The sequence below is a fragment of the Castanea sativa genome, chromosome 9 (assembly GCF_040712315.1).
Source record: "Castanea sativa cultivar Marrone di Chiusa Pesio chromosome 9, ASM4071231v1".
Taxonomy (NCBI): Eukaryota; Viridiplantae; Streptophyta; class Magnoliopsida; order Fagales; family Fagaceae; genus Castanea; species Castanea sativa.
Window position 1 is genome coordinate 5,702,454 of NC_134021.1, and position 71,817 is coordinate 5,774,270.

A 71,817-nucleotide genomic window follows, 5' to 3' on the forward strand; every position below is an offset into this window, starting at 1 on the left:
GGACAATTCAACAAAAACAAAAAAACACAACTCTCTTGGACAAAGTACACCAGACCAGGGTCCGTTTGGATAGAACTTATTTTGCTGAAACTGAAAACTGAAAACACTGTAGCAAAATAATTTTTAAATGTGTGAATAGTGCCGTGAGACCTATTTTTAATGAAAAAGTTGCTGAAAAGTGAAATTTGTGAGATCCGTGAATAGTGCATCCGTGCACTGTTCACTACTGAAAAGTCAAAACACGCTGTTGAAAAAAGAAAAGAAAAGGAAAAAACGTAGATGTGGATCCGCAAACGCGGATCCAAACAGATACTAATAACACTCCTTAGGTCAGAGGCACGTCCAGCTCCCTTGACGTAAGCTATAGAGGGACCCAAAAAAAACCTAGATGCAAAAAATTCCAATATGGGGTTCAGCTGTTTGAGTCAGTTTCAGCTGAATTGACAATTAGGACTAAAGACGGAAAAATCACTTAATCGTCGCGTGTCTAATAGGGCAAATCAACTGTTTAATACTCTTAATATGATCAAGTGATTTTTTTCATCCATAAGAGCTAATGTAGGTTAATCCTAGGAATCAATTTGGAGGAAATAAAAACCACATGGAGTAATAAAAATAATTGAAATCTTGTGGGGGTGTTTTTGCATTTTGGAAAAAAAAAAAAAAAAAACCCCAAAACCACTACTCTTTTGGACTCAATCTCTAAGCCCAATTTTGTAGTTCGGGTGAGGGCTAGGCCTAAAGAACAAAACAACTCATGTGGCAAAGAATCAAAGAGGCCGAGCAAAGCGTGTGTGTGCACGCCACCCTCTCAAACAATCTCTCTCTCTCTCTCCTACACACTCTCTTATGGCCTGTTTGGGTGTTTAAAAAAGGAGGGGGAGTAGAGTAGAGGGAAGGGGAGTAATTCAATTACCTTGTTTGGGAGTTTTTTAAGGAATGAGGGGGAGGGGTTTGAAGGGGTTTCAACTACTTCCAACCCCCTCATTTTTAATTCCCCCACATTTGAGAGATTTGGAGGGAGAGTAAAGCACATAAAATTATTAATAAAGTAAATTACCTAATTTACCCTTATTATATTTATAAAATTACAATGTTAAAAACAAGGGGAATGGCTAATTACTCCCTTCCTCCTTACTAATTATAAAAACATTCAAACAAGGTGGAGGGTAATCATTCTCCTCTACTCTCCTCCCCTCTACTCCCCTCTACTCTCCTCATCTCTAAACTCCCAAACAGGCCATTAGTCTCAGACCACCATGCCTGCAAACCCTTCATAGCTCCATCATTTGCAAAGAACTCTTTACATGATTTTTTTTTAATCCATAAGAGCTAACAAAAGTTAATCCTAAATGTAAATTTCATGAAAATAGGAACCTCATAAAGCTATTAAAAAATTTGAAATCTTGTGGGCTGTTCATGCATTTAAAATCTTGTGCGGTGTTTTTGCATTTGGGAGGAAAAAAAAAAAAAACTCTAGTCTTTTGGACTCAATCTCTAAGCCCAATTTCATAGTATGAATGTTCAACCAACATGAATGTTCATCCTGCAAACCCTTCATCACTCCTTCATCTGCAAAGAACCTTCGACATAATTTTTTCATCCATGATAGCTAACTGAAATTGATCCTCAATTTGGTGAAAATAGAAGCCTCGTAAAGCTATTAAAAAAATTTGAAACCTTGTGGGTTGTTTATGCATTTTGGCAGCCCAAAAAAAAAAAAAAAAAACTACTCTTTTGGACTCAATCTCTAAAAATCCAATTTTCGCTGTTCGACCAACAGGTCCAACACAGAGCCCAAACCCCAGGCCCAATCAACACAACAACCCGCGTGGCCAAGAACCGAAGAGGCCAAGCAAAGCGTGCCACGTCCTCTCTCTCTCTCTCTCCCACACTCTCACAGTCTCGCACCACCATGCCTGCAATCCCTTCATCGCTTCTTCACCTGAAGCCTCTATTCCTCTCTCTCCCTCGCTTCTCATCTCCGTCACTCGCTCTCAATCGCGCTCGCAAATTCCCAATCCCTATTATAAACCCTAGAAGCCTCTCTTCTCTATCGTCCGCCGCCGCAGCACAGTCCACCGGCGATAATGGCGGTGGCGGAGGTAGGTCCGGTGCGCTCGCTCCACCTCCAATCACCGAAGAGTTGCAGAAAATCGACGTCAATCCTCCCAAGGGCACTCGAGACTTTCCCCCCGAGGAAATGCGCCTCCGCACTTGGCTCTTTCACAATTTCCGAGAGGTATAAATTTTATAATATCTATGTATATGCGTATGTTGTTTGTATTTGATTGGTTGTGGAATTTAGGTTTCGCGGCTGTTTGGATTCGAGGAGGTTGATTTTCCGGTGTTAGAGTCGGAGGCGTTGTACATTAGAAAAGCCGGCGAGGAGATTAGGGACCAGGTATACGTATAAACTAAGCTACATTTTTGTACGATTTGATTTGCTTTATATACATACTACACATTGAGCTCAAAATTTTAGTGCTTTTTTTAAAGACCTAGCTTTACTTGGATTGTGGCATTTAGCTTTGCGAGTAAATTAATTGAATTTCGGGTTGAAGTGATTAATTAATTTGTGGTAATATATGCAGACATTGTGATTTGTCTGTGATAATCGACACGGGAGTTTTTTGAAGTTTTAAAAAAATGGGAGGAATGTCTGTGATGTATATAAAATTTGGTGATGATTGCATGACTGTGATCATTTGCATATATGAACTAATGCTATAGTTGATTTTCTGAAAGATATTGGTCTGTATTTTTAAACCCATGTTAGCTAATCAATATTTCTCATTTAGAAGCGAAACTAAACTCTCATGCAAATTTACTTTTACATTTGCTTTATACTCTTTCATTGTGCAGCTATACTGTTTTGAAGATCGGGGGAATCGTCGAGTTGCATTGAGGCCTGAGCTCACTCCTTCGTTGGCGAGGCTTGTGATACAGAAAGGGTACTAATCCTGAATCTGCAGCTGCTTTTGCAATGAAAACAATGCATAGTGTTCTTCGTCTTTATTTTGTTATCTTTTTCTCAGTATTTGCTCTGTTGGTTTTCAATTTTGATGTCTGTAAACTCTTTAAGTCTTCTGTATTTATTTACTTATGATTTTTGTATCCAGGTACAGATGCCAGAATTTGATCTCCATGTTTTTTCTTGTCCAGAAAATCGGTATCCCTCCCATTGAAATGGTTTGCTGTAGGACAGTGTTGGCGTTATGAGAGAATGACAAGAGGTCGGCGCCGTGAACACTACCAGTGGAACATGGATATCATTGGTGTACCTGAGGTTACGGTATGAGCTGCCAACTTGAAATAATTTAGTACTTCTGAGCTGTTTTGGTTTTACGTTCCTGTTCTGACTGAACTAATAATGGCCTTTTTGTGCTTTTTGTGGAAGTTTTTTTACCATTTTAAGTCCTACGTTAGTTGTAAATTCTTTAAAGTTAAAATCTTAAATTATGCCTCAAATACTCTCTCTCTCTCTCTCTCACACACACACACACACACACACACAGTGATACTTCCTCATTTGTCCAATTTCAGAAAGACAAATCAAATTTAAAATCTGAATATGCTTCTTATGGTCACTCCATACCAATGCGATGGATGATGATCCTAATATTCGATCTACCTTGTTGAGTTTTCAATCTGGTTATGATGTATTTTAGATTGCATTTGGATGCAAGTATTTTGGGGGGAAGGAATTTGGATTTCAATACTAGAGATTAGTTTCTTTGAATTAGTTATAAAAAATACCAAGTTTTTATGTTAGTGAATGTCATGGATGGATTGAGGGGAGGAATTTGGAATTCAATACTAAAAGATTAAGTTCTTTGAATCAATTTTTAATTATCTATTTTTAATTTTTAATTTTTTAATGTTAGTCAATGTCATGAATGTATTAGAATTTTATTTTATTTTATTTTTTTTTTGAGTTTGAACACTTGTATGTGGAGGCTGTTATTCCAAATTCACTCTCTAAGCGACAATGTTGGAGAAAGATGTCCTCTATATTTGATTCATTGCATTCCCTGTACAATTTTAAACCTCTTTCATGCTATTTTAAGCCAAATAAAGTAATTCATATTAGATATTGTCATCCAAATCTCCAAATCCATATTCAGCTTTAGATCATTTCTTCTCAAGATTAAAATGTGCACTTGTTATTTTTAAACCTAGGCTGAAGCGGAACTTATTTCATCTATCGTCACTTTTTTCAAGCGAGTTGGAATTACAGCATCAGATGTTGGATTCAAGGTTTCTAGCCGAAAGGTGTGAACAATTCTTCCTTGTATGAAAATAGAGTATGATGAATCTTTCGTAATGACATTGTTTGTATGGTATTTATCATTATTTAAGAATTCGATGTGCAAAGCCTTTATATCATTGAATGCTTCTGAAGACATGTTAAGTATCCAATTTTTGTTAATATGAATCACTCCTATGAATTTCTTGCCTTTTCTGGAATGAGTTCTCAACTTCAGTTGTAAGGAACTAATTTAAGTTCGATGAAAATATATTTTTCGTGAAAATGCAGTTATAAGTGTATTAACAACTCACTTACTTACTTCGATAACAAAGTATTAGCTTGTGAACACTTATAAATATTTTATTGAGGAAAGACACAATGACAGAGCTGATGAAGGTTTGCTATATTTGTGATCTCCAAAGGTACTTCTAATTAATTTGAAAGTACCCTTTGTTTGGAAAAACTTGGACCCATAGACTAAGCAAGGCTCATAGGAATTACATTATTCTAGTATTACATGCATTCTTAACTTTTCTAATCACATAAACAATTGTTTGTGTTTGTTTCTGTGGATTCTTGTATGAACACAATGTTTTTGTTTTATTAGTAATAAACTTTATTAATAACATAGATTACTTCATGTTTACAATGATGAGCACTCCATAACCCAAAAGAATTACAAAAATTATGCTCAAAACAGAAGTGATTCTGTGAAATTTATAAGAGTGTTATTATTTGTAAGACAGGATGCATGGGACCAATCAATCGGAGTTCGAATCAATACTTTTTCATTATGCAATAATGTGATTGTCTTCAACTTTTGGATGAAGTGGTAATGAGAGTTACATTGTTGACTTGAGCCTTTAAACTAAAAATTTGCATGCAATTTTGTCCACCATTATAGGCAAATCCAATTTGCTCGTACTCAGTTTTGTCATATAAATCTAAACCCTACTATTTTCCTTGATCCCTTAATTGAATATTGCTTTTGCAATTTTTCTACACCCTTTTGTGAACAAATTTGTCTGGTTTGTGTAGTTTTTTTGGGGGAGGGGAAGGGGGACTGAAGCATGATTTTATTTTGAGTCTTTTCTGCTTTATCACAGGTTCTACAAGAAGTATTGAGGTGCTACTCTGTTCCTGAAAGTTTATTCAGCAAGGTTTGCATAATCATAGACAAGGTGAGCTGTGCATGGTTGCAAGTTTTTTTGAGATGTGATTGCTTTTTTGGAAAACCAGATAGTGTTAATATTCTTGGTTTTTTAATATCCTGCTCATAATGCCATAACTCATTCTAGTCATTGATATTCAGCACCCAAAAAAACAATCTAGTCCTTTATAGTTTCCATTCTTTATAAGTTTATTAAAAGTTTCTTTGTTTTAAGACATTTTAATTTATTCTGTAAAAATTTGCTAAATCCATCCTGTCGTTCAGAAACATAAGCTACCAATCTCTTTGCCAATCTATATGAATGGTATTTTGACTCACATTATCTGTGTATCATGTTCTTGAATATTTGCTTCTCAGCTGTTTAAAGATATGGGGTCGTTGACCTTGTCCTTTGCTAGAATTTAGAGATCCTATATCACTACCAGTTGCTCTTATACCCTGTTGCTTGTACATGGCCATACACGTCACCTGAATTTTAGATGCTTTTCTTCTATGAAACTAAAGCGTATTTTTTTTGGGGGGGGGGGGGTGCATCTTTTTGTGGAAACAGATAGGGAAGATTCCAGCGGATGAGATAAAGAAAGATTTGAAGTTCGCTGGTGTATCAGAAGAGGCTGTTGAAGAGCTGTTGCAAGTTCTTTCCATAAAGTCATTGACAAAGTTGGAAGGTTGAGTTTTTTGACATTGTCACTGAGAAGTTATTTTGTACTATATTTGGCCAAATAAGGTTAAATTAGTTGTCATAATCCTCCTTTTTTTCTCCTTTAATTCAAAATGTACATTCTAGAAGTAGAAACTCAACTCAATAATTCTTTTGCCCCAATTATTTTGGGTTGCCTGCATAGATTCTGTTTGGCCTTTTTTCACATATATTCTGTAGTTATCAGGTCTTCTCTGCCTTCCCTGTGTCCTCAAAGATAGAAAGATTTCATGTTGTGTGCAAGCATGCTGCTAATCCGTCATAAGTTATAGGGGTGTTAATGGGTCAATCAACAGTTAATAGAAGGCACTGTTCCCAATTTTTGGATGAGGGATTTGGCTAGGGGTGACGATGATGAGCAAGCGGTGAAGAGTAGCAACAAAGGCAATGGTCAAGGAAAGATTTGGACAGTTTTGGCTGTTAAGATAACAGAGTGGGGCTGGGACAAAGATGATAGAGGGAGAGCATTGGTGATTTGGGGAGAAGATTTTGAGGTGTAGGGGCTTTTTGGTCTTTGAACGGGCCTAGTCATAACTTTGCAATGGGTTAGAAATGATAAATAATTTAATGTAAATATCTTTTATATCTGTTCAAACCTTTAGGATAAACTTAGCAATTGAGTTAGTCTTTCATTGGTTTCTGTAAATGCATCAGTTTCTCTAAACGGACATGAAACATAGAGTAATTCTAAATAGGTGTTGCATATTTGTGTATGTAGAGATACTTGGAGGTGCTGGGGAAGCTGTTGCTGATCTGAAGCAGCTGTTCTCCCTTGCTGAAAAGTTTGGTTATGCTGAATGGATTGAATTTGATGCATCTATTGTCCGTGGGCTTGCATACTACACTGGTATTGTGTTTGAGGTGAGATTTTGTGTGTTGTTTTTCCTTCTTTATGTTTTGATAAGAATGCACTGTAGAGTAAACTGGAGTTAAAATCAAAATACTTCAATCCACTTATAATGTTCTGCATTTCCTGGGAACAGCATTTTTATCTGTGGCTTGCATTGCTTGATAAAAATCTCTGACAAAATAAAGAAAGTTTTGCCTTCAAATTTAATGAGTAGTGGCCTGGCAATTGCAATGAGTTTTTGTAAACAAGACTGCATTAGGGTCCGTTTGGATACAGCTGAAAATTGAAACTGAAAAACACTGTAGCAAAATAATTTTTTAATGTGTGAAAAACACTGTTTACGCCTAAAATCACTGTTCATTGGCCAATGAACAATGACAGGTGCGCGTCCGGGAAAAAAAAAGGGGGGGGGGCGCTGAAACGCAGACGCACTGCGTTTCAGCCCAATCCAAATGTTACCTTAGAGGCAATTGTCCAGGCTGTGAGGGCTAAAAGTTGCAGGCGTAATCACATTGACCATATGTATAGCTCTGAACTTTTTGGGTGCTGAAACATGTAAAGAAATATAATAAAAGTATGAGTATGAGTGAATGTGTTAATTTTTATTTTTTAGCTTTATTATTTTACACCCAAACACTGCACTAGAATATTTCAAAGTTCTTTCAGGTGTATATTTACTTGTGCTGGTAACATTGCGGCATAATTATGACTTGTGAGAGTATTAATCATTTACTTGTTGCTAGCTTTTGCACGAAGCTAGTGGTGCGTAGCATGAGTTCTGGTGAAATATTAAAATTCCAGATGTGGCAAACTGATGAAACTCTCTAAGATAGAGATGGATGTGTGTTACAGGTTCAGCATGCAAGGAAAACAAACACTGCACTGAAAAACCATTTAATTTATAGATACAAACTGTTATAATTTTAAGGATGAAATAATTTTACCCATATGGAATGGTCCCAAATTCTTTGTAGTACTTGACCGTAGAATTATTCTTCATTTGGGGATTGTTTTGGTGCAGCTATGCTTTAACTGATGTGTATGCTTCCTTTCATTGAATTGGAGACAAGCACATTGTATAACTGGACCATGCTAAATACATTTTTTTTTTTTCCTCTTCCAAATGGAGCTCTTACTTTTTCCTCTCAGGGTTTTGATAGGGAAGGAAAGTTGCGAGCCATTTGTGGTGGTGGGCGATATGACCGGTTACTCTCAACTTTTGGGGGCGATGACCTTCCTGCATGTGGCTTCGGTTTTGGTGATGCTGTTATAGTCGAGGTAAGTACAGCTTTTCATTATTTTCTGCCATACTGAGTAGTGCATAATGAGGTGAATTTGGGCCACTACTGAATTACATGAGGTAATTCTCATGCAAACAGAATTTATTGCACTTAACAAAAGTCTCTCTCTCTCTCGCTCTCTCTCCCCCCGCACGCACGCAACACACACACACAAAAAGTCTCTCCCCATGTCAACCAAAACAGTGGATTCTACCTTTGCCAGCCCCATTACACATATTTCTTATATTGTCAAATAATTTATGCAGTAACGGGAGAATGTAGACAGTAGACTACAATATGTATGCCAAATCTTACATATTTTTGTCCAACGGACATGGCTTGGTTTAATATATCTAGTTATGAAGTGAATCATTTTTTTTTTATTACTGCCATTTTTCCTGGCTTTCTATTCTGTTGACCTTGGTTAAGAGTGTTCAATGGTCACTGAAGATGAAGTCTACCCACTAAAGCAAATTGAGCTTGTAGTGTTTCTTTAGGAGTGAGCATGTGCCTTATGTTTGAGTTTCATTTACTCAATCTCCTTCTCTTAATTTATAAAAAATAAAATAAAGAGCTTTTAGTCGTCTAAAATTTGTAGTGGAAAGCAGTAGCATAAACTACAAAAAGTAATGCACTCTAATGTCTCTAATATCTTGAATGTAGTAGGTTGTCATGAAAAATTTTCTTTTTAGTTGATGACTTCAGTACTGTCTTCTAGGGACTGGAATATCTACAGTTATGCATTCTGCCTTATGATTTTGAACCTTATTTTGATGTTTTTGTTTACTTCTATTTATATCCTGAAATGATTATTGTTTTGTGTATGCTAGTTTCTCCTCTCTCTTTTGGTTAACTATTTATATGTTTTTTGTATGGATTGAAATATTGTAGTTGCTCAAGGATAGAGGACTTCTACCAGAACTCAGCCTCCAAGTTGAGAATATTGTGTGCGCTCTAGATGTTGATCTTCAAGGAGCAGCTGCCAGAGTCGCTAGTATACTCAGAGAAAAAAGCCAGACTGTTGATTTGGTTTTGGAAAGCAAACCACTTAAATGGTACTAATTCCTTTATTTTGGATGTTACATGTTTCAAAATCAATTGCTTATCTTTTTCTGATATGTTATTGTATTTATCCTACTTCAGGGTGTTCAAACGAGCTGCACGGATAAATGCGCACAGGCTGATATTAGTTGGGAATTCAGAGTGGCAAAGGGGTATGGTGGTTGTTAAAATCCTTTCTTCTGGTGAACAGTATGAAGTCAAACTTGATGAACTAGTGTGATAAGATTTGATTGTTTTGGCATTTTGTGCTCTTTGATTTATCCTTGATAGTTAGATTCAACCTTTGTCAATTCATTTTTTATCTGAAATTAGTTACTTCCATTTGTATTTTTAGTATACACATCAATGAAATTAATTAATTAATTTTTTATATTTTGCATCCGTTGCATGATTTAATGATGGTAATATGGTATACACAATAGCATACCTTGGCTTACTTAGGCTAAAAAGCATTAGAGAACGAATGGAAAAGTTGCAGGGATCTGATTGCTGCAAAAACAGCTAAGGCAGCTACGGGAACAGAGAGAACCATCTTGACAAAACAAAACTTTATAGTGAGAATTTAGAAAATAATGACTCCCAAAGTTTGGATTAGCCTGCAAGCTGGTTAATTTCTATGTTGACTGTATGAAAGTTGTAAGAGGTTGGTATCAATGAAAGTTGGGTTCCAATACACTCTGTCTTAAATTAATATGAAGTTCTTTCTTCTTTATATGTTGTTCACTTTATATTAGTCAATGCACTCATCTATTATTGCCCTATTCACATATAATCTGTGTAAATTCCTTATTAAAAGAAACATGAAATTGGTATGAAACTCAAAAGAAAAATTTTGAACTCCATTACAAAGTGAAAAGCTTAACATTGCATAGCCCTCACATCAAGATCTGGCAATGGAAACCTCAAAATTGCTGCAATGTCTGTCAACTTCGCGAGCTCCTCACCAGACACATGCATTGACAAAAGCACAAACACCTTATGGCCGGCTTTCTTCACTGACTTAACCAACCCAACATACTTATGCCTTGTCTCAATCTCAAACGCTCCTGAAAAGATCATCGGTGATCAAAAGGGTCTCAATCGTCAGCATCTTATGCGCAGTTTCCACACTGTTGGGACCGTAACATGCTAGATCAAAGTTACTCGTTACCATGTCTAAGAACTCCTTAAATACCCTAATCTCTGGCACAACATTCGTTTCTCTGATCAAATTTATGACTGCATTGTCGTTCAAAACCTCGCTCAAATTATGTGTATTACTCAGACTTGTAGTGGCAACAACAATGTGTAACTTGTTGTCTTCAATAGACTTCATCTTCAGCCTTTGTGCTTTTGAGAGTAAATAACCTCGAAACTCATTTTTTACACAACCAGGACTCCCTATTATGACACACCGTATAGTACTAAAATCCACATGCCTCACAAAAGCACGAAAGACATTCTCAAAAAACTTGTTAGAATTAGAATTAGAAGTAGAACCATTAATCTTAACACAAAGCGTGGTGACCCTTTTCCCAACCAAGAACATGTGAGCCAAACCTTGTTGTTGCATGAGAACCACTGCCAGGCCAGCACTCGAAGCCATGCTACAACCTTCACGTAACGTGTCGACCGCAACCGAGTCCCAAACCTTCTTGGTGAGAACAAACTCCTTGTTCTTCTCAAGAGTTAACGTATGGAATGACCCAGTTGGAACGTGTTCATTGGCTTTGATGTTCTTGCGCTGGACTCGCACGGTGGATGAAACTTTGTCGTAATCGACGGCTGTGATTGTGATTTTGAGGTTGAGCTTGACACGAGCAGTGGTGATCTTGCCTGAGTCATGGTGGATTTTGCGGGAAGAGGTGGTGGTGAAAGTGTCACCGGGTAGGATGAGATTGTATAGCAACCATAGGTAGTCTGGTTCTTAGGGATGATCTTGACTGTTTTTGGTTTGTTAAAAACGATGTTTTTCTTTCCCATGAGCTTCATTTTTGTTTTTTCCTTTCTTGGAATGATGTTGTGAAATCTCTGATTATTTATAATTGGGCTTTCCTTGTTTGGATTGGACTGTGCTTTTTCCTTTTTTACCTAGTCTGGTTTGGATGTAGGTCTTAGCTAGGGTCGGTTTGTTTTAAGGAATTGAAATTGCACCTTTTGAATTCATCAATTACAATTCCGATACTGAATGTGATGCGAATTTGAGCTAGAATCATGATTTTATTGTCCGGATAGCATGGGATAGAAGGAAAAGGAGAGCTGGAGAGGGATTGATTCTTAAATTCCTCATTTAACTATTCTTCTTCTTTTTTTTTGGGTTAAATTAGAAAGTACCCCTAACTTTGTTCAAAATTCAATTTAGATCTATAAATTTTTTTTATTCATTTCAATAGTATAAATTTTATTCGTGTTCAATGTAGTCCACTCTTTTAGATGAGTTGACGTTAAGTGCCCTTAAAACGATGTAGTTTTGTTATTTTTGAAAATCTTTAATAAAAAAAAGCTTTTTTTTTTTTTTTAGAAGTTAGGATTAAAAAAAAAAGTGATCTTTTTTTCTTTTCTAAGTTGAAGGAAGAAAAAAAAAAAAAAAAATTCTAAGACTCTTGCAGCCTTGACCACATTTTTAAAGATCTTCTTCTCTATGAATTATGAAATCCGAATATTTGTTGAACATCTTTTTTAAAATATCTGATTTTTTTTTTTTTTTTTTTTTGGATAGGAATCTAAATTTTTGTTTAGTCTATTTAATTTCTTGGATTTCGTTTTGAGATTAAGGGTCCGTTTGAATATTGCTTATTTTGCTGAAAATTGAAAATATTGTAGCAAAATAATTTTTAAATATGCGAATAGTGCCGTGGGACCTATTTTTAATGAAAAAGTTATTGAAAAAAGAGGTTTGTGGGTCCTGTAAACAATGCACGGGACCCACTGAACAGTGCCATTCTAGTGCAAATTTGGTTGTCAACAAAGTGGTGGGTCCTGTGCACAGTGCATGGGACCCATTGGTAGGTTTGTGTTCACGTGCTTTCCAATTATAAAAAAAAAAAGCGTGAAATGCCAGAAATGCAGACGCAGGGTAGAATAATTTCTACCCAAACGCACACTAAATTATATGGAAGGAGCTTCAATTTTAGGTGAAAGAAAACTCAAACCTAAATTCAAGAAAAGATTCAAACTTTATTAACAAAAAATTCTATTTGAATACAAAATTTCTAAGGACAATTCATTCTCTAAAATTCCCACAGAGAGAGTTTCTCAACAAAAAAAAAAAAAATTCCCAGAGAGAGAGAGAGAGAGAGAGATTCCACTCAAAAACTAAGTATACATATTTAACCAAAAATTCATATACACAAATTCAACCAATTTTTTTAATTAGATTATAAAATTTTATGCACAGATTAAAACCAAAATTTTATTCATGAAAAAAAAATTGTGAAATTTATTGTGTATCTAGACTTACTATTCTCTAAGGTTCTAATGAATGTTTTGTGTTATATGTTGATCCTTCGGTTATTTCTATATTGCAAACCATTTGTTTGCAGGTATTTGGGGTCTCTTACCTTATATTATATATATATATATATATATATATATATATATATACAATAAAATTTCTAACATGTAGTATCCACTTATAATAATTGTTTTCTATCATCAGAACAAGACATTAACTGGTTTTTTGGTATATGCGTGATTTAAGTCTCAAACCTCTCTTATTTGATGTCAACAAACTTTACTAGTATTTGTTTTTTTTTCAACTTATGACATCCGTCCTTAATAGTTGCTCTTTATTATTAAACCAAGATACCAATTTTTTGGTGTAGGCTGCCGACAATAAATTATACTAATTGAATTAACTAGAACTCACATACTTTGTAGTTTCTTAATTCTCATAATTTAATAATTTATTATTTATGTGGACAACAAAATGTCATAATATTCTTAGTTGAAGTGAATTGTTTTTTTTTTTTTTTTTTGGCTAAAGTAGTTGGAGTGAGTTTTAATCTAATATTCTTGTGATTTTATTTTGGCCTTTGAGGTAATGAAACCTCATCTATTATAATAATTTGTTTTGCAAAACATTTCTTGTCATTTACATAACACAACAAAATAAAAATAAAGAGTTCTTTGGAGTGGTCCTCTGCTGGTGGTTGTAATAAGCCCACGTGACACAAACGCACTCGTCAGTCCAACCCTTCAGCACGAGTTGTGGTGGGCGCAGGTAGGGGAAATCCTTAGGTGTCACCATTTCATTGGCTTAAACCTGATCTCCCCACGTGTTTGGGCTTTTGGGTCACGTGGCCTCCAGAGACTACCATTTCAGAAGTTAATCAAAGCAGCATTATAGCTCAGCTATTTAAATTTTAGTGTCCAAATTATACATAGCACTGGTACAAGTAATAAGTTGCTGTGTACTGTGACAGACACTCTCTCTCTTAAAATGTGTCATGTCATGTCATTTTTTCTCTTTTCATATCTATATATATATATATATATATGTACTTGCCCAGAATCGAATTCAAAGTGTGCAACAATGGCCATGATAGGCACACTCTCTCCTATATGCAGAGGAAAAGGAAAGATTTTTGTTTATGGGATTAGTGAGCTTTATGTGCATGTTTGGAAGGAAGGAAAGCAAGGTGATTTCACTTCTCTGCATTTGCACCTGCACCTCTCTCTTTATAGTCTAATTCACAGTAGTGTTTTCTTTAGTCTTAAAGGTCGGTTTGGATTGAGAGGGAGTAGGGTGGAATAGAGTAAATTTTGTTTAAAATTAATTTATTTTCAACCGATCCTACTCTACTTTTCTTCATTTCTCTTAATCCAAACCGGTCCTAAGAGCGTAGAGCACCACCCTAGATGGACTTAAGAGGTAGGTGCAGTTGTAAGTGCAGACAAATGGGTCATCTTTCCACTTCTAACTTTTCCTACGTCTCAAGCTCTGTGATCAGTGATCATTACCCCAGATCAGCTTAGAGGTAGGTTTGTTTACTAATCAAGGTAAGAAATAAAGCTTGAAAGTTTCAACTGATTTCAACTCTGTGTTTCCTGTGATTTTTCTTTTGGCTTTTTTTGGGGTGGGATAGTCTTTTATTTTTTTTCTATTGGTTGTTTATGCTCATGTTGATAAACTAAAGAAAATTCTTCTTTCTATGAAATCTTTTTTGTTATTATCGAAATTCTAATTGTTCTTGTTTTGTTGTCATTGGCGAAAAGAAAAGAATATTATTTTTGTTGAATTGATGCCAAGAATATAGCTAAGAGTAATACTATATAAGCAAAAAAAAAAAAAAATTGATAATATTTTTCACCATCATGGAGTTGGTGAGCTTTTTACTAGTTTCTTTACTAGTTCTCATAAAGGTTTACTGTTAACTATATGATATTGAGTCACAAATTTTTTTGTGCCAATGGACTCTTTGTATAGCTAAAATAAGAGTGTCCTCACGTATGTACTAATGAGCTCTCCTTTGGCAATCTTTCTATAGAGATGGAGGACATCTCACCTTTTAGCTGATCCAAATCGACACCGACTTGTCTTCAATGGAACTATCAGCTTTCTACTAAAAAAACAATATGAAGCGTCAAGATCAGGCACATAAAAAATTGGATGTATTTTCCTAGCTAGCTCACCTAAAAATGCCGACGGAATGGGCCTAGTGTGTGTGTATATATATATATATATATATATATATATATATATATTAATTTCATGCCGATCAAATTAGAAAGAGATACATCATTTTTGGAATAATGTTAGAGACACAAATTATTCTACAAAAAATTTTACAAATTATTTATGTAGTGGGTGATTATTGGTAAATAAAAAAGTGATATTAATGGTGGACCTAGATAAAAACCAATAAAAGGTTGGCCACATCAATATTTTGTAAAAATATTATAAAATAGTTTGTGACGGTAATATTACTCTCATTTTTGCACCTCTTCACTCATAATAAAAATCCTATGCGATAATTTGCGTTCCTTATTCCACCGATCCCACCAAAGGCCTTGTAGCTGAATTAGCACATCTCCATGTACAAAGTGCTTGGGGTCTAGAAGTAAATAGTTTGAGCTGCAGGGTTAGCAGCATGTTGTAATTATTTTTCAAAAAAAAAAATTCCACCGATCCCAATTTGGGATATGTCATTTTGTAAAGTAATCAAAGTTTTTGTTTTTAATTTATTTTAAATCAAGCACTTATATACTGCATTTAGTGAAGAATAGGGTAAAATATTAAACGTTGTAGGCCACGTGATGTTAAAAAAAAAAAAAATCCACTTAAAAAAAAAATCAAAACCATTTGGTTGACGATAAAATAAAAGAAAGAAAACCAAAATATATATTACAAAACATAGATTCAAATTATGTCTTTCGGCCTATTTGAAAATAAAAATTCTGATTTTTTTTTCCCTTTCTTCAACATTGTGAGAGAGATTTTTAAAATATAACACATTTTATATATATATATATATATATATATATATATATATAAAATTCAACTTATTACGTTGGTTCCATATTGATTGTTCTATATTAGTACCAATTAGTTTTTTGCATAAGATGATGTTCAAATCTTAAATCTTTTATTCGTCAATAAAAATTTTTATTAGTTGAGTTAATGAGAGAACTCACAAAATATAACACTGTTATTTTTATTTTTTTGTTATTTCTCACCAGTCATGTCTAAATGATATTTATTAATTAGGGCCTGTTTGGTTTACTCTTAATTCAAAACTCAATTCTCATATCTCATTTCTCATCACTCAAACTCAATTTTCATAACTCATATCTCTATTTCTACTTTTTCCTTAACTCTATCTTATTTTTGTTTGGTTTCAAATCTGAATGACCTTAGCTCAAAATTTTGACAAAATAGTGGGTCCCATATTCATCAAATATTACATAAATAGCTTATATCTTAGTTTTCAACTTTTAAAAACAGCAAAATCTTGCTTCCATTTCCCATCATCCAAACTCAAAATTTTGAGTTTTTGAATGATGGAAACAAACATCCAAAACCAAGCAAAACACTGCATCATTTGTGGTACCCACAAGTTTTGGATAATAGATCATAAAAACTGAGTGATATCACTCAATTTTCATTCTATCCCAACAAACCCTTAGTTTCTTTTCAATTTCTAGTCACTTCGACTTTTGTCATTTAGTAATATGGAAGTAAAAATATAAAATGATTATGTACTAGGAAGTAATAGTACTGGTTAGCAAAATAAAAAATAAAAAAAGGAAGTAATAGTACTACAATTATTTACTCTTGAAAGAGACCAGAGAAGAAAGACATAAAACTCACCCAAATAAATTGATCAAAAATAACGACGATGATCATAATATGAAGAGTAATGTTAGTACCACAATTTTTGTCATAATTTACTCAAATGATAAGTTGTGAATGATAAAGTAAAAATAACGGGTTTATATGAGTTCATAACTCTTCCGCTCACGATATTTATTAATCTCTTCTGAATTTATAGTCACTTCCACTTTTTGTCATTTGGTAATATGGAAGTAAAAATATAAAATGATTATGTACTAGGAAGTAATAGTACTGATTACGAAAAGGAAAAAAAAAAGAAAAAGGGAAGTAATAGTACTGATTACGAAAAGGAAAAAAGAAAAAAAGGGAAGTAACAGTACTAAAATTATTTACTCTTGAAAGAGACCAAAGAAGAAAGATAAAAAACTCATCCAAATAAACTTATTTACTCTTGAAAGAGACCAGAGAAAAAAGACAGAAAACTTATCCAAATAAACTGATCAGAAATAATGACGATGATCATAATATGAAAGTAATGTTAGTATCAAAATTTTTGCTATAACCTGCTCAAGCAACAAGTTGTGAATGGTAGAGTAAAAGTAGTGAGTCTATATGGGTCTGCAATTTCACCACTCACAACTTACCACGTAAGCAAGTTGTGGCAAAAATTGTGGGGAGTAAAAGGACCCTGATGGGGATGTGGGCCTTTGGGCCATGCTAAGGAAGGCCGACCTGCTCTTGGGTTTAGAACTGTTTAGTACTATGGGTCGGCCCATACGCCGAGGATCCGAGGATGCAGTCGAGGATGAATTTCCCTTCGGACGGACACCGGAGAACTCGGGATTTCATGGTAAAGGTTAGGGAATGACACGGTCAAGACCAGTGGTTAAAGGGGGTGAACCCTTGAATGTCCTAGAAGTACCGATGTTGGAGAAATATCAAAGATAAAGGCTGCTACCTCCACATTAAAGACCCTGCACCTACCACCCTGGCCGCATTAATGGGGAAGTGACACCTGAACAGTGGAAGGGAAACTTTTGGTTACTATTCAAAGGCACTGAGAAAAGAAATATCTAGGCTAAGGGGGAGTTGGGGCAACACGTGTACAAAATATCAAAAAAAAAAGTATTTAAGGAGGAACATAGAACAGAAATAGGGATTCACTTTTTTGTAATCTAAAAAGGAAAAGAAACAAAGAGCAAGAAATAATATAAGAACAACTCTTGGCATACGTTCGAGGAGGTTGATTTACAATATTCCATGTTGTTTTCAGGTGTTTATAATCTGTGGCTTGTCATTTAATCCTCACACACTTCTAACCTAGGTTTCAAGCCCACACTCTACAAATTCATATTGTTTAAGGCTCATTGGGCCTGAGCCCGTAACTGTTCTTGGGGCCAGGTGCAATTGTGCACTTACAATTGGCGCCGTCTGTGGGAAATCTAGTCTAGAAGAGGTAGGGATATTATGGCAGGCCTAGGCTCTCACCATGCAGAGTCATAGGGATCACAACCGGAAGATCATTTCGAACGTCTTGAACGTCGAAGGGATCGTGAAGGGAGTGTCCATACAGAATACCCAGGCGCTAGCCATACTCATGGCGGGGGTAGCACCACCCACGAGGAGGGTTCTAAATCCATGCAGAAGGAAATCAATCGTTTGAAGAGGAAGTTACGCCGTGCTAAACGTAAGTTTTCACCGTCCTCGTCTAATTCTTCCTTGGAGAAGGGTAGGGGAAGTGGCTACAGTTCAAGGTCGCGCTCCCCCACCAGTGCAACATCCTCCGGTGAGGAGGACGACCAGCCAACCCGCAGACGTAAGAAGCTTCGTTCTAGGGGCTTAGGCAACGATACTATGAGTAGGGCGTTGCACCAACTCTCTAAATCTCCGTTTTCACGGAGGATTGAGAGGGGGAGGCTTCCCAGGAGGTTCACCCAGCCCACCTTTACCATCTATAATGGCCGGACTGATCCGGTGGAGCACGTGAGTCACTTCAACCAGAGGATGGCAGTGCACTCTCACAATGATACTCTGATGTGTAAAGTTTTCCTCTCCAGCTTGGGACCTATGGCTATGAGATGGTTTAACGGTCTCAAATCGGGGTCTGTAGGCTCGTTTGGGGAGCTAACTAGGGCATTCGCTTCGCGGTTCATTACGTGTAGCAGAGTCCCTCGGCCATTGGACTCGCTGCTATCCATGGCCATGAAGGAAGGGGAGACACTGAAAGCATACTCCGACCGATACTGGGAGATGTTTAACGAGATAGATGGTGACTTTGATGAGGTGGCGCTTAATACCTTTAAGGTAGGTCTTCCTACTGACCACGACCTAAGAAAGTCTTTGACGAAAAAACTCGTTCGCAGTGTACGCCGCCTAATGGATCGTATTGATGAGTACAAAAGGGTAGAGGAAGACCAGCAGCAGGGGAAGGGAAAGGAGAAGGTTATCCCACAAGAGAGAAGGGATTTCAGGTCGGAAAGATATCACAACAACAAGCCGAGGAGGGATTACTTTGGACAATCAGGCTCGGCAGCACCTCAGGCTGTAAATACTGTGTTCCGAGAACTAGTGCATCAGTTACTAGAAAAAGTTCGTAAAGAGCCCTTCTTCAGATGGCCCGGCAAGATGGCAGGGGACCCCGCGAAAAGAAATCAAAATCTCTTTTGTCAGTACCATCAGGATGTGGGCCACACTACCGAGAACTGTCGGACCCTGTGGAACCATCTGGAGCAACTCGTCAGGGAGGGAAAGTTAAAGCAGCACTTGTGTCAGCTCACTGGGCAGGTCAGTCAAGTTGGCTCAAATAACCAAAGGAACAATTCATCTCGGCCAGCATTGGGAACAATTAATGTTATCTTCGCTGCACCTGGTAGGACCGGCTCAGGTCCCACTAGGGTAATGGCGGTTTCCCATCCTCAGGCCGAGGATGTGGGTAGCAGGCCGAAGAGATTGAAGGGCACTTTACCCGTCTTGGGTTTCTCCGAGGAGGATAAGGTAGGGACTATCCAGCCCCATAACGATGCTCTTGTGGTTACCCTCAGGATAGGGAACTATGATGTGAGAAGGGTGATGATAGATCGGGGCAGCGGTGCAGATATCATGTACCCTGATCTATTTAAGGGGCTAAGGTTGGAATTGAAAGATCTAACTCCTTACGACTCTCCACTTATAAGCTTCGAAGGGAGAGCCGTTGTGCCGAAGGGACAGATCCGTTTACCCGTTCAATCCGGCACAGAAACGGTTGAGGTGGATTTCATTGTGGTTGACGCGTACTCTCCATATACAGCCATCCTCGCCAGGCCATGGCTGCACGCTCTGGGAGCTGTCTCCTCTACCTTGCACGTTAAGGTTAAATTCCCCTCGGGGGAGCATGTTGAGGAAATCTTCGGCAGCCAGGTAGTGGCCAGGCAATGCATATCGGCTGCGATGCTTCGTCAGTCAGAAATTGAGTCATCAACTTTGCCCATCCAGGAGTCATAGCAATTAACAGCTCCGGAGGCACCTGGAGCGATGATAGGAGATGAGGCTGTTTGTGAGGAGTTAGAGAAGTTTGTAATAGCAGATGATCCAGAGAGGTTCTTCCAAGTTGGCATACGTTTGCCACACCAAGAGAAGATGGAGTTGTTGGAATTTCTGAAGGATAATATAGATGTCTTTGCGTGGGACCCCTATGAGGCTCCAGGCGTAGATCCGAGCTTCATTTGTCATCATTTAAATGTCAATCCTGCCATTGTTCCGAGGAGGCAGCCACCTCGGCGATCTTCCCGAGAACATTCTGAGGCTGTGAAGGAAGAGGTTCTTAAACTCAAAAGGGCGGGGGCTATCAAAGAAGTTTTCTACCCTGAGTGGTTGGCTCATACTGTTGTTGTTAAAAAGAAGAACGGCAAATGGAGAGTATGTGTGGACTTTACTGATCTGAACAAGGCCTGTCCTAAAGATTTGTTCCCGATGCCACGTATTGATCAATTGGTAGATGCTACTGTCGGACATCCTCGGATGAGTTTCTTGGACGCCTTTCAGGGTTACCACCAAATTCCCTTGGCGTTGGAGGATCAGGAGAAGACTGCTTTCATTACTCCAACTGGGAACTATCATTATAAGGTCATGCCATTTGGGTTAAAAAATGCTGGGGCTACTTACCAAAGAATGATGACCCGGATGTTTGAACAGCAACTGGGGAGAACCATTGAAGTTTACGTGGATGATATGGTGGTGAAGAGTAAGACAGTACCTTCACACATGACAGATCTGGCCGACACCTTCCAGATGTTAAGAAAGTACAAGCTGCGCCTTAATGCCTCCAAGTGTTCTTTTGGCGTGGGGTCTGGAAAGTTCTTGGGATATATGATTACTCACAGGGGCATAGAGGTAAACCCAGTGCAGGTTAAGGCTATTCAGACTTTGCAGCCGCCTCGAAACCCAAAAGAGATCCAGAAATTAACCGGAATGATTGCTGCGTTGAATAGATTTATCTCTCGGTCAGCTGACCGGTGCCGTCCTTTCTTTCAGTTGTTGAACAAATGGAAAGGGTTTCAATGGACCGAGGACTGCGAGTTAGCTTTCCAACAGCTTAAGCAATATCTTTCTCGGCCACCTATTTTGTCTCGTCCCGAGGCGGATGAGGTTTTGTTCGCTTATTTGGCAGTGGCCGTCCATGCGGTGAGCCTGGTCCTTATAAGGAATGAAAGCGGGGTGCAAAAACCGGTCTATTATGTTAGTAAGTCTTTGAATGAGGCCGAGGTGCGCTATCTGCCCTTGGAAAAAGCGCTTCTGGCCGTAGTCCATGCCACGCGCAAACTTCCTCATTATTTCCAGTCTCATACTGTGGTTGTTCTGACTCAACTGCCTCTCAAGGCGGTGTTACGCAGTGCTGATTACTCTGGCAGGGTGGCAAAATGGGGAACCATTTTGGGAGCCTTTGATGTCAAATACAAGCCTCGCACCTCGGTGAAGGGTCAGGTCCTCGCTGACTTGGTGGCGGAGTTTACCGAACCATTGTTAGAAGAAACTCCAAAAGAAGCACACATGGATGAAAAATCAGTTGGTGTGATCACGGCCGCAGTGCCCTCGGCTTGGAGAGTTTATGTGGATGGGGCTGCTAATCAGAGAGGGTCTGGTGTTGGACTTGTTCTAACGTCCCCTGAAGGAATTGTCTTCGAAAAATCTTTGAGATTGGCATTCTCGGCTACTAATAATGAGGCCGAATATGAGGCAGTCTTGGTAGGCATGCAGATGGTACGTAAGATGGGTGGGAAGGAAATTCATGTCTTCTCAGACTCTCAACTGGTGGTCGGCCAGGTCACGGGGACCATGGAGGCTAGAGATCCAAGGATGCAGGAATATTTGTCCCAAATCAAGCGCCAACGAACTGAATTTGACTCCTTCGCATTAACTCATATCTCTCGGAGCGGAAACACCCATGCAGACTCCTTAGCTATGCTGGCAACGTCCCCGGCTCAAGGTTTACCTCGGATTATCCTCGTTGAGGATTTACTAGAACCCTCTCTTACTATTACCAACGCGCTTCGCATTCATCTGATAAGGCCTGGGCCTAGTTGGATTGACCCAGTTACAGCTTTCCTTAAAGATGATATTCTTCTTGAGGACAAATCTGAAGCAGAAAAGATACGTCGAAATGCGCCACGTTTCTGGTTGTCCGAGGACCAGAAGCTGTATAAACGATCCTTTTCAGGACCGTACTTGTTGTGCGTGCATCCCGAATCAACAGAGGCATTACTGGAGGAATTGCATGAAGGAATTTGTGGGAGCCACACTGGGGGAAGGTCCTTAGCCCATAGAGCCCTGACTCAGGGTTATTGGTGGCCCAATATGCAGAGGGAGGCTCAGGACTATGCCAAAAAATGTGATCAATGCCAGAGGTTCGCCCCTAATATTCATCAACCTGGAGGGGTTCTCAACCCTCTCTCTAGTCCTTGGCCTTTCGCACAATGGGGATTGGACATAGTAGGGCCATTTCCGAGGGCTACAGGAAACAAAAGATGGCTGCTCGTAAGGACAGACTACTTCACTAAGTGGGTTGAAGCTGAGCCCTTAGCCAATATCCGAGATGTTGATTCCAAGAAATTTATATGGAAAAATATTGTCACTAGATTCGGTATACCACATACACTTGTCTCAGACAATGGCGTTCAATTTGACAGCAACGCCTTTAGGCAATATTGTGGTGACATGGGTATCACAAATAGATACCCTACCCTAGCTTATCCTCGGGGAAATGGGCAAGCCGAGGCCGTTAACAAGGTCATAGTCAATGGGCTCAAGAAGAGGTTGGACGATGCGAAAGGCAGATGGGTAGAAGAGCTCCCTCATGTCCTGTGGACGTATCGGACCACACCGCGCAGGTCCACTGGAGAAACGCCATTCTCTATGACTTATGGAGCCGAGGCGGTGATACCACTGGAATCTGGTTTTCCTACTTTAAAGACGAGTTCTTTTAGCCCAGAGAATAACAAGGGACTCCTAGAAAAAGATCTTGATTTACTTGAGGAACGGCGTGAGGCAGCTATGGTCCAAATGGCTTATTATCAACAGAAGCTAAAACGAGGATATGATGCCCACGTGAAACTAAGACCACTTGCGCCAGGTGATCTTGTACTAAGGAAAGTTGTAGGCACTTCTAAGAACCCAGCTTGGGGTAAGCTAGGACCCAACTGGGAAAGCCCCTATCGTATTGTTTCAGTAGCAAGCATAGGGTCGTATAGGCTAGCTGACCTAGACGAAAGAATTGTACCACGTCCATGGAATGTAAATAATCTTAGAAGGTATTATTATTAATGAAATGTGCTTTTGTCAGTTGATGTTCCAAAGTCATGAGTAGCTCTGTTGTTTGAAGTTATCATTTTTAAGAATCAAACAGAAACTTGGTTAAGTGCAGTCCTCGGACCACAGACCTTGTGGAAATTGATGTCTTGTCATTTGTTAAACAGAACCTTAGTTATGCCGGGTCTTCGGACCTCCTGCTTTGGGAAAATTAACATTTGAAGTTATCATTTTTAAGAATCAAACAGAAACTTGGTTAAGTGCAGTCCTCGAACCACAAACCTTGTGGAAATTGATGTCTTGTCATTTGTTAAACAGAACCTTAGTTATGCCGGGTCTTCAGACCTCTTGCTTTGGGAAAATTAACATTTGAAGTTATCATTTTTAAGAATCAAACAGAAACTTGGTTAACTGCAGTCCTCGGACCACAAACCTTGTGGAAATTGATGTCTTGTTTTTTGTTAAACAGAACCTTAGTTATGCCGGGTCTTCGGACCTCCTGCTTTGGGAAAATTAACATTTGAAGTTATCATTTTTAAGAATCAAACAGAAACTTGGTTAAGTGCAGTCCTCGGACCACAAACCTTGTGGAAATTGATGTCTTATTAGTTGTTAAACAGAAACTTAGTTATGCTGGGTCCTCGGACCTCCTGCTTTGGGAAATTTAACATTTGAAGTTACAATCTTTAAGAATCAAACGAAAAATTGGTTAAGTCTTATCTTCGGACCACGACTTTGATCAAAGTTAACTTCTTATTATGTCTGGGTGTTAATGCGTTGCTGTTTATTAACTTGGATCTTAAGTTTTATATCTTTAAGTGTTAAGCAAATTTGTGTAAGGAATGGTCCTCGGACCTTACATCCTACTAGAAAAGGTGTTGTACATTACAAGGGTTTAATCGTTATATGAGATCTTCTCTTCTTTTTTAATCAAAGGCATTGTTTAAATATCTCAACCATATCACCTTCTGTTAAATCTTTAATAATGTGCATATGATTATGTGGAAGTTATGATTGTGCAACACGAGTAAAAATCAAATAAAGTTGTTCTTCATTAATCATTTGGACATGCATTACATATAAAGGCTGAACATGGAGAAAGAGAAGCCCTAAGCTAAGTCCTAAGCTTTTGGAGGAGGATCTTGCTGAGAAGTGCTGGTTCCCTCTGTCTCTTTCAACTCCAACTCAAAAGCAGACAGAACCTTTTTTTCTTTGTCTGCTACTTTCGTTGGAGGGACATTGGACTCCATGGCTTGGCTAAGTCCCTTCTCGGCATCTCCGCCTCCTTCCTTGTCTTTATTGGAACCCGAAGGTTCTGTAGGATCTGGAATTGGCTTCGGGACCATGGGAGGAAGAGCAGGAAGAGTTGTCTCAGGGGTAGGAGTAGCAGCAGGAGCCTCTTCAATCTCCTGTATCTCCAGGGGAAGCCAAATGTTCTCGGACTTCCTCAGATCCGAAGATAGAGGAACTCCTGCTACGTTTAAAGCTTCCCCCCAGACTTTCTGACAGTACTCCCGGCACAAAGCCGCGAAGGCCTCTGTCAGCTGCTCCTCGGTTGTTGCTACCCCTTCCTCGTAGCTCGTCTGCTTGGCAGCCTCTAAAGAGCGTTGAAATGAGCTGGCTTCTTCCTTCATCAGCGCAAGTTCCTTGTTTAGATCTGAGCACTCCCTTTGGGCTTGGGAGAGCTCTTCATCTCTTTCGCGAAGGAGCTTGCGCTGTCCTTCTATCTGGGTCTTCATGGTCTTCAAGTTTGACTCGACCCCATTTTTCTCTCTCCTCAGCTCAGCCACCTCCGAGGTAAGCTTTTCGTTCTCAGCAAGAGCAGTGCCCAAGGACTTCTCAGTCTCCAGCCTAATCTCCAGTTCAGTCCTGGCCTTCTTCCGAGTGTCTTCTATAAATTTCTCGGCTACAAAGACCTCCTGAATGGCCTGTGACAAAGTGTAATGGAATCAGGAATAATAAACAACTTATGAATATTGTTAAAAGTGGAATCTTCCTAAAAAGGGGTAAACTTACCAGTGCTAAATCCCTTTTTAAAGAGAGGAATAGTTGTGGCTGGCTCATTTTTTCCAAGGTCTCCATGTCCTTGGGCAACAGAAGAGGGCGCTCCAACACTTTGGCCAAGTGGTGGGCATGGCCTTGTTGAACCGCCCTTATACTGGACTGGCAGGAGATGGGTGCGCCGTCCAGTCTTAAGTCGGGGGACCAGGTGGTTGGTGCTCGGCGCACTTCGGCCTCGTCTCTGATTTCCCCGCTTTCAACTGAGCGGGCCCTACCCTTGCCTTTGTCCAGCTTCTGCTGCTGAACCGGTGGGAGTTGTTGCCGCGGTTTTTTGGGGTCTTTGCTGATCATCCCCTCGGCCTCCCCCTTTCTCTTCTTTTTGGGATCCTCGGCTGGAAGTTTTGGCTCAGCTGGAGGAGGAGGAGGAGGTGGCAAAGTTTGAAGAGCTTTAGACCCCCCCGTCTTTTTCTCGGCGACCTTCGCACCTCTCTTGACTAGGAGATCTTGCATCCTATCCATGTCTTCCTCGGCTTCGTCTTCCGGTTGGGCAACTACCAACCCTACAATTCCGGAGGCCTCGGTAGCTTCTTCCTCCTCGTTTGAAAGCACGACGAACTGATTCCCTCGAGGTCTTTCGGTGTCTTCGAATTGAAATTGATCTATCTCTTCGTCTAGTGTATGAGAAGAAGACACCTGCTCCTCTGGAACAATAGTTGCCTGGGAATGTACGGCGAGGGGAATTGCCGCTATGGCCTGGTTGTACAAGACGGTGTTAGGGGCGTCAGGGAGATCGCGGTCGTCCAAAAAGTGGGGCCGGGCTACGTTTATTCTCCTTCGTCTTCGGTCACCGGCGACAATGGCGTTTTCTATCTCTTGGAAGTCCGAGGAAATGGGATTGTACCCTAGGATCAGATGAGCGGCCCTAAGTTGTAGATCTTCGCTAACGAACACCTCGGAGCGCAGTACTCGGTTTAGGTCTGCGACGTTACAGTGACTCAAACGAGGGCGCACGTGTTGTTTATCTGCAAAAAAGACATCAAAACAAACAAGCCTGGTTAGATTCACACATATATGTAATAAGTTTAAGTAAATATGAATACGCATTTTTGTGTGTGTTAGAGGAAGTTGTGTTGTGGGGAGATTAATCCTATGGCATCGCACCTGGGTCCCCCCACTCAACTGGGCAGTGGAGGCCGTCGTGCCAGTTCCCAGAGACGACCAGGTGGTCGTCCTTCATGCCTTTGTTGGATTTGGGCAGACAGGAGATCAACCTAACGACACTAGAATGAGACTTAATGTAGTAACCTACATTGGAGAGTTTATGGGACTCGTACAGAAAGACGACATCGTGCCAGGAGAGGTTTAGACCCATTTGCTCGTTTAGAGCATCGACGCTACCCAAAACTCTAAAAACGTTTGGGAGGCATTGATCAGGACACAACTGGTGGTTGCGAAGGTACTCCCTAGTTATAGGTTTCATTGGGAGGGTCATCCCACCCTTTATAAAGGCTATCATTGGGATGATAACCTCTCCCTCCTTTCTAGAATCGGCCACGGCTTCCGCCGGACAATATTTTAGATCTACGTCGCTGGGAATACGTTACTTGGCCCTAAAGCCTTCCATCCCAGCGGCGGTATCAACTAGACACTTGAATCTTCCCATTACAGAGGAACGAAAGAATAAACTCTAAGAGGGAGAACGTTTATAGGGACAGCCGAGGACAAGGTCCGAGGAGAAAAGGTTAAGAATAGAAAGAGTAAGAACTTACAAAGTTGAAGGTGTGCAAATTTCCACGGTTTTCTGCAGGTAAAGTATGATGGCTGATGTTTTGATGGGATTAGCCCCTGAGGAATTAAATGAAGGCGCAGGTTCCCGAAGCGTCACGACGTGCGGAAAAGCGGCCTCGAAATTACATTTGTCCCGCCCAAATTTTCATGGAGTAACGAGGACCGTTGGATGCCCATCTCGCCGTTGAACGTGGGGGACAAAGTGTAACTTATAGAAATAAATGCGCGCGTTTTTGAAAATAAAACCGCCAAGTGGCATCTTCTGGGACGCGAAACGATTTCCACACGTGCAACCATTTACAAAGTGTGTAGAGTAAGTTCTCGTCAGATCAAAACCCTATTTTTCTCCTCGGACGTCGAAAATTAGAGTTTTGAGGGGCTATTGTGGGGAGTAAAAGGACCCTGATGGGGATGTGGGCCTTTGGGCCATGCTAAGGAAGGCCGACCTGCTCTTGGGTTTAGAACTGTTTAGTACTATGGGTCGGCCCATACGCCGAGGATCCGAGGATGCAGCCGAGGATGAATTTCCCTTCGGACGGACACCGGAGAACTCGGGATTTCATGGTAAAGGTTAGGGAATGACACGGTCAAGACCAGTGGTTAAAGGGGGTGAACCCTTGAATGTCCTAGAAGCACCGATGCTGGAGAAATATCAAAGATAAAGGCTGCTACCTCCACATTAAAGACCCTGCACCTACCACCCTGGCCGCATTAATGGGGAAGTGTCACCTGAACAGTGGAAGGGAAACTTTTGGTTACTATTCAAAGGCACTGAGAAAAGAAATATCTAGGCTAAGGGGGAGTTGGGGCAACACGTGTACAAAAATATCAAAAAGAAGAGTATTTAAGGAGGAACATAGAACAGAAATAGGGATTCACTTTTTTGTAATCTAAAAAGGAAAAGAAACAAAGAGCAAGAAATAATATAAGAACAACTCTTGGCATACGTCCGAGGAGGTTGATTTACAATATTCCTTGTTGTTTCCAGGTGTTTATAATCTGTGGCTTGTCATTTAATCCTCACACACTTCTAACCTGGGTTTCAAGCCCACACTCTACAAATTCATATTGTTTAAGGCTCATTGGGCCTGAGCCCGTAACTGTTCTTGGGGCCAGGTGCAATTGTGCACTTACAAAAACTATATCAAAAATTGTGATACATTTTCCTAATATGAAGCATCCATGCCATTGCCACGCAAAGAATCAAACAAACAAAAAAATATTCAGCAAAGCATAAATAAATAAGTAAAACAAACAAACAAAAGAAAATAAAACTAAAATTTGAAAAAAAAAAAATTATAATAAAACTACTATAAGGTGGGAAGTGGCTTGATTCCTTCGACTAAGCACACTGCCCAATACAATACAATTTTCAACATGTTATTATTTTTTATTACAGTATTATTTTTCCTCACCTAACATATATTATTTACTTCTCATTTTTAATTATTTTTTTCTTATTTATTTTTAACCACACGTTTTCTGACTCTTCGATTTTTACACTTCCTACTTTTAAATTTTACCACATCTTCATCTACACTTTTACATCTACGTTTTGCCTTCCTCCTTGTTTGTAACTTCTGTGTTTTTTACCAATACCAGTGCGGCGGTACCTCTTCTCAAGTTTTGAGTATCAAATTTCTCAATACGATTTTTTTTAACTGTACAGGTACCTTTGTTCATTCCTTTTCTTTTCATTTTTTTCCTTTTGAGGTTTTTTGGTTTACAAAATGCAAATTTGTTTTGGTTTTAAGAGCAATTTTTTTTTTTAAAGCACAAACTACATGCCAGCCAAATCTTGAATTTCAGCTAGTATTTACATAAACACCTGAAATAGATCGGAATGACCTGGAATTTTTTCCGAAGTGGAATAGGGTGGGTTAGTGTTCCGATCTCTTTACCAGCACGGTATTTTTTGGCTGTTACGGCCGAAACGGAATGGAATTAATAACATTGAATCAAACCTAATTACCTAAAGGCTAAAAAAAAAATAAGATTGTGTAATTTCTACTTCCTAAGGAATACTTTGAACAAAATTCCTGGAGCCGCCACTGCATGCGAGGGATTGGTTGGGTGTGTATATTAGATTTGGTGCTAGGTTTTCATGGTTAAATCTAATGCCTGGGTTTTCATGGCTAGGTTTTGATAACAAGGGATTCATGTGGGGGTGTTAGTTGGGTTGGGTATGAACAATTGATTTGGTGTTGGGTTTTGAATCTTTTGATGCTTGGGTTTCAAGGATTTTCATGATTGGGTTTCGATCAAGCATGCTAGGTCAAAAAGTCTAATTTGGGAACAGTGGCTCGGCTAGCATAGGTAATAGGGTTTTTTTGCATAAGAATGGATCTCATGGTATGTAAAAGTGCTTGTATTTTCGTGAACCATCATGTGTGGCGGTTCACTTGAGTTTGAGGATGGAGCCTTTGAGTTGGTAGATCTACAATGGCGGCTTCAAATTTGTTATTTGTGGGTTTATGTGTGTGGCTAAATTGGAGGGTTTGGTTGGTTTGCTAACATAGTGTGTTGTGATGGTGGCGCAAGAATGTTGAATAAAGATGAGATTCATGAGATGAACCTCATTTGACTAATTTTAGAGTACGAGGGCACGTTTCGTGTGGATGAGATTCATGGAAGTAAATGATTTTTATATATTTATTTAAGTTTTTTATGTATTTTTTTTTTCTTCAAAATTTTGAATTTATGGGAAAATGAGAAAGTCCTAGCAAGAGAAAAACATATAAAAAAATTAGAAGGAACAAGATAGAAGAAACTCATAAAATAAAATAAAGTAGTATATGTGTGTGTGTTTTATCATTGTAAACAAAATGACGTAGTTTTTATTTTATTTGTTTTTGAGAGGGTCGTAGTTTTTAAGTTGATTTGGTATAACAAACATCTTATCAATATATATAAACTAAAGGATTTATATATATTCTAAACGCTATATAACGTTAGGGATACATTTTTAAAATTTGAAAATTTATGAAAAAAAAATCAAAATTATTCTAAACTTGATGGTTGTAAAATGCAATTTAGGAAAATTAACAAAAAAGGCTTAGGTTCTTAAAATTTTTGTTTGATAATTTGATATATTTTTTTTTATAATTCAATATTTCAACATCTAAGCCATGATATCTATCTATACTACTATTTAAGGGGTTTCCCCTGTTTGGAGCAGATTTTTTTTTTGTTCCAAAATACCCCTATACCCCTAAGTTTAAGTAGAGACAAAACTAAAGGATAGTTTGGTAAAAATACATATCTAACTTGCACTAAAATATTGCCTACAAAATAGGAACAGTCTCCCACTAATCCATTTCTTCAAAACAACTATATATTTATTGTTTCTCTTAAATAGAAAAATAATTTAAAACAACCCACATTTCTGATTTTTTTTCCTATAAGAAAAAACCTACATTTCTAATACTGTATTATTATTATAAAAAAAAACTCACGTTTATCCAAAAAAAAAACTAAATATCAATATAAAAAAAAAAATAGTTATTGTGGGGAGTAAAAAGACCCTGATGGGGATGTGGGCCTTTGGGCCATGCTAAGGAAGGCCGACCTGCTCTTGGGTTTAGAACTTGTTAGTACTACGGGTCAGCCCATACGCCGAGGATCCGAGGATCCAGCCGAGGGTGAATTTCCCTTCGGACGGATACCGGAGAACCCGAGACTTCATGGTAAAGGTTAGGGAATGACACGGTCAAGACCAATGGTTAAAGGGGGTGAACCCTTGAATGTCCTAGAAGTACCGATGTTAGAGAAATACCAAAGATAAAGGCTGCCACCTCCACATTAAAGACCCTGCACCTACCACCCTGGCCGCATTAATGGGGAAGTGACACCTGAACAGTGGAAGGGAAACTTCTGGTTACTATTCAAAGGCACTGAGAAAAGAAATATCTAGGCTAAGGGGGAGTTGGGGCAACACGTGTACAAAGTATCAAAAAGAGGAGTATTTAAGAAGCAACCTAGAACAGGAATGGGGGCTCCCTTTTTTGTAATCTAAAAGAAAAAGAAAAAAGAGAAAGAGATAATATAAGAACAGCTCTCGGCTTACGTCCGAGCAGGTTGATTTACAATATTCCTTGTTGTTTTAAAGTGTTTGCAATCTTTGGTTTGTCATTTAATCCTCAGACACTTCTAACCTGGGTTTCAAGCCCACACTCTACAAATTCATATTATTTAAGGCTCATTGGGCCTGAGCCCGTAACTGTTCTTGGGGCCAGGTGCAATTGTGCACTTACAGTTATCAAAAAAAAAAAAAAAAAACTAAACTAAATAGATATATACACATTTTTTTTAGATTAGTAGATACATCTTTAACTCCCACTAAAATGTTACCACTCTCTTAATGGTTTTAAAATTTCTTTATTTATTTATATAAAAAAATTAAAATTAAAACAAACACATGTTTCTTTGTAAAGACACATCTTCCATACTAATTAAAAAAAAAATAAAAACATATATACCGTTATTGCACAAAAAAAAAAAAAAAAAAAAAAACAGAAGTACACCCACAATTTAGTTGCACACGTAACTCCAAACTTCTACCCAACAAATTTAAATCTCCCCATTATCATTATGCAGTTACTAGCATCTGAGCACGCGCTCACATGCATGCTCAGAGGCTCTTCTATTTTTTGGGTAAATTTTAATAATTTGCATCCATTATAATTTATGACTATTACATTTTCCAATTACTAAAAATTTCGAGGAATGTGACGAGTATTATGCATTTATGGGTGAAATAATTTTTTCAACACACCCCTAAATTTTTTTGTCATTAAAAAATGTAGTAATCTTAAATTATAGTGGATGAAAAATTATTAAAATTTACTCAAAAAATAAAATACTCTTTGAGCTCGCCATAGAGTTAAAGGTCCTACAAACAAGCCCATGCCCAAGCCCGATCCAAAAGCCACTTGATGTGCGAAAATCTTAAACCAAACTCTTGAAGGGCCTTAGAAGCTCATTTAGTCATTATATCCACACAAAAAAGGCTCTAAATCGACGTCGTTTTAATACAAAGAAAAACCCTTTGCGGTGTCGATAACATTCTAGGGTTTTTCCAAGATTGAAATAACAGATACCCAGAAACCCTAACACATAGTTACAGACAAAGAGAGAGAGAGAGAGAGAGAGAGGAAAAAAATGGGAGGAAAGTGCCCCCACAGAAATGTGAAGAAGAGACGCTACTCTCACAAGACTCATCGTCGCGACAAATTCCTCGTCAAAGATATCCTTTTTTTCATTCTGAAATTTCAATTTTTGTGTATATATTTCTTTTACAGCATAAATGTTAATTTTAGGGTTTCCTTGACTCGATGAAGTTGAGCACGCGACGATATGGTTTATGATCAGCTGAAGAAGCCTGATGAGGAAAAGAAGCCTTTGCCTGTTGATGAAGATTTGCCTGGAATGGGCCAGTATTACTGCTTGCACTGCGAGTATGTAATTTATTTCTAAAATTGAAGCTCAATTATGCTTAATTTATGAACAATATGGATTTTTAGATGCAAGATAAAAAGCATTGAACTTGGATTTTTTATTTATTTTTTATTGGGGATTATTTGCCTTTTGTAGTAGTTGAAGAATTGGGTTTTTTGTTGTTGTTGTTGTTATCATTGCCCAATTCTTGTTTTTTAGCAAAATTTGATTGTGGGTTTTGTTGTTATGTTCCATTGTTGAATTGGGTTAGTGTTAAATAATGTTTTTGTTTTGTTATTCAATGTAGCCGATACTTTGCGAACGTGGCGGTGAGGGATGAGCATTTCAAGACGAAACGTCACAAGAAGCGGTAAGCAACTTTTTTGCATCAATGATCAAGTTTTTCCAAGTTTATTTAGTGGCTGTGCTTTGAAGACATGGGTGTAGTAATGGGTTCAATTTGTCATATTAGAGTAAATTATTTGCAGGGACTTTCTGGGTAGAATCAAGCTGTGACATTGTTATTTTGCAATATTTTTTAGTCTATGTGTTTACTGCATAATAGGAAATATTTTCCTAATTGCACTTGTTTAGTCTATGCTGCACCTCTACTGTGTTAGGCATATTCGGAAGACTCTATAAACAATGTAATATTCTCAGCCTTTACCATCTTTCAATTTTGAACTTTATTAGAATTGTTAGAGAAGTGCATCAATGTCTTCTAGTTAGTGATACAATAAGTTGTGAGCAATTGTGAAGATGTTTCAATAGCCTTTAATTTTTATTGCTACATGAGTATTAAGTTGTTACCCAACTGCTTAGGTTGCTTTCTTCCCTGAGAACTTAAAGCATAGTTTGGTTACCCTGATCTTTTATAGATTGATCAAACCATGTTACCAAACATGATTTTACATTCATGTTTGGTGGTGCCTCTTGGAGTTGTTGAAGCTACTAGAAGTTTGAGGATCTGGTAAGCTTCTAGGTTGGTTGGGCCTAAGCGCCTAGATTATGTGCATGTATTATTATTGTCATTAGTGTATATTACAATAAAGGGCCATACAAATTTTCTATCTTTTCAACACGAATATGCTTTTATATTTCAATTAGATCCCTAAAGAACTTTGTTCATTTTGGAAATGACTAGTGAATTTTGGTTGTAGAGTTTTTCCATTTTAGATCAACCAATATGGATGCTATCATTTGCTTATTCTATGATTCTAACAACTTGAGACTAATGCTGTACAACTTTATATGCTATATCTTATAGTCACTGTAGAGGATATTATATCTCACATGACTCTTGTTGATGCAGTGTTAAGCAGATGATGGGGCCTGCACCTCATACTCAACTTGATGCTGACATAGCTTCTGGGATGGGTATGCCAGATAATGGTCCAAAGCTAATGTCGATGTGAGATTTATATTTTTGATAATGTTGTTAGGTAATGAGGGTGCTGAGTGTGATAGGTTGAAGATATTTGTTGTAAAAGTGTCATTTTTTCTTAAAGTTGCAAGCACTAACGAGAATGTAATGATAAATCAATTTTCCTGTCAATTTTCTCTGTCATATCATATGTTAAATATGCAGCCTAGTTAATTCAAGATTTTTTGATTCAATGTTTTAGTAATTGCAGCTGCTCTTTTACTTATAATTCATTGTTTGACTTATAAAAAAGTTTATAATTGTGACTACTACCTTGGGTTGATTATGTTATATTAGTAACATCATTTGGTTATGGAAAGTAATTTTCTGCTTTATGTTTCTTGGACTGTGTAGCCAATGTTTTTTTTAGCTCAAATGGCACTTCATGTCCTTTTTAAAGCAAGGTGGAGGGTGAGATCATGGTTCAATAACCATTGGGTGCATGTATAATTACCAATAAAAGAAAAAAAAAATCTTCAATTGTGTACTCTTTTTTATTTTATTTTATTGGTAAGTTGCACATTCACCCAATGGTTTTTGAACCCATAACCCCACCCTCCAACTAGCTCCTAAAAGGGAAGGAGTTGAGCTAGAACTCATTGACTACTGTCACTGTGTGCATATAGGAATTGATCACATTCTAGGTGCATCATAAGTTGAATGTTTGTCTGTAAGAAGCTGTGCTACTTATTATGCAAGTCCTCTTTGTCAACCAAACATTAATATTTTTACAGGGGGTGAATCTACAAACTTCATCATGGATTATTTCTTCAAACATAACTAAGAATGACAGGTTTTATTTCTGTGAGAACTGGATGACAAGGAAGGGGAATTTTTTTTTTTAAATAACTATAAAAACCAAACAATATCATTAATTAGCCAAAGTTTGAAGCAAATTTGATATCTAACAAATCGAGTCCAAAAGGACTTGATTTTGGAATGCTAAATCGAGTGCACTGAACTCTATTTCAATGTGGTTTGTAGTTGACGTGGACAAGTTGGCCAAGTCAGCATAGAACAAGAGTACATAGGACTCGATTCCTTTCAAATAGAAAGCGAGTCCTACAGACTCGATTTCGTTTTGTTTCAGAAATTTAAGTTTTGTTTCAGCAACCAGTGTTCTTCTCTTCCAAGCCGTCCTACTCTTCCAATCGGCATAAGTTATAATTTATGCCGTCCCAGTCTCCACTTCCAAGCCTCAAAAACCCATGAACTAATCAAATTCAAAACAAATCAAACCCACTCTCCACTCGGTGTTCTTCTCCTCCACTGGAGCGGTGGCGAGAGACCACGATCTGATTTCCATCGCCTGAAGTTTTCGCCACCTGGGTTTGGTTGGAATCGGCGCTTGGGTTGCTGGGTACGTGTTCTTCTCCTCCACTGGAGTGGCGGCGAGAAACCACACGTCCGATCTTATTTCCATCGCCTAAATCGGCGCCTGGGTTGCTGGGTTTTGATCTTTAGGTTTTGCTTCGGCGTTTGCTTCTTTCTTCTTTGTTCTCTGGTTGTTGATCTCTAGGTTTTGATCTCTAAGTTTTGCTTTGGCATTTGCTTCTTTCTTCTTCGTTCTCTGGTTGTTGATCATTTTGATTTTTGGGTTTAGGTACTAAATCGAGTCCATAGGGCTCGATTTCTGTTTGACAGAACTCAAGTCCACTAGACTCGAGTTCTATGCTGACGTGGATCTCATCTCCATGTCAGCTACGAACGATGTTGAAATCGAGTTCGGCCCACTCAATTTAGTATTCCAAAATCGAGTTCAAAGGAGTCGATTTGTTAGATACCAAATTTGTTTCAAACATTGGCTAACTAATGATATAGTTTGATTTTATAGTTATTTTTTAAAAAAATCCCCAAGGAAGGGGAGGTGTTCACATCTATAATAACGTGCTGGATTGGTCCATTTAATCTTTTACTGAGCACTTACAAATAGATTTTGCTGGTTTAAATTAATTGATTAATATGTATTTTTCTTCTTTCAAAGTCTCAAGTTTAATATCTTAATGGAAGATGAAAATAATGAGTGAAGGATACGTGTTTAGAACAAACACGAAAATAGTAATAATAGTGTTTTAAATTGAGTTTATAATACATTACATAACCAGAGTACAACTATAAAAATGCCTAATATTTGTAGTTGTAGACTGAGGTTATAAACGGCGGACACTAAACACATACAACCAATGTGAAATAAATATCCCAATTTTTTTTTAGTAAACAATAATACTTATTAGAACAAACACGAAAATAGTAATAATAGTGTTTTAAACCGGGTTTATAATACATTATGTAATTAGAATACAATTACAAAAAAGCCTTACCTTTGTAGTTGTGCCATAGGAGCTTAGTGTAGTGGTTAGCCTTTCAGTTTTTCTGGTTATGTAATATATTATAAACCTGATTTAAAACACTATTATTACTATTTTTGTATTTGTTCTAATAAGTATTACTGTTTACTAAAAAAAAAAAATGCAGTAAGTTGATGTATAAAATCCCATTACATCAACATAACCTAAAGCACCAAATGGAGAAAATATAAATATTCAAAAATAAACATCACTTAATAAGGATTTAAGTCAGAATAAGAGAATGAAATAGGGGAGTGGTGGATGAACTCGTAAGTCCAACCTGCCAAAACAGAATGGTATTGAGCTAAGTATGGAATATTTGGGGTGGGGTTGTTAAGTGTACTAGTTTATTGGCTTGAGTAAAATATTTTGCCAGTTTATTTAAGAAAGACAGAATTCACAACATTGGTTGAAACTACTATCAAAATTATGATGCTGTCATTGGACTTTAAGCAAAGGGGTCAAGAATGTTTGGGTTGTGCAGGCCTAGCTTTCGCTCTCATTCTTACTAGGGGCAAGCCCGAGCCCGAAAATGAGATGAGTGCAAGTTAGGGACTTCGGATCTGCTTTGCTTTTATTTGGTCTGGTTAGATAGGGCTTTGGATGAGGCCCTTACTTGAAAGGACTGAAGCCCCAGCTGATCCACCATTTTTGCCGACCGCTATGTTATATGAACTCTCAGCATCGATGATCATCTTTGCTCTGGCCAGTTCTGACATAGATTTGAATTTTAATTACTGGAAAAAAAAATACACAAATTATGTTGGAAAGAAATTGTGGGCTTACTAGTCTCAGCTGCATGAAACAACATGGCCTAATATTATGGATAATGACTAATGAGTATCGAACATGCATTATTTTCATTCTTTGGTCGTGTGAGAAGATAAGGGCACATGAGGATGCCTGGGAAGTGGGATAGTCAAAGTCGTTATGATGTCGAATTTTAATCTATGCTCTTGCATTTGATAGGTTAAGCAGCTTAGAAGATGTTGATTTAGCCAGCATTGCTATAAATTAATCAATGCCCATCATTATCTTTCGATATAGAAGATTTCTTTCTTATCTGTTTTTGTTTATAGTATCTTTTAAAAACAAAAATAAAAATAACTATATCTTGTTTTGGATTTAGTGTTTATTTCTTTTCACTTTATCCTAAGGCCCATTGTGGTTGGAGGGTTGCTTTTGTTTTTAAATGAGCAGAGGTAAAGTCAATTGTTACAACCATATCAAGCTGAAGATCATGATCTAAAATTTGGATTTGAGGCTGAAAGTTCATCTTTTGATTGCTTCTTCAAAAGCTTTTTGTCTAAAGTGATAAATGGTACAGGACCATGGGGTCAAATTTCAGGGCATGAAAGGGAAGTGTCACCCTATTTTGAATCTCTTCACCTCTTGATCAAGAACAAAACTTTGTAAAGAAAGAAGATAATCACGTGTTGCAGATTTTTTTCTCCCTCAATTTGTTTATGGTCATTGCCATGTCCAATATAGACAGTAATCTACTGTTTTTGGGTCAGTAACAAAGCAAGTTTCCAGAACACATAAAAACAGGACGTGGCTCTCACAAGTTGTCATTGCATCAAACCCATCTGCAGCCAGAAACACTCATTTGTATTTCTTTACAAGAAAGAGGTCACATGAGGCCCACTCAAACACCATCATGACATTGTCATTTTCCAATTCCATAACTTCTCTCCTTTTCTCTTTCACGCCTGTCCTCAATGAGCTACTGGTTAACATTGGAATTCAATTTCCTCCTCTCTTTCTTTCTTTCTTTTTTATCCATTTTCTTTTTTACTTGGGTGGCCTGGCCTCCAATTGCTATCTGTCTTTAAACTCATGCACATGTACAACCACCGTGTGAATTCTCAATAATGTTGTTCCCCACAACCCCCTTTCATAAATATATGCAAAAACCAAAATGGATCTAGATATAGGATGACCTCAAATTTCCAACAGGTTGTTTAAAAATTCAATTGCACTCAACCCCTCACCCCAAAAAAAAGAAAAAAAGAAAGTTATGATTGCGATAGGTGATGATACAAGGAGGCCTACATGTCTCATTCATCCCAGGTCTACCATTATACCATTACCATGAGATCAACGTTGGAAAGTGAAGAAATTCTAACACAATTTACAAGCCATCACTCTCAACCTACATGGCCTATATTTAACAAATGTCATTGTTATGAATATCTAATGGATTTCTATGCACGATATCGTGGGCAATACAAGTTTGGACACATTTATTTTAGTACATGTTAAATTATGCTGCATCACGTTGTAGGGCCTGGCTTCACACCAATGACCAATCTCTCTCGCTCATCTAAAACGCTGGGTATATTTCCCCCCCACATCAATATATCAAACTCTCTTTGAAACAGACATGACAAAAGAAGTGCACGAGGGAAACAGACATGACAAAAGAAGTGCACGAGGGTTGCCTCTATAAATGCATATAGATGGATACAGAATTATCTCTTTCAATCTCAAGGATGTATTTGTCTTTATAATTTTCTTAGGAAGATTCATTAAGACAAGGACATATATTGGTAAAGGAAAAAAATATATAGTTATATAGATAATACACATACTATACTATACCAAAACAGATAAACCAAAATAAAACCCAAAAAATCACAAGGAGTACATTGAATATACTCCTCTTTTAGTCGTATTCATTTTCTTTCTTCACTTAAACTAAGCTTCCTTCTCCTCATCTTCTCTGGGTCTTGCTGAAGATGTTGAACCTGATGCCATTCCAATGACTTGGCTGTGACTGAATCTTTGTAACTGTATCATGCGTGCATAGCACCCATCAGGGTGATTTTTGAGTAGTTGAGAGTGTGAACCTTGTTCTGCCACTTTCCCATCATCAATCACAGCAATGACATGAGCATTTCTAATAGTTGAAAGCCTATGTGCAACAACAATAGTTGTTTTTCCTGAGCAAGCACGCTCTAGAGCCTCTTGGACAGATCTCTCAGACTCGGCATCAAGTGCACTTGTTGCCTCATCCAGCAGCATAAGTTCTGCTTTCCTCACAAATGCCCGAGCAATTGCAATTCTCTGCTTCTGTCCCCCAGAAAGTTGAACTCCTCTTTCCCCGACAAATGTTTTGTATCCATCTGGCAATCCAGATATGAACTTGTGTGCATTGGCCAGAGTTGCAGCTTCTATGATCTCAGCCTCTGTTGCTGACTCATGCCCATAAGCAATGTTTTCAGAAATGGTAGTAGCGAAGAGGCATGGCTCTTGAGGAACGAATGCAATGTGTCGTCTTAAGGACTTTAGATTGTATTTTCGAATGTCCTTTCCATCAATCATAACTCGTCCAGATGTTGGATCATAGAATCGCTGTATAAGTGCAATGACCGAGCTCTTACCACATCCACTAGGACCCACTAATGCAAGAGTTTTCCCTGCTCGGGCACGGAGAGTGAGGTCACGGAAAATTGGCACATCAGGACGAGTGGGATAAGAGAAGTCTACATGCTTTAATTCAACTTCTCCACGAAGGCGGTCTGGAACTGGGGTGGCATCTTGATCATCAGGCTCAATTTCAGTTCTACGGTCAAGGAGATCAAAGACTGACCGCATGGCCCGACCACCCTTAATGAAGTCAGGAGCCAAGGTTAGAGTTTCAGCTGCACCATTGGCGGATACCATGAGGACCATGAAAACTCGGATTGTCTTTGAGAAATCGGATATCCCATGCTTGACAAGCCAGGAAGCATACCAGAGTCCTAGGGCATATGAAGCATATAATGCAAACTGAGCAATCCCAAATCCACTTCCAGAAATCTGCCCTTTCCAAAAGCATCGTCGTAGTGGAGTCCGGAGGCTGGTGGAGAAAAGATTAACAATTTTTGCCTCTGAATTGAAGGCAGCAACAGTCCTTACATTGGCTATGGCCTCCCCTGCTAGTTGTGTGGCCTTGGCATGGGCAGCTTCTAGGTCTCCAGAGAAACCAGTCATGAACATTTTCTGTTGAAAATTTAAAAAACTGTAAATAACTGATTTTTACATGTGAAGAATTCCATATGTGCCAATGGATGGTGCATTACATTTTGGGATTATCTGCAGAAGTATCAAATTAATGTAATTTATCATAACAAGATTAAATGGACCTTCTAGAATGCAGTGCATTTACTATACTTCATGCTTGTGCATATTGTTGAACTTGTTTTGAACAGTTGCCAAATTTCAACCATATGTCCTTAACAGTTCATGCCTAGGCCTAGCTTCTCAGTATAGTTCATTATATAAGACCAATAAACACCAGATCTAAACTTCATTATCGAAGCTTGAGGTATCAGTTAAACAAAACTAACCTGCAAAACAGTGGCTGCAACAACAACAGGGAAGACAGCTATGAGGACAAGGGCAAGGCGCCACTGCAAAACAAACCCCGCAGTGCAGGCAACCAGCATGAGTGCTGTGTTCTGCACAATCACTGAAATCCGGTCTCCAATTGCTGATCTCACATTGTTGGCATCAAGAGCCAGCCTAGCTGCAATCCTAGCACTCTCATTTTCCTCCTGATCAAACCATGCCAATTCATTTTTGAGTACGGCAGACAGCATTTTCTCCCTTACCCGTTTCGTGAGATTTTCTCCCACTATATCCCAGAAGAAATGCTGTAGTGTGTTGAAGAGAAGTGCAGCTGATGAAAGCCCAATTAACAGATAGCAGTATTTCTCAATTTCTCTGCTCATGAAAGCATGATTTTGATTGTAGTAGACACTGAGGACAGCACTTAGAACATATGCAAAGAAGGCACTAAGTGAGCCGCAAACAACAGAGCCTATAGAGCCAACTAAAGCATACACCCATTCCGGTGAATTCATTTTGGCAAGGCGCCAGAAAGAACTGGCTTGCTCCTTGAATGCAAGCTTTTCTAACCGGTAGTTGGGGTGTGAGGCATCTAGGGAGAGACTAAAATCAGACGTAGAGAAGTCAGATAGTCTACGTGAGTATGGTGAGCGGCCATAGGAAGAATTTCGGGCAATTATAGGTGAGCTTACTGAGTTCCTGGCACTAGAAGGCCTGCAAATTGAAAACAACAGATTCTTGGCTTAGTAGATGTTACACCAGCACTTCAAGAACCACAAAAAATAACCCTTAGAACCAGAATTTTCTTTTACAAGTATAGATTTAGAATATGATCCAAACTTGGTGAAAGGTACCTTGCACTACTCTTTCTTGCATTGTTGAGAGCAGTTTCATGGGCCATTTCCTGCATTCGAATGAGCTTGGCATAGACACCATTTTCTCCTTTGGCAAAGAGCTCATCATGAGTTCCAATTTCGGAGACACTACCCTGCTGGAGTACAGCAACAAGGTCAGCCTTGCGAATGGTGGAGAGGCGATGGGCAATGACAAGAGTCGTTCTTCCAATCATGAACCGGTCAAGGGCCTCTTGCACCAGCTTTTCTGACTCTGAGTCCAACGCACTTGTTGCTTCGTCTAAAAGCAGAATAGCTGGATTTTTCAGCATTGCCCTAGCTATAGCTATCCTCTGCTTCTGCCCCCCTGAGAGCTGCAATCCTCTTTCTCCTACCTGTCATTTTCAGGTTATTGCCTTTTAATTTGATCATTAACTTGCTATCATGTTCACTTGTCCTTTCCTCATAAATGTTTTGATTCACCATTATTTCCAAGAAACCATAGGAAAATGGTAAAATTAGGAATCCGGTATAGAATTGAGTTGGAGTGAGATTCTAAGTTTCCTTTATCATTGTACAATTTCATATCAAGCATGATGCAAGTCTTGTCTATTATGGAACTTGGTACAAAAAGCAATTTATTTTGTTATCTTCGCTTATCTTGTTAACTTTTTTAGCAAATTAGTTATCCATCTATGTTGTGAACTTCATATGGCAAGTTGGTTGTCTAATTAAGCAACCGCTCTTTATTATCTTATCTATGATTCAAGTACACTCTGTGAAACACAAACATATACTTTATTTTGTGGTCCAGCCATTCTTCCCTTATAAGTTTATTAAGTCCTTATATCTGTTTTATTTTTGCACATGCATTGTTGACTATGGCATGTTACCTTCTCTCAGATGCATGCATGACCAAACACTTCCTGCATTGACTTTCAACAATGGAATTAAATAACATACAGGTTTTGTTTGTTGACCAGAATGAGCCATTCCACCCTTCATATAATAAATTTCGAAATTATAAGCCACAGAAAATCTAAGTAAATAGGACCACCTCTTGTCAAGATTCTCAATTAAATTTCACCTTCCAGAATGACCAACTTCACCCCACCACTTACCCCTCTCAACACCCACAGAGAATACGGCATATGATAGTACATACCTACCTACTGTAATTATTATGCTTAAATATCAAACCATACCATTCATTTTTTTTCATTTATTCTGGGGATCGCATATTCAGAGACTTAAAAGCATTGGGGTACAAGCACAGGATAAAAAGTTTTTTTTAGACCCACTAAACAAACAATTTTAATTATCTCATATAATTACAACAGAGAAAATGGTTGAGGAAAACAAGCTGCTTAGTAATCTACACTCTGGTGCCAAAATTTTCAAGCAATAATTATACAATAATGCCATAAAGTAACTAACCTGAGTCTCAAAGCCTTCAGGAAGCTTGATTATGAATGAATGGGCATTAGCAACTCTTGCAGCCTCTTCAATCTCAACTTGATTTGCATCAGGCCTACCCAAGAGTATGTTTTCCTTAATGGTGGTAGCAAACAGAGCCGGCTCTTGGCTTACAAGCCCTATTTGCTGCCTCAACCACCTCAGCTTTAGAGTCTTTATGTCATGACCGTCCAGCAGAACTTGTCCTGTACAAGTTCATTCAATTCATTGACAAACATGTCTTATCTACAAGCACATTTCTCCACAAAATGTACAAACACACAAAATAAATCAACTCGGGAGCTAAAATAACTTGCATTTGGTACAACACATTAAATCATCCGGGAAAACACATACACACATGCGCACAAGTTTTCAAGTGCATTCAGCTCCGTTAAATTAATTAGTAGCACGAAGTTACTGCATTATTTACCTGATGTGGGATCGTAGAATCTCTCAATGAGGGACACCACAGTGCTCTTACCAGAGCCACTACTGCCAACCAAAGCTATGGTCTTGCCAGCTGGGACATTTAGGGAGAAATCATTAAGGACCAGAACATCTGGCCTAGATGGGTAGGAGAAATCCACATTTTTCAGCTCCACCAGACCTGTAACTGACTCTAATTCCAAACCCGACTCGCTGTTTCGGTCTACACTTGGTTTGTGATCAATTATGCGATAAATTTTTGCAGCAGCAACTTTAGCTTTCACAAATGCAGCCATGCTTGGTGCAGACTGGCCCAAAGCCCTGCCAACCAAAACACAATTTAAGCATACAAGATGTGATTTTTTTTTTAAAACTATTCAAAAGAAAGAGAATATGTAAATTCGTACTTACAATCCACCAATCATAACAGCAAACATGGTGGCAATGGCAAGTCCTCCATTGGTATAGTGGTGCCTAACAAGATAACCACCATACCAGAGCAAAAGCGCATAGCAGCAGAAAACAACAAAGTAAGTTGCACCCAATCCTAATCCCTTTGCAAATCCACTCTTGTAACCGAGCCTTTGCGCAACCCTTAGCGCAGCCGAGTAGCTTTGTAACGCTCTGGATTCCCCAACAAATGCAAAAACAACCCGAATTTGAACAATTGTCTGTAAATTTTATTGAAATCAGAATTACCCAGATGCAAAAACAGAGAAAATTACCAGAAAATCAACCAGGTATTTAATGTCTGTCTCTAAAACAAGTTGATTCTCAGAGGATTATGCAAACAATGAACAAAATGCCTTCTTTTAGTTTACCTGTTCTACTATGTTTCCTGCCTGTGACAGAGCTTCCTGGCTTTTACCAGAGAGCTTGGCTAATGTGGTGGTGTGGATACCACCAATTATAGCTATGAGAGGCACCACAGCGAGAGTGACCAAACCCAATTGCCAAACAGCAGTGAAACCCACCACAAATCCAGACACAAATGTTGCCATATAGTGGATGAAATTCCCAAACTACACAAACCAAAACAAAAAAAAAATCAGGTTTTATCCAAAGCCTAATTTAGAAGCAAAGTAGCAAAAAGACAGCCTTTTGATTCACCTTCTCGCTAATGGCGTCTTGGACCATCACTGCATCACTGTTAATGGCAAAAACCACGTCTGAGGTCCGAACCTCTGTGTCAAAGAACTGAATGTCTTGGTTCAAAGCCGCCTCTAAGTACTTGATTCTCATCTTCGTCGATTGCCTCTCTCCCGTCCACATCCAACATGATATCTCTGCAACCAAAATTTCAAGCTCTCATTTACATTAACCAAAAAAACCAAAGAGACTAAGTAAGTGTAACAGATAATTCTCACCTGCCCAAGAAGATGCCCATATTGCAGCACCCACTACAAGAAAATACAATGCATACTGCAACAACAAGAAAAACCCACAAAGCTTAGAGCCTTCAATCATATATTGATTACTATGTGAATAAAGTTAATACCTTGAGAACTTCCTGCATCATCTTGTCCATGTTATTGGCATTGGACCCGAAAGAATTGACAAGATCTGCAAAGAACCTGAGAAACACTGGCAAAGAGCAACCATGTACTACAGCTCCAACAGACCCAATTGCCATTAGAATGTAATCCAACCCATCAGCAAACCTGAAGAGTTCCTTAAACCCAACACTAGGTACAGCCTCAGGCTTCTCTCCACTGCTACTACCACCACCACCACTTGAATCCTTCTTAGGCTCAGAGCTCTCCATTCCTTTTGTCTCCTGAGCTGCTGCTGCTGCTGCTGCTGATGATGCTTCTTGTCCTAATGCTTGAGGCTCTATGTGTGGGTGTGTTGGTGTTAGTGTTGGTGTTGGTGGGTTGGTTTTAAAAGGGTCAGGAGGAGCAGAGGAAACAAGCTCAAGACCTTGCATTTCGGACCATCTCCACTGCTCAATCGTCTTTATCTCCTCAGAATCTTGTGACATTTGCAAAATTCCCTTATTAGCTTTTATCAAACAAACCCACCCCCCAAAAAAACTCACCCTCTCTCTTTCTCTATTACTCTCTCTTTATTATCCCACTCTTGACTCTACCTGCCTTTTCATGTTCCTACTACCACCTTTTCCTTCTTTTTTTTGTTTTAACTCTTTGCTAATAGTGTTTTTTTTTTTGGGGACCTTTTTCTTTTTTGCTTTTTACCTTATAGACTAAATTTTGAGTCTCATTTTCTGTTCTGGTTGCTTGTTAGTGTTGTTGACGTGATTCACTGTCTCTTGAATATAATCTGCAAGAGAAGAAAACTAGTGCTTGTGGGGGTTTTAAGGTTATGGGTGGGTTTTCTTCAGTTTGCTTATTCTGTAAAAAACATAGAAAGTGACAGATAGTTAGATGAGCAGAGCCTAGAGAGAGAGAGAGATTTTCCACCCGACAGAGAACACTGTGTCAAAACTTGGAGGTGGGTTTTTGACTGAAACATGTTCAAAGTGGAAAACCCAAATATCCAATAGAAATTCTTTTTTTATTTTTTGTGGGGATTTACTTTACTTTAATCAAGGACCGTTCATTTCAATTCTTAAGCTTTGGCTTCTTCTATAAGATAAATAGTAAAAAGCTCTTAACTTTTTTTTTTTTTTTTTTTTGAGAAAGAAGCTCTTAACTTTGTACAAGAAAATTTCATGTTCAAGGGTTCAGAGTTCAGACTATGCACTCTCTGTCTGTCTCCTATAAATCCGGCGTTTTTGGCTACTCACTGTCACCATAGCATTAAATAGAAACTCATTATACTATTATTTTGAACCACAGACAGTCCATTTGTTGAAAAACAAAATACTACAAATAATGAAATAATATAAAACAGCTCTGATCCAAATTTCATTTGGGTACCTAAGTTTGAATGTTTGACTTTATACTTAAAATGTAGACACATGAATGAAAACTCGGTTATATTGTCAGAAAGTACCTGTGCCTTGTCCCTAAGATGATTTTTTTTCTCTCTATTTTTATTTTCTGGATGAATTCCCTAAGATGTCAAAGAAACCCAGATTTGAATTCCACTATTTCGAGAACACAGCTATTATTAAACTCCAATTTTGCAATATTATTTGTCCCAGCCAATTTTAGCAGTAAAATAAATAGGGCATAGTAATGTGGATATATATATTGAGAAACTAATGTGGATATATTATTGTTAGTATTATTAGCACCACTATTCTATTACTATAGTATATATCACTGAAATTCTTCAAAACTCCAAAGTAGGATTCCAAGAAATTGTCAGGAAATCGTGGACAAATCCTGGGGTTCCTCCACATTTGATTCTTTAAAGCACATGACAGCCAATTTTGGAGTTGTTTAGGTGCAACCATCTTTGGCTTCAAATTTTCAGTGGTTTTCATTGTGGAGGTCAGAGTACTATTCTGATCAAGATTCATTAAAAATTTAAGCTAAAATATAGGATTAAACCTCTATTTCAGAGAAGAGAAAGAAGCTGCTTTGCTTACTTTAGTCACGCTTTTGGAGTTTAATAACTTAGGTGAGTCATCAGTTGCTCTTTTTTTAAGCTATAATACAACAAAGTGGCTGGGAACTGACTTTATAAGTTCCTTGAAGTTTGATATTAATATAATTTTTAGTGGGATTATGTTTAAAAAATGGATAAAAATGTTGGACCTTATGGAAATATAGCTCATATTCAGGAATTTAGTTTAATTTTTGACATTTTTTTTTTGCTAACTAGTTTAATTTGACAAGTGAGAAAACTTGAATACCAGTGAATATATAATTATAATTTGTTATGGTCAAGGCTCCAAATCCCATATAACAAACTCTGTCTAGATTTATAATATTAGATTCTCCATCTGATTATCTTATTCCTCTGTTTGTGTTTCATACTTTCATGTGTCAAACTTGTATAATGTTTTTTTTATTTTTTTTATAATGCTTAATACAAATGAAATGAGTAAGCAGAAATCAGTAAAAAACACAGTTATTATTATGTATGTATGGTAGTTTTTAGAGAATTTCAATTTTACTGGGGGGTAAAGAAACGGTTCAAATATTACTTGTGCGAAATCTGTGAAAACAATTATTATTCAAAAAAAAAAAAAATATATATATATATATATATATATTAAAAAAGGTTGGTCAGATATCTTTCTCTCTTTTCACGCATACCGTACAGTTTCTGCAAGTCCTCTTTGGCAAGGCTCTATTCTGCTTCCTCCCACGAAAGTTTGTCGAGTACCGTAAGATCTGGCTTGTAGAAAGGGTAGTACTTTTGTTGTTAGCATTGGCAATACCACTGTTATATTTCTTTGCATGGTAAAATTTGTGTCGATCATAATGTTAAGGTTAAGGTGATTACCATTTAGCAAAGAAAAAAAGGTTTAATGTGATTACCGGACATAATGGTCCAAAGCGGTAAGTCCTAGAGGTTGAGGAGAGGAAGGGTGTTTGATAGGAGGTGGTATAAGGTGTTTTGGATGCATGCATCCTCACACTCACATGAAGGTGGGTCCTACAAGTATAGAACCCACTCTCATGTGAGTAGGAGAATGCATGTGTATATATATATATATATATATATATATATATATATATATATATATAGGGTGTTTGATAGGAGGTGGTATAAGGTGTTTCGGATGCATGCATCCTCACACTCACATGAAGGTGGGTCCTACAAGTATAGAACCCACTCTCATGTGAGTAGGAGAATGCATGTGTGTATATATATATATATATATATATATATATTTTTTTTTTTTTTTTTTCCCCCTCTTTCGGACCGAAAAAATCCATGTAAGATAGAAGTGAGATAGGTCATGTTCGGGATGAATTGTAGATATTTTTCACTTTTATTATAACAAGAATAATGAGATAAAAATAAAATATAAAAGAAAATGGTGATCACAAAAACAATAAGAGAGAAAGAAACGTATTTTGGTAAGAGAATAAATTCGGTTTGTATGTGACATAAAAGACCTATTTTACGCTCTCCAATAATGATGTGCCATGTTATATTTTTGCAAATAAAAAATTATGCAATTCCGCACTAAATCAAATCCTCTTCAATACAGAAAACCAAATCCACTCTTATTCTTCTTCTTCCCTAAATAGAGATGTTGCTGAGAATCTCCAGTTACAACCATCGAAGGTGGAGGATAACTAACGGTGGAGGAAGTGGACCATAGAGGAGCCTTCGGGGGTGTTGCTGGCAACCCTCCAAACCCAAGGTGGACGCTGCCCAAGACAATATCGATCTCTCAATCCATAAGAACAGAAGCCATCAATCTTTCTGTGGTGAAATTTCATCACCAATTACATGAAAAAAAGATTCCACCACCAATTACATGAAAAAAAGTTAGAAAGAAGGAAACCCACAAAACCAAATCTAAAAAAAGCTACTCTAGCAGTAAGATTTTAAAATAAATCTTTGATTTTTGAGTTGGGTTTTTATTTGGGTTGGCAACTTAGGGAATGGTTGTTGAAGTGAGCTTATATGGGTTGGTTTTATGGTGCCATTTGGTTGTTGAAGTGGGCTCATGTGAATTGGAGAGAAAGGGAGCTAGTGAGAGAGAGAGAGAGAGAAGCGAGTTTCTAAGCCACTAACAATGGTTGTGGGTGGCAGGAGTCGTGGAGCTTGGCTGGCAATTGTAGATCAGGGAACTTGAAAAGATCAGCTATTGGGCTGGTTCGATTAGAAAGAGAGCTAAAGCATATGGTTGTTGCCTTGTTGGTGAGCCTTGCAAAAATATGACGTGGCACAACATTATTAGAGGGTGTAAAAGTGGCCTTTTACGCCATATTCGGACACGATTTATTCTCTTTTGGTAATAGTTATATATATATATATATAGAGGTTATATGGTAAAATAATTCAAAAATTGTAATAGATTAAGTATTAAAAAAAATTATTATTAGGATTTTCATTAAATATATGAATAAATAATTTAAATACTATGACACCCTATATATTTTCAATCTCTCACAAATACATGTTAAATAATGATATATAAGTATAATGGGTCAGATTTAAAAATATCCTTTAAGCACACATTAATCATCTATTTTAGGAAACTTTTTAGAGAGAATTGAAAAATTTATTAAAAGAGTGGGTAATTTTATTATTTTTTCATAAAATTTTTCTTAATATAGTTTTACTAATATATACTCTTAGAGTATACGTTAATAAAACTCAAGTATAATTATGAAAAGGGTTTTATTAATGTATGCCCTAAGACACATGTTAGTAAACTATTTTTGAAAATTTTTTATCAAAAACTGAAAAAACTATCAAACTTTTTAATAGATTTTTCGATTTTCAATAATTTTTTTTTAAAAACATATTATTTAAAGACATACATTAACCGAATCCTTGAGTGAGCAAAACTCTACATTACCGTGTCACCTCGCTAGAAAAATCTCGTGCAAGATGGATTAGGACATGACGGTGCAAAGTGGGACTGTTTTTAGTTTTTACCATCTTTACAATTGAAAGACTTCATTAAAGAAAATGCATGGATAAATAATTGAAGACGGAAAGCCCAGTAGAAAAGGTTAGGATCCCATTGATGTGATATAATGGAAGGGACTGATCAACAACTGATGTCTCTAACATGGGAATACAGATTTTTTCTTTTTCTTTCTTTGATTTTTTCCTAAAAACTAGAATACGGACTTGCACTGAATAATCATAAACGAAATAGGTGAAAATTTATGGAGAAAGGCATGTCTGACTCAAGCTTATTTCAGTTCTTACAGTTCCAGTTGAGGGGTCGAAGATGAAATGCACTGATGCACCGTACAATGAGTTACTGACCCGATATGGTTCATAACTTTGGTGGGTCATCACGTAAATGATCTCAAACTCTTTTTTATTTATTTATTTATTATTTTTTTTTTTTACAAGTTAAAATTTATAATCTAGTCTAATTTAAGTGTATATGTGTGTGAAGCTCTCTCCTGAAGACTTGAACTCCGACTCTTGCCCCTCACACCCCACAAGCACTTATACCTGTAGAGTGACCATTGCACTAAAGGTGTACGGTGGTTCAAACTCTCATTTCAATTGCATGGAACTTGGTACAGTTTTTTTTTTTTTTTTCTTTCTTTTAGTTCTCTAAATTATATTCATTATTTAGAAACAAATATATTTTTATAGAGTTTTTTTAAACAAAATAAAGCTCATTCAAACAGCTTTTAACAGATTAATCATAATAATGATTTAGAGTATTTCGATTCATACATTTTGAACATGTATCATATCTGTTTATTCCATTAGTTTAAAAAAATAAATTGTTTATTCTACTAGATCCTCTAGAGTTCTTCAGAAATTTTATTCTATAGAATTCTTTTAATCTTTTTTTTTTTTTCTTTTTTGAGGAAGAAGAATTGTTTTAATCTTGACCTTCTATTTCATAATAAAAGATTCAAAGCATATTATATCATTAAATTATTAAAAATATTAAAAAATGTCATATCACCTATTCAAAATTGATACATCAAATTTTGTGTTTTTAAATTCGTATTAAGTTTAAAAACCTAGATCTGTTTGTTCGTTTCCCCTTCTCTATTCTCACGGCCAACAGCACCAAGCTTGTCTCATCAAGCGAGATCTCAACGCTAGCAACAAAAGAAATAGGCAACTTTGTCTGACTTGAACTAGAAAAAATGGAAGTCGGATTCAAATTCATCTCTTGGGCTTTAAGTTGGATTAATGGAAATGTAGATATTGCTTTCTTGGGCAATATATGAAGTAATACCTATCCAAATTTATTTACTTTATTTTCTTTGGATGGATCCAAATTTTAAACAAACAAAGTGAGATCGTACCAAAACTAAAAATAAAAATATTATGTAACAAAATAAGAACAACTAAAAACTACATACAAACACTATAATTACGATTATTTTTTTGACAATGTTTAGTTACAAACTTAGTCGTAATCTAAAGCAAGAAAAAATATAATGAATTGAAAAAATATTTTAATAAATAAAAAGATAATAGAGAGTTCATGGAAAAATGTATTTGAAAAAGTGAATAAGTAATTTTTTTTTTAATAATTTTTTTCTTCATTTGGGTAAAAAAGAAGAAGAGATTTTTGGAGACTTGTCAAGAGTTTTATAGTTTAATAACATTACAATTCTTCTATTTTGAGAGGAAGTAGGGTTTAAATTCCTCATTCCTCATTCCTCATTAGTGTCACTATCAATTTTTTATATTTTAAAAAAAAATACAAATGTGTACTTTTTGGCATATGGATGAAGTTCCTTAAGAGGTTCAGAGTTGTGTTTAAGATTGGACGAAGAAAAATTAGAGAACAAAAAACTTTTTTTTTAATCAAAGGAAAATTTACATTTTAAACCTTATAATTAATTAGAGGTTTGTAACAAATTAAATATTTAAGTTTCAAAAAAAGCAAATTGAATTTTAAGTTTTCAAAAATTAACAAATTAAGTTTCAACTATTTAAGTGGAATTATATGCATTGTGTCAAGGATTTTTTTTTTTGTTGAGAAAAGTGTCAAGGATTTAATATGAGTTGAGGGTGTAGTTTGTTACATTTTTAATCTTGGTGTTTAATTCATTAAACTTAAAATTAATCTTGGTGTTTAATTAGAATGTTGCCAAAATAAAATGAATGGAATATACTATGAGCACTATTGCACACCTTCATAGGAAATCATACTGGCAAAGTTTTTTATGTTGGGGGTTAATTATCAAAAGATAAAGAAATAAGGGGTTGATTACATAGGCATGGCCTTCTCATCAATTAGAGACCGTACAACATCCAATAAGATCTTGATTTATATAAACAGATGTTAACAATTAACAAATAAACATCCAGTAAGTTTAACAAAGATTAGGTGTAAAGTCAGGGGGGTCGGTGATCAAAACTTATATAAAGAAGTTGAATTAAGTTGTAATTTTTTTATACAGTATTTTTTTATAGGTAAATTCTCTGCTAAATTTGGGGGGAAGAGACTGACTTTGAAGAAGTCAAAAAGGGAAACCCGAAACCTCTCTCTCTCTCTCTCATATTGAGAGGTTATTATTGCTGTTATTATAAAGAGGGTGCTCATTTTCTTTTCTTCCTTCCTTTTCCAATGGGAAAGGGGATTATGTCTATTAATCCAAAATTAAGCATAACTATAATACTCAAGTGCCCACTCAAATGCTTATCTCAAAAGGTGCATGTGACGCTCAATTATGACATCCCATTGTCTTTCTTGTGGTTAAGTGTGCATTATTTTAGTAAAGATTGTGTGATCTTAATTTTTAAGTTATTATGATTGTGGGTTGTAGATACAATCATATACAATTGCAACCACAAGATAGTTGTCTTGGCATCCTAAGACCTAGAGACACGTGGGATGAAAAGTACTCGAAATCTCTGCGTTTTTGTATCTCTATTCTTTGCATTTTCAGTGTGAATTTGTTGTACCGAAGTTACATGACAATAATAAGTAACAGCATGTGTACTATTGAGACATTGATGAAACTATTATTGTGAATACTACACATTAGTTGAAATACTATTATTCAAATCACTCAACTCCTGTTAAGTATCATGTGAAACGATACGAAAATTCCTATCACTATATTACACCCCGTAGTGGTGGACATCCTTAGTCATTAAGCCCCAACTTCTTGCAATATTCATGACCCCATCAAATATAATTAGGTTTGTACAAAGATATATAGACATATCTTTCCAATTTTTAACCAACAATGAAGATTGAAAACCACACGGGGGTGTGACTTGATGGTAGGAGTCCTCATTTTGCACCCAGAGAGGAGTGGTTCAAGCGATAGCCCCAGCAAGGCCCGTGTGATACATGTGGTATTACCCATTGCCATCATGTAGCGTGGGGTCGATGAGCCTACACCGGAGACCCCCTTTTTTTATTCACCAAAAAAAAAAAAAAAACAATGAAGATTGAAAAACAAGCAAAGTTCACATTATGCTTCATAATTTGAAAAAAAAAAAAAAGGCTATTCTCATGGATACAGTTTAAACCTTGCATTAGTGTCAGATTTACTGTAAAAACTCAGAAAGTAGATAATAGTAATATCTCTTGCAAACTCAAAAAATTACTTTAAGATAAAATTTATTTTTAAATTTGACTTCTATTAGTATTAATAAGAACAGAACTTTAAAACATCACATGAAAGTCATGATTTAGAAATATGTATTAAGTAATTAAATAATTAATTAAAAAGACAATGATCAAGAGAGAAGGGTATTTTATAAGGATATCTATAGAAAAAGATAAAATGAAAGAGAGGAGGGCAATTAACTCACATTGCACTTTAGTAAAGTTTATTTTTCTTGAGCAGTGCAAAGTGCAAAGCTCTTGAGGGTACTATATGGTCCTCCAAGATATGGTATTGGTAGGGTACTTCTTACTTCTTATAGGGGTGTGATTAAAAAGTGGGACAGTTTTTATTTTTCTCTTTAGAATTTAGATAAAATTTATGGTGAGGACTATAAAGTTTTGGAAGGAGGATTAGTCGGGTCCACTTACCTTAGACTCACCAATTCCTAAGTATGACTTCCAATGTAATACACATTTTTTCTAGGAACCTATAATATACTAAACATTTTTGACATGCCAAGTTTCTTAATTCAAGTTTGACTTGATGATTAAAATTAGAAATACCCAGCATAGTAGAGTGCAAGATTTTCCCATGGGTGCATGTTGCCTTTCTTCTTCTTCTTTTCTTTTTTATTTATTCATTTTTTAAAATTTCCAAAGCACCCATGGAAGCATGGGCATCTGTTCTGAGGGCAGTTTCAAGTTTGAACTTTGAACTCAAATATTGAACCAAGAGGTCAATTAATTTTCATAAGTGTGTTTTCTAGGTGTAATCAGTTTTAATGAATCTATATTTTATTAATAAGGGTTTCTTTTTTTGGTGTAACATTAAGTTGAAATTAGAGGATTAAAACCAGGACTTCACCATCTCATCAAGAGAGACCAACTCAACCAATGGATCATTCCCTATAGATAATGTTTATCGAGCCTTAATTAGGGTTGATTTCTATGTAAAAATGGCTAGGCAATATTGCTCTTTTTTCAAACCATTCTAGCCACTCAATCCTGGTAGCCCTGAGTAGTGAAAACACAATCCAAATCATAGGATCAAAGTTTTTCTCTGATTATGTGCTCACTCAAGTCGTATACCCATTCCCCACACAAGACTTTTTAGCCCCATGAGTTCCCATCCTTTTACGTAGTACGTACGTAGCGTATCTTTTCCATTTTGAATCCACTGGTCATGTCTTGAGAAATTGTACCTTAATCATGGTGTTCTAGAATAAGCTTTGTATACCTTAATTATGTCCAATCCTTACGTAATAGTGCACTATGTACCGTTCAATTTTGCACCATCGTCATCCCCATGTCCATTCCAAAATCCTTGGTTGAAAACTGGTAAAATGAAATAAATCTCACCATAGTCGGTTTAAGGTTAACACATGTGACGACAAAATAAATCTCACCATAGTCGGTCTATTCTATATTAAATTGCTTTCTACTTGAATCATCATCAAAAAAAAAAAAATTGTATGCATGTTTATATATTATTATTTTCTATTAACCTTATAAAATCATGAAATTTTTTCAAAGTTATTTAAAAGTGTTCACATTTTTTTAGTAAACTTTATAATATCTACAAATCTAATACACTTATTTATATTTTAATTAATTATGACATTATTATGATTCAACCTCGATCAAACCTCCTCCATTTTCTGATCTTAAGTGGTTTGATTTTTAAAACCATGATTATTCACGAAAACACCTAACAAATCCCTCAACCCGGCCCAAATATAAAAACCCTGGTAATTCTAGGTGTTTTCGTGAATAATCATGGTTTTAAAAATCAAACCACTTAAGATCGGAAAATGGAGGAGGTTTGATCAAGGTTGAATCATAATAATGTCATAATTAATTAAAATATAAATAAGTGTATTAGATTTGTAGATATTATAAAGTTTACTAAAAAAATGTGAACACTTTTAAATAACTTTGAAAAAAATTTCATGATTTTATAAGGTTAATAGAAAATAATAATATATAAACATGCATACAATTTTTTTTTTTTGATGATGATTCAAGTAGAAAGCAATTTAATATAGAATAGACCATTTAAAAATAAATTTATAAACAGTACATTCATATGTAAAAGCACATTTCTTAAATCACAAATAAATTCAACAGAAAATCAATGATATTTTAATACATTGAGAAAAATGTCATATAATAAAATGAAAAACTATGAATCATTTAAAAAACAAATAAATTTTATAATTATTCAATACAAATTACAACAAAGCCTGATGATCTATTGGTTATCATGCTGGATAATAGCCTTTGGGGGCTGATGTATGTGAAATTTAATCATGTCTGAAAAAATTTCACAAAAGCCCTTTGAATTGAACTGAAAATGGTTACAAGTCACGGGATTCACTTAGTTTCTTTGAAAATCATGACTTTCAAATGTAAAAAATTGGCTTGGCAATCGGTTCGATCATATAGCTAACCTGATCAGTTTAGATAGTTTGGTTTGGGTTTTCAAACCATGGATATATCTTAAGGGTGTCATCCAAAACAAGTGAACTTGATGCCATTTGGTTGACTCCTTTTGTATATATTAAAAATGTCTGCCAATAAATAACTCTCTAATGTAGTATTTAACAGAATAAAATTATTCGACACCATTAAGGTGACCTTGTTCCTTTATCTTGAGACCTTAAAAATGACCATGGAATCCCTTTTCCTACACGCTTGAAGGTATGAGACCAGGGAAGTAGACTTAGGCCATCTAGGTGTAAAGTAGGATTCCTAGTAGAGACATGCATGCTAGCTTGACGTTAGACCAGGATCAATTGATCCGGGCACCAAATTCTTATGATTAGGCAAAATATATGTGGACAAGGAAAGCCATTAATACAACGACCTATACCTTGATAGAATGATCAATATGCCAGGTGAAAAATGTTTAGTGTCATTTGTCATTAGATATAGGAGGTATGTCCCTAATTATTCATGCTTATACGTAGTGAAACACGACCCTTAAGAAGTGGATTTATGTCCCTAATTATATGTAGAAGTGAATTCTTCATTTTGAGGCCAAAAGAAGGAAGAGGATATAGGAGGTAACAAACATGAAAATCTCCAGCGAAATTAAGTTCCTAAGATTTAGACTTAAGTAGGTTAATTAATCCTAGCATTAAGGTGGGCGTTTTCATATTCATCCCATTGACCTAGGCATCCCCACTTGGGAAAGATAAATTGTAGTGTCACATTGAAGATTGAACTCTTTCTAACCCGGCACAAATCACAATGCTTGGAGCTTAGTCTTAGTTCCTGTTTTGTATCACTCTTGTTTGGCTTCATTTGCCTTATTTCTCTCCTCTACACACCACCCTCATAGCACACTCTAGCCATTCATGATTCGGTTTATATCTACCACATTCATGGCCGAGCATTGAGTTTTACACCTAAGAGCTGTTGTCAAGCTAGGACCTCTGGATTAAGCTCTATCTATAAGTTATCCTCTGTAGGAAAGATCAGTTAATTTTCCTTAGGAAGAATGGTAGGTATATGTCATTGCCCTCACCTTCACTCCACTGGGACAGTGGACAGTAGGATTTTCCACTAGCATGGTGGTTGAGTCATGGGCACTGATTAGAGATGGTCTTACGCTACAGCTAACGTGAGTAGAAAAAGGCTGAAAGGACTGAGTAACCTAGTCAACCAAGCTATTGAAAAAAGTTCCAATATTTCACACCAATGCAATAGCCACTGCATTAACTGTTTTGTATTTTTGTGTAGGGTTATCATAACTTTTAAAATCACAGTGGGAATAGAATAAAATTGATAATGCTGAAAAGTTTTTAAAACTAACCTAGACATGCTTTACTGAAATTAAAACTCATAACAAAAATCAAGCATTAACGAACATGTTGTCCAAGTCCCAACTTCCAAGCATGGTTTAAAACCTTTGATTATTGAAAATTTGAAACTTATTGACACATTTATCTAATAAACTAGAGGCAACTTTTGGCTTCAATGATTCAAAAACTTTTCTATAAATAATAATAGTAATCATTAATGAGAAGTAATATCAAAATCCTAACAGTTCAAATTGGCATATCTTATCAACAAGATTCGGATTTTATTAGGAAAAATTATACCAGCATACTCTGACAAGTGACAACCAACAGGAGTAGATAAGCATCACATATGGTGTAATTAGGGGAGAGGGAAGAATAAGCTGGAATAAAAGTCAAGGTAGAAAATGAAGCCCTTTTCATGTCATAACTAGAAAGCAAGAATAGTTGGGTCCCTTAAGCACCTATTCCAGGAAAATAATTAAAGCAGATAGAGCCCCCTTCGTCTCAGAAACAGATGCGACTTTCAGGTCTACACTGTACTAATAATTTACGTATGCAAATCTTGCTTGAGTTGGGTTTTCAACAAAAAAAATTTGAACAAAATTTGTTTTGCAAAAGGAGAACAAGAAGTTTTGTCAAACATGCTTCCCCTTTCTTATTTAAGTGCATGATTGTTATTTATGGAGTCAGTTTCGAGCCCTCAACCTCAAAGATTGTTTGTCAATGACACATTATCATTGAAATTACAAAAGTTTCTATAGTTGGTACCAAAGATTTAATCAAAAGGGTAAAATAACCCCCCCCCCCCCCCCTTCTCTTGGAAGGAAGAAAATCTTATAAACATTGTTGATAGTGTTGCATAATATTCGAAATCTAAAGTACAACATATAAGAAACTATAATGAAACTTTATTTATTATATTAAATCAATAAGACAGAATGTCAATGAGAAAATATTCTATAATAATATATATTTTTTCTATCACTCCTCTTCTATGATAATAATTTCCTTTGTATTTCACAATCACCACAAAGAACAAAGTGATAAGGTCCTGAATTTAGAACCCAACTATAATTGCCAGTTAAATAAAAGAATCACCAATGACTTGTGGCTCCCTTTGTCGATAAGGAAGATCCATTATTCCATTAGGAGAAATCTATAGGCAAAGGGATCCTACCCCTACAGTGAGACAAGCAAAGCAAGGAAATATTTAGAGGTTTTGGTCCACGGCTGAGCTGTATCTAGAGGAAGCCCACCATGGCCTAACTCAAATTAATGGGGGAAAAAATTAAGAAAATAGAAAATAGAGATCTCAATCTTATTAATATATTAAGATTGCCATGCTATCCAAACCCCACATTTCAATAATGCAAAGATTAGGAAACTTCATGACAAGAGAATCCACATTATTACCAACTCATATTGATTAATTTGTCAGGATTTGGGAGTTGATAGTTGTGATAGTATGAACCACTCTTAGCTAAATGTTAATGCCCTCAGTGGGTATAGCAAAAATTGACAATCAACATGACTAATAAATAATTCAATATAATCGTACTATGTACTTATCCCTTTTTTTTTTTTTCCTTCGTCTATTATTTGTGTAAACTGGCCACTTGAGCTTTTGATTTAAAGTTAATATTATTCTTAAGTACAATTTCTTTATCAATACTTCATATTAGTCTTAGTGGAAATCCTACTGGGAAGTATCCCATAAAAAAGTCTTCCTTTATTTAAAAACAGGTATCCTTAACGGTAGCAAACCTATACCAACTGAAACTTTAATTTTTTTAATTAAGGAAAAATTCATATTCCATTATCTTAAGTGGTTTTTTTTTCCCTCTTTCGCATGCTTTGTATATAGCTGGTTTTGGGACATTAAAAATGTCCTAGCTCACATGCTTTAAGCATCTTAATCAAGCTTTTTATGCGTCCTGATGATATAATTGATTTGAGTGGATGGTTCTTTTAGTTATTCTGTTTTGCACAATTGGATGCGCAAAACTGTCTTTGTAATTTATCAATGCGAAATTTTAATTTATCATAAACAAAGACTTAAATTTGCATATAGTAGTATTCTTAACCAGTTCTTTATTTTAAAATTTTGCAACCAAATGCTTTCTGAAAGTTTCTTTAACAAAGCATATAATCCGCTACTAGTTTTGCTAAGGAATCACTTCAGGTTGATAAAACCTGGTAATATTGCTTCTTAAACTAGTATGAAACTTTTAAGTTATATATTAGTTAGTATGATTTAGAAGCTTTGATGTTGCTTATATACAATACAGACTAACCACAATCTTTTCCCATGAGTAAAAGCAACCATATTTCTACTAGCTATGCTCATTTGATCAAACTTATGTTACTTTTTCACTTTTCCCCTTTTTGCGACAACAAATTTTGTAGAAGGAATAGCAGAAAATGAAATATTTCAAATATAGTCTTATCAAGGTAATAATTGAGAGTATATCATAATGGTGAAAGATTATGTTAAGAATACTTTGCAATAATTTTATACCAAGTATCCCAAGCATTTTATCATGGTGAAAAGACAAAATTACTCAAATCATAGACATAAAAATTGAAAAAATATACACAACATAAACTTTCTTTTGCGGTAAAAAAAATGAAAATTTTGAAGCCTCAAACCTTGACTAAAGCAAACTTTCAAAAATAAAAACAATGATGAGATTTTAGAATGAGGTCATTTATTTTATATATACACCATAAAATTTAACCTATAATGTATACTCCATGATGATTGTTCTTTATACCAATTAATTTTTGGTATAGGTAAGGTTTAATAATAAAAGACTTTGCTAGTTGAGCTAACTGAAACTTAATGGATGAGATCATTTTAGATAATAATTTTTTTTCCTTTTATGGGATAATTTTTAGGTTTACACAAGGAAGCTAGAGATATGGTCACAAGAGACTATCTCAATTTATTATCACTTCCTTCCCAAACAAGGATTTCTTAATTTATTATTGGTAGACATAAATGAAAACCTAATTAATTCTAAAGAGAAGAATACCCTATCAACATAACTAAATTGATAAGAAGTTCAAGAGAAAGATTTGAATCCAAGTTCTTTTCCATAGAAATATCATGCAATATTACTAAGCCACAAACTTTTGGTAACTACAAATAATCTTATTGGATTACTGGGAGTCAATTTATATGAAAATGGGGAAAAAAAAAGTTTACAACTTTGCATTACTTTTTTTTTTTTTTTTTGATGTGATACAATTTTGCATCATTATGATAGCAAATCGGATTTTAAAATTTAAAGAATAATTGAGGTGTATTTACTATAAAAAGTGAGAATTGTAACAAGTGATGATAGATACAAAAAATTTTCATAATCTTTTTTCACAACTACTAACTAGTAGGTTGCGATTAAAATAACATTGCTTTCACATGAATTGCCATTGACTTTGTTTTTATTAACACTAATTACAACTTGTCATCTTAGGAATTGTGAAGATTAAAAATTATTAAAATTTTTGTATCTCTAGGCTTATTTTTTTGCAATTTAAATTACTAGATATGAAAAGTTGAGAAATAAGAGACTTAATCCCAACCTCAATTACTAGATATATGAGATATCTATCACATATATTACAACACGTGAATCTCACAATTTTGTTTAGTCTGCATATTACTATATGTGCCAAATGTACCAGTATTCCTTTTCCGATGAGAAAGAGAGCCCTTTAACAAAACAAAAAAAAGCCAAAGAGAGGAAAATAAAACCATCTCTACATTTTTCCCCCTTATTAAAGCTGCCATTATCTGCTTAATATTGCAGTATTCTTCGATTTAGACAAAAAGGGGGAAGGGAGAACATTAATTATTAAAATAAAATTTATAAAATAAAATAAAATTTTCAAAAATTTTGTATGGGAGCCAAGCCCATGATTGTAAGACAATATTTTCCTCCAAACTAATTTTGAGGAATCTCTTACAACTTATTACATGACGATTTATAATACCATTCACGTATACTTTTTAAGTAAGTCATGGCTCATTAAAAAAATTGTGTGACTAAAAGTATATGTGGATGGTTTTTTTAACCATCATCTATAAGTTCCGGAAGTTATCCGAACCAAGTTGGAGGTAAACTTTTTCCGTGACTGCCCCTTTCCCATTACCTCTAGTTTTACCACACTACTTAACCATATTTAGGTGAGGTTGAGGGACAAAATAATTTGAAAAATGACCAAGTAGGGTAATCCCATGTTGTGGTATGAATAGACCGTATCATGGGGTTGGATGAAAGTTGACCTTTAGTGGGCAAATGACAAAAAGGGTGGGTTGTGTGATAATAATGATGGAAAATTGGTTCTGTTCCATTTTCCATAGTGGGGGCTAGTTAAACTTTGGCTTCCATCTCTGCATGTTGGTGATCATATGCATATGTAGGCATTTGTGTGATCACCTTGCATCTTCCATGAGTTTTGGTTTGAGGCTTTGGGCCCATACCCTTTTTGTCCCTTTCGCTATTTCGTTTCCCTTTTTTTTTTTCTTTTCCTACACAATTATTATTATTATAATTTTCTAAATTACGAGTACTTTATCTTTTTGTCAAAGCACCACACGCAAACCCAATTTTGATTGTACGGTATGAGATGGCCCCCTTTGCTTTTTTGTTTAGCGTGGGCCAGGCTGCCCTAATGTGTGATACAACTCACAAGCGACACATTCCGTGCTCTATTATGCATGAATGAATGCTTTATAGCCTACTGCTTTTATTTGTGTTTTATTCCCTTTTTATTGATTTTTTTTTACCAAAAAAATTATAATTATTTATTTATTTTTATTACAAATAAAAATATATTAAGAAAGAATAACAGAGGACCATAACCCATCTCCAACTTCTAAAACAAAAATTCAAAAAAGAAAAGAGGAAATAAAAATAAGCCAATCTAATCACAAGAAGTCGTCCAACAAGCCAAATTATGAGGCAAAAAATTAATATTTATAAAGACATATAAAATTCCCGCCTAAGAGGGAATCTAAGGCTTTATTAATTCAGAAGAAAACAGGGCAAGAAAAACCAAGAAGGAATGGAATATGGGTTCTTCAAAGCTTCAATTACCCTTTGGAATCTCCTTAAAAAATAACATACTGAAGCTTGTGGAATACATCAAGCCTTATGGCAAACACAATATCACCAAAATTCATTTCGAGCCATTGTTGCAATAATTGAGGACTTTGGTCTAATGGCAACATCAAAATTAATTTTCATCCGGCCATTAGTAGGGGGGAGCCAACATGAATTTGCAAAACCTACTATTGGAGACTAGGCTGGGATATTTATTTATCTAACATTATGAGATGTTTATAACGTGCATGTTAAATTATAAAATTCTTAGAATTTTAATTATAAATTAATTAACAACTACCATCTCATTATTCAAATCAATATTTAAGTTATTCAATGGAACACAGTTTGTCCTAAAATATGAGAGATAAACTACAACAAAAAAAAAAAAATCATAATCAACGTTCTATTTCGAGATTAAACTGTCAACTAGTCAATTGATATAGTGTTAAGCTAGATAGTGGATGAATAATTAATCACAAATTAATGTATTTGATTGCAAAATTATAGTTTAGAGTACACATTTTAAATATTCCTATAATTTATGGTAAAAAGTTACAATAAATCCACTAATTTATGAATCTATAATATTTCTACAAGAATATTACTATTCAAAGAAGAAAACAATTGCACGCCGCAATCGCTAAAACTGAAATCATTTATGATTTGTTTGCATAGAGGTGTTTAAAAATATCCATTTGGATGTCAATTTTTAATTTAAATTATTTGAATAGAATATGAGATGATACATTTTTTTTATTGGTTCCATGAATGACTTTGAGCTGTATTTGAATATGTGGACTTAAAAGTAGCTAAGTGTCAAATCCATAATATCACAAATATTTTTGTTTGAGCAAAATTTCTAAATCTCAAACCTCAAATCATATCATGTTATTAAAAATTTTATCAAGTAATCTATACCAACAAGTGTTTTTCAAATTCATTGATTTTAAATTCTCAAATCCTTATTTTTTCCTCCTAATCATTGTGGTTTAGTTTACAACTATCATTGCAATTCTGCATCAATAATTCACTGTATTTGAGACTTTTTTGACATGGAAATAGTACTCGTAAACATTTTCAGCTACAAAAAGCCATAGTCCCACATCAAGTCATCTAAAAAGCAAGACCTGGCCCTTTTTATATGTAGATAAGTGCGACTACCCAACCATAATATGGTGTAAGTCATAGATCATGTACCAGAAAAGACTAAGATGTGAAAGTGTGGAAAAAAAGACTGCATAGGAAAACGATGTTTGATAAGTCCAAAATGAGAAAGATTACAAATCTTATGGAAAATTTATCTTAGAAATATGATGGTTAATAGGGTGGTGTCTTTTTTTATTGGGAGTTAGAAGTCATTTTCTAATGGCCATGGAATGGAAGTGATTAAGCCAACAAACAATACTCAACAATGGAAGCAGTGATTCGAAATTCGTATTGAGTTGTTTGTTTTATAGATTATTGCTAGTTTTGTAGGAAAAGATGAGGGGGGTATTGCTTGAAGGAAATTTGAGTTTGATGGACCTTGACTCAAATGTCTGCAATCTCCTACATTTGTCACTACTGTGATTTGTGAAAAACTTTTTTTTTTTTTTTTTTTGTTCTTTCTGAGTGTGTTTTGAGTTTGAGTGAAAACAATTAGCATACAAGTAATGATGCTTTTCTTGTCATACTATGAAGAAACAAAATTTTCCCACTTCATATATCTTTTTCTTCTTTTTTTTTTTTTTAATTTTAATTTTTTACACCAATCTTCTCTGACAACCAGTATTTTGAGTCAGTAATTCTTCTTGCATAGATCTTCTAGAAAATAATTAAGTCAATTGACGGCTGCTGGCTCTACATCTAATTAACTATTAGGAAATGCAAAGTTAAATGTTTCTTTAGAAAAAAAAAATTTTCTTTTTGGGGAGCTTAACTATATAGTACATCTTTTAACTATGATCCATTTTCAAATTGGCTCTTAAAGTTTTTTTTTTTTTTTTTTCCTTTTAATTTGGTTCTTAAACTTCTAGACCATATTCAATACCATATATAACTCCATACATTTTTATCAACTAGATTATCGTTAGGATAAAATTTAGGTATATTTATTAACGGGTTGTACTTAAATTTCTTAATAAAATTTAATTATTTTTGGGGAAGATAATATTTTTTGTGTTGCATCAGCCTATGCAGTTACAAGGTTGAATTTAATTAGGAAACTTAAAGTATTGCCCCTAAGAAATTATACTTAAGTTTTGTTCATATACTTAAAACATTGTTGTGATATTTTTCCAGTAGCCAAATAAAAAAACATTTTAAGCAATTTCTAAAATATAACAAGATAGTTTATTATTTATTATTTCTTTTGGGGATTTTGTGTTTGATGTGAGTATATTTGAACTCTTGTTTATAAGAATGGTTATAAAGTTTTTTCTGCATTAAAATTTGAGAAAATGTAAAATCTACATTAAATACTATCAAAAAATTTGGAGACAAGCAAATTACCAATAAAATAAAATAAAATTTAGAGATCAAATTGAAAATGAATCTAAGTTAGAGTGTTTAGTAGGTAATGATATAGGTAATTCACCACCCTTATTCAGTTTTGCATTTTACCCATATTTTTTCCATTGGGGTCAAAGTCCAAGGGTGTTAAATTAAAATTAACGTAATATTCAAACCAATTATGACATGATTTCGCTTGGTCAAAAATTAGATTATAATTAATATCACTTTCATATAAAATCACCTCTAACGTCACTTTCATAGTTATCTACAAGGTCATAGGCTATTAGTTTGTGGGTTGTCACCACAACAATTATGAAAGAAATATGTGAAATTTGGATGAGTTATTATTTTCATATGAACTCCAAGGTACAGGGCAAGTGGCAGCGAAGTCAAAGTAAGGACCAATAGAGAGTAAAATGGACCCATAAAAACAAGGTACTTAAAAAAGCTTAAGTCTGATTAACAACTATGGGACCAAGGACTCAAAAGGCTAAAAAGATTGGGCCATGGAGGGGCCTAAGTTTTTCAAACAGCTCACTGAAAAAATAAAGAAAGAAAGGAAAAAAATAAATAAAAAAGAGGAAATGCGTGGTGCATGTGCTAAAATGAATTATTGTGTTAGCATGGCATGTAGCAATCTCAATTCTCAATTCTAATGTCAAAATCTTCGTAGGAGAGAGGGAAGTGTCCAAGCAAATTTAAAAGCACTTGGACCCCATTTCTTGGCCTTAAGATTCAACTTTGTACCTAACGATTTTGTTATGAATCTACGATTTTTGAGCAGTTTTTCTTTCTTTAAAAGCAAAGATTTCATGGATTCACAAATGCAGTGAATGAAGTAGAAACTAGACAGTGTCATGTATTATAGAGGCAGTCTATGCCTAAATGGCTACATAATTCCTTCCTTCACATTTTTATTTGTTTATATTATTATCATTTTGGCCTTGACATATTTTGGGTTTGGTTCTTACATTATTGTTGTACATTGTGTCGGGCATTGGGCTGTCACCAATGAGCTCACTACTATTATATAGGCCTGAGCTCTTAGACGACAAAGAAGGATAACAAAATCAGAGCCCGTAAGCTATTTCAAAACAAATAATTGCAACTCACAAGAAACTAATCGACAGAGGAATTGACAGTCCAAAATTATGAAGGGTTGTTCGAAGATTTTGTATATAATTGATGATTTATTTGTAATCTTATTTATATTCAAAGCATTCGTTTAAGAAGTTAAAAGGATAATGCTTTTCTTGAAACTCTCAGAACTCTCAGAATCCAAAGTCCAAACCAATTTTTTTATTAACATTAAAAGATCCAGAAAAGGCCCATTAGTCTTTTCTTTTTTTAAAGGCCCATTATTTATTTTTCCTTTGTTTTAATTTTGTCAAAGAAACTCACTGTAATGGTGTATATTTTGGGTTATGGAGGTGGATATCAGTGAGGCAAGTCAGTGAAAGATTATGTGAATTTTTATTTGGTGTATATAGCAGAATAAAAAAGAAAGAAAGTATATTATACAGCAGATGTATGTATTTAGCCTCTTACCGTTACAGCACATGATATAAAAAAAAGTATATTATGCATTCATACATACACCTATTGCACGATTCATCTTAGTAGAATTCATAAAATAATCCTTTGAGAAGCTAGATATATTCATACATACACCTATTGCAAAACTTATCTTAGCAGAATTCATAAAATAATCCTTTTGCACACGTAGTAAGAACGTTTAAACTATTTTATACGATGACCTAAAAAAAAAAATCCAAATGAGGATATTTTTTTCAATCCACCTCTTATTCATAATACCATTACTTTTAGTCAAATAATCTATTTAGTAAGTCAATGATTTGGAGGAAAATTTCATCAAATTATAAAATTAAAAAAAGAATAAATTCCACTAACATACATACATGAGGTTTTGGCTAATGCTAACCAGGTCCAAAACTTTCCAAAATTAGCCAATTTGATCCCCATCTTAGTCCCTAAACAGTTAATTATTTTTTCTCAACTGTTTTAGAGACTAAACTGATTTTAGTGACCGAATTGGTTAGTTTTGAAAAGTCTCGAACCTGGTTGGCATTAGCCCAAAGGTGTAAATAGAATTAACCCAAAAAAAAAAAAAAAAAAAACAACAACAAAGAAGAAAGAGAAAAAGAATGGGCCAAAAGCAGTCACAGAAAGTATAAAAGTAAATCATAAGTTGTAAAAACTGCACAGCTTGAAAATGTACAAGACGAAGGGCATGATTATCCCATGGGACCCTGAACTATGTCTAGGAATCTTCTTCTTCTTCGTCTGCCACAGCTGAAAGTGGCGAATGTTGACAGTGATGAGAGATGCCGAGGTTGTGAAATTGTCAGAGACAGTGTATAATGGATGTTCTGCTGGCTAAATCAGGAGCACCCTTAAAGCACTCTCTCTGCTTTATTCACTCATTTCAGTTTTTGTTCGCCGACATTCACCGTCTTTTGATTCAATTCTATTGTCGAGAATTATTCTCTTGCCCCTCTATAACCCATTCTCTGTAAGTGTGCACAAGTCTGCTATGTACAGAGACAACTATCTAAAAACCTGCATTTTCAGGCCGTGGTCGATTGTGGCTCCAAGTCTCTCTCTTACGTTTGGTTGTGAAATCAACCAAGTAAAACTTAGGCTATGATAGCTTGTTTAGTAGACAAGCCAAGCACAAGTTCAATTTTAAGCTCGATTATTAGACAAGCTAAGCTCAAACATAATAATAATAATAATACGTTTGTGAACATGCTCTTGAACATGGGAGCTTCAATTAACAATATATTTATGCGTCTACATGTTTAAAAATATATTAATTGACTTGAAATTGGATTTGATAAGTTTGTAAATTAGTTTATATAATATAAAATTATCATTTGAAGTTTATTCATAACATAAACAATCCATTTGTAGTAAAAATTTATAGATTTGTAAGGGGGTAAAACATTTTAGTTATGGTTTTACAATAAATAGGAAAAGAATAAGTTTAAAAAATAGCTTATGAGCAAACTCAAACTTGCTTGACAAGTAAATGAACTAAGCTTGAACATATAATCTTATTTGGTGATGAGCTTAAAATCGGCTTGTGTTTGAAATAAAATTAAATAAACCAGCCTAAACGTTTAATACTCGGTTTGACTAGGTTTGTTTACAATCTTACTCTTACAGAGAGGTTTAGGCTTCCACCTATCATTCATGGGTGTGGGATTTGGACTCTTGATCCCCCACCCATGAATGGTAGGGAATTTAAACCATGAATATCTTTGTTACAAATACCAAGAAGTGTCAATTAAGCTACAAGGTTCTTAGCTAGAATAAGACATCTTTAAACATGACGTTTGGTATAAAATGGCTATTGAATCAAAAGAATTATTCTATCTTAATTTCTAGGTTTGTGGGCAATTTCATCATGTACTCATGGGCCTCTATTAGAAGAGTAATGTTAGGAATATAATGCATAAATCTTACAAATTGATGTGTTGCGAATTATAAATTTTGCTACATAAATCTTATATTGTACATGTGACACCATACATATAGTAGCTTTAATAAATTTTTTTTCCCATTAGAATCCATTTACCTTAGGTAGGCATTTGTTAAAACAAGATTGCATGTAGCATTGATGCCCCCCCAAGGGGAACAGACCTCTCCAAATTATATGGCCCTGAGAAAAACAGCAAACAAGGCTCCATTCACCTTAACATTTATGCATTTCATAATTTTTTTTTGCGTTACAAACTTACAATAAGTGGGATTTAAACCCAAGATCTCTCCCTAGAGAGAATTAGATAAGATCATTGAACTACATGCTCTTGGATTTTATATTTCTGTATTTTTTTTTGCTAAATGATTAAGCTTTTTTTATAGTTTAAACAAAGAAAGATACACTTACTAGAAGGGCTTTTTCCTGAAGGGCTTCTACATTTCAGTATAAGTAATAGTGTAATACAACTTATGTACCTTATATCTTGGATCGGACTTTCTCTATGAGTTCTCTTCTCAAGATCTTTCCTGCAGCTGACCTTGGGACACTGTTAACAAAACTTACTGCCCGCAACCTTTTGAATGGTGCCACCTGTACAGGGCAAAAAGACTGGTTAAATTTCAAGCAAAGGAATGTTTGAGCCTCTTCATCAGTTGTTAACAGTATGCGTTCATTCATGAAACATGGCGATGAACTTAATTTATGCATCATGAGCAGCAGCAGATACCACAAATTGGCTTTTTCTTGAACAGATGATAGGAGTCATATAATTTGACCAGAGCATCTACCATTTGGTGGTGATGCTTTATTTCCAGGCCAACGCACCCATGTAGAGTACACATTAACTAGCAAATATGAAATATCATACATTAGGTATTGGGACATGTACTTTTGAAATAAGAATTTTGCTGGCCAGGAATTTACACCAAATGACACTAATTAAAGAGAGACTGCATGGTTATGGTTCCATAAATCCAAGATGTTGCACTAAGAGCCTCATAGTCATAGAAGCATGAGCCATATCCCACTATCAACAGAACAATTTTTTTTTAAGACTTTTGCAATTGTAATAACTACTGAGGATCTCATTAAATGACCTAATGAAAAGGGATTTTTCAATTGGTAAACATTAAATAGACAAGCGATTTCTGAATGGATGAATTCCTGACTGAAATGACTGTATTTCTTTAAGAAGATATACTGTCATCACTGCAATTGATATCATTGAAAGAATTACTGCATGATTGAGTTATTCAAGATCAAATCAATCATTGACAAGGGTTGGGTTTTTTTCCCCCCTTCCTAATGCCTTTATACTGAATGATGCTTTGCAGACCCTTTACCTGCTTTGCAATAAATTTCTGAACGTCTTCTTCTGTTAGCAAGCTGTTTGGCGAGCGCACAACATTTGCAATTGGGACCTCACCAGCTTTGGCATCAGCAAATCTACAAGGTCAAAATTGAAATTAAACTGTAATGCAGTGATTCAAAGATAAGGCAACAGATGGACATGCATAACTGCTTATAAAGCATGGGGAAAAGTATGACCCTTACGGGAACACAACAGCATCTAATATTTCAGAGTGAGAAATCAGTAGCCCTTCAAGCTCGGCCGGTGCCACCTAACAAACAGTCAAGTTCAAATATAGAACTTAAATAAAAAAATTAGAGTTAAGTTGTAAAATATGAGATATTAGAAGTAAAAGAGAGGAAAGAATAGCGGAGGGAGAAAGATTTGAGAAAAGGTTTTAGGGCTTAATCAGCCAATTCCTCACCACAGCGCATGCTTATATTATAGTGATATGGCAAGACTACATTAATATCCTTATACTAATATAAAATAATAACAAGCTAATACAGAAATAACAAAGTAACTCTAACAATTAGGTTAGGTTGGTTTGACATCAAGGGGAAATTGAACCAAGGCACAGTACATCAACCTGAGAACCAATCCAAAGTTGCATCCTTTGTCATAAGAATTCAACTATACATTAATTCAGCAGTACCAAATATTTAAGAACAATTACATTACCTAAAATCCTTCAAGTACCTTGGATTATGAAGATGGACCTATTAACTTTCAAATTATTAAATACAGTAGTTTAATGAAGAAATAGCTATCTCCAGGATCCAAAAATTCTGTAGAATAACGAGCAAGGCCAACATTTAGATTGGTATTTGGACCCAAAATCTTAACACTTGAAAAGAAAATATGCCAACCTACTATTCAAAATAATAATTTATAAAAAAAAAAGTGACTAAATTTTAGGTTGGCAATCAACCTACTGCAACCCTCATGATAATAGATGTGCAGAAACAAAATTCTTGATACTGATTCATAGGAGAAAGTGCTTTTCTGATGTCCAAACAAATCAGATGACTGCTGACATGGTGTCAAATCATCAGTAGAGTGAGTTATATAGCACTTTGGGAGATTTTTTGCTTAGAAAAAAGAAAAGCTATTGACAACAATATCAAATGAAGCAGAGAACATTAGTGCTAATGTTGCAGGTCAGCTAATTTTCATTACTCCTTAAAATATATAACATGATCAGGAGGCTCATGGATCATTCACTTACTGGGGGAGAACATATGTATTCTCCCCAGAAATGCTATATGAGCAAATGCAAAGCTTTCCAAAAGTCAGATGCTGGCACTGTTAGGTCTTCATTGTCAACAGAAATTCTAAAAGAAACAGATAGCTTTTATCCTCTCACAAGAAATGTTTTAGTAAGATTACATACACCTGAACATTTAACAATCAACTAATAATAAGTCACCTGAAAGCCGTAACACTTTATGAGCTCCTTAATTCGGTCCACAACAAATAATTGTCCCTCTTCATTGAAATATCCAATATCTCCTGTGTGCACCCATCCTTGTCCATCTATTGTTAGCTTTGTGGCTTCTGGATTTTTGAAATAACCTAAAAGGATTTTAAGATGCTGCATAAATCATACTAGCAATATATAATCATAAGAGAAAAAAGTAATAAACCCAATAATATAATTTTGTAATCAACACGACTGATGTTATCTTTTCTTCTCCTTCTCCATCCTCTTTCTTTATATATTTAGTTCTTTATCTTGGGCTGGGACATTTGAGTTTTTACTAGAGTTTTGAGTTCAAGGGCTAGGGAAGACTTCAAGGAGGGTCTGTGGTCCAGTCTCCAGATTACCTTACCACTAAAAGTTTAAAACCTACAATGTCAACTTCTACTAAATGAAGTTAACATCCATCAGAACTTTAAAACAACTGCATCCAACAGTGATTCTAAGATTTTCCCAATACTTCGGATGTCTCATTCCTATTTTACATATTTATTCACAAAACATAATAATAGTGTTTTCATTTATGGACTGGGTGTTAAACCATCTTCATATATTTCATAAACAAGTACGGATAAAC

At 36.0% G+C, this 71,817-nt stretch overlaps 5 protein-coding genes across 5 annotated transcripts in view; 2 read left to right on the forward strand and 3 right to left on the reverse strand.

The window, feature by feature from the left end:
• The first annotated feature begins 1,859 nt into the window (after positions 1-1,859).
• On the forward strand, positions 1,860-9,696 carry LOC142609390 (histidine--tRNA ligase, chloroplastic/mitochondrial-like). Its single transcript, XM_075780968.1, has 11 exons — positions 1,860-2,242; positions 2,309-2,404; positions 2,866-2,954; positions 3,166-3,295; positions 4,183-4,275; positions 5,359-5,433; positions 5,974-6,091; positions 6,842-6,984; positions 8,123-8,251; positions 9,145-9,308; positions 9,397-9,696. Exons 1-11 carry the CDS (start codon positions 1,916-1,918, stop codon positions 9,533-9,535), a joined length of 1,503 nt encoding a protein of 500 aa, XP_075637083.1. The 5' UTR covers positions 1,860-1,915; the 3' UTR covers positions 9,536-9,696.
• Positions 9,697-10,173: 477 nt separating this feature from the next.
• On the reverse strand, positions 10,174-11,286 carry LOC142608654 (protein PELOTA 1-like). Its single transcript, XM_075780351.1, has 3 exons — positions 11,205-11,286; positions 10,459-11,130; positions 10,174-10,361 (listed from the first exon to the last, which is right to left on the reverse strand). Exons 1-3 carry the CDS (start codon positions 11,284-11,286, stop codon positions 10,174-10,176), a joined length of 942 nt encoding a protein of 313 aa, XP_075636466.1.
• A 20,884-nt stretch (positions 11,287-32,170) lies between these two features.
• Positions 32,171-34,192, forward strand: LOC142609579 (uncharacterized). Its single transcript, XM_075781194.1, has 4 exons — positions 32,171-32,388; positions 32,491-32,595; positions 32,883-32,945; positions 33,888-34,192. The coding sequence occupies exons 1-4, from the start codon at positions 32,300-32,302 to the stop codon at positions 33,988-33,990; spliced, it is 360 nt and encodes a 119-aa protein (XP_075637309.1). The 5' UTR covers positions 32,171-32,299; the 3' UTR covers positions 33,991-34,192.
• Positions 34,193-38,764: 4,572 nt separating this feature from the next.
• LOC142610165 (ABC transporter B family member 1) lies at positions 38,765-45,747 on the reverse strand. Its single transcript, XM_075781897.1, has 10 exons — positions 44,897-45,747; positions 44,766-44,820; positions 44,509-44,684; positions 44,220-44,420; positions 43,810-44,069; positions 43,403-43,719; positions 42,952-43,175; positions 41,536-41,909; positions 40,681-41,395; positions 38,765-40,333 (listed from the first exon to the last, which is right to left on the reverse strand). The coding sequence occupies exons 1-10, from the start codon at positions 45,377-45,379 to the stop codon at positions 39,047-39,049; spliced, it is 4,092 nt and encodes a 1,363-aa protein (XP_075638012.1). The 5' UTR covers positions 45,380-45,747; the 3' UTR covers positions 38,765-39,046.
• A 22,609-nt stretch (positions 45,748-68,356) lies between these two features.
• Positions 68,357-71,817, reverse strand: part of LOC142609632 (putative CoA ligase CCL10) — a 6,087-nt gene continuing 2,626 nt past the window's right edge. The window contains exons 3-7 of the mRNA XM_075781264.1: positions 71,190-71,335; positions 69,964-70,031; positions 69,753-69,855; positions 68,886-69,000; positions 68,357-68,589 (exon numbers count right to left, since the gene is read on the reverse strand). Coding sequence (XP_075637379.1) covers positions 68,887-69,000; positions 69,753-69,855; positions 69,964-70,031; positions 71,190-71,335 — 431 coding nt within the window. The 3' untranslated portion in view covers positions 68,357-68,589; position 68,886. The remainder of the gene's footprint in view (positions 68,590-68,885; positions 69,001-69,752; positions 69,856-69,963; positions 70,032-71,189; positions 71,336-71,817) is intronic.

Excerpts from the sequence above, each read along its gene's own strand:
- LOC142609579 (XM_075781194.1), top strand. The coding sequence starts at position 32,300 with ATGGGAGGAAAGTGCCCCCACAGAAATGTGAAGAAGAGACGCTACTCT. Across the intron at positions 32,389-32,490 it reads AAATTCCTCGTCAAAGATAT|CGATATGGTTTATGATCAGC; the intron begins CCTTTTTTTCAT and ends TTGAGCACGCGA. Across the intron at positions 32,946-33,887 it reads ACGAAACGTCACAAGAAGCG|TGTTAAGCAGATGATGGGGC; the intron begins GTAAGCAACTTT and ends TTGTTGATGCAG.
- LOC142608654 (XM_075780351.1), bottom strand. The coding sequence starts at position 11,286 with ATGAAGCTCATGGGAAAGAAAAACATCGTTTTTAACAAACCAAAAACA. Across the intron at positions 11,131-11,204 it reads TAAGAACCAGACTACCTATG|GCAAGATCACCACTGCTCGT; the intron begins GTTGCTATACAA and ends ACCATGACTCAG. Across the intron at positions 10,362-10,458 it reads GTTCTTAGACATGGTAACGA|GAGCGTTTGAGATTGAGACA; the intron begins GTAACTTTGATC and ends TGATCTTTTCAG.
- LOC142609390 (XM_075780968.1), top strand. The coding sequence starts at position 1,916 with ATGCCTGCAATCCCTTCATCGCTTCTTCACCTGAAGCCTCTATTCCTC. Across the intron at positions 2,243-2,308 it reads TCTTTCACAATTTCCGAGAG|GTTTCGCGGCTGTTTGGATT; the intron begins GTATAAATTTTA and ends TGTGGAATTTAG. Across the intron at positions 8,252-9,144 it reads GTGATGCTGTTATAGTCGAG|TTGCTCAAGGATAGAGGACT; the intron begins GTAAGTACAGCT and ends GAAATATTGTAG.
- LOC142610165 (XM_075781897.1), bottom strand. The coding sequence starts at position 45,379 with ATGTCACAAGATTCTGAGGAGATAAAGACGATTGAGCAGTGGAGATGG. Across the intron at positions 43,176-43,402 it reads ATTCTACGATCCCACATCAG|GACAAGTTCTGCTGGACGGT; the intron begins GTAAATAATGCA and ends GAACTTGTACAG. Across the intron at positions 41,910-42,951 it reads CTGAAGGCTTTGAGACTCAG|GTAGGAGAAAGAGGATTGCA; the intron begins GTTAGTTACTTT and ends TGAAAATGACAG.